The sequence below is a fragment of the Hemiscyllium ocellatum genome, chromosome 15 (genome assembly GCF_020745735.1).
Source record: "Hemiscyllium ocellatum isolate sHemOce1 chromosome 15, sHemOce1.pat.X.cur, whole genome shotgun sequence".
Taxonomy (NCBI): Eukaryota; Metazoa; Chordata; class Chondrichthyes; order Orectolobiformes; family Hemiscylliidae; genus Hemiscyllium; species Hemiscyllium ocellatum.
Genome location: NC_083415.1, coordinates 29,051,595 through 29,123,683, shown reverse-complemented (window position 1 = coordinate 29,123,683; position 72,089 = coordinate 29,051,595).

Sequence of the window (72,089 nt, the reverse complement as noted above, 5' to 3'; positions counted from 1 at the left end):
CCTCTCTGACCTATCACCTTCCTCTCCTCCCCCACTCACCCATTGTACTCTATGCTACTCCCTCCCCACCTCACCCCCCTCTAGCTTATCTCTCCATGCTTCCAGCTCACTGCCTTTATTCCTGATGAAGGGCTTTTGCCCGAAATGTCGATTTCGCTGCTCGTTGGATGCTGCCTGAACTGCTGTGCTCTTCCAGCACCACTGATCCAGAATTCAAATTACGGACCTTTCAAAGATATCTTTTGGAGAAAAAGAATGGTCACAATAAAGACACATTGACAAAGGATGGCAGAGAAAATGAAGTTGTTGTAGCTGGACTACAGCATTTGCAAGCATTGAGTGCAACAACCTGTATTCAAAGAGTAGTTAGGATGTAGAAAGTCTGTGGGGTGTCCTGTGCTCACTGGGAAGCTGTCATTCAATCCATGATCTTTGCAATGTATGCAGTGTAAAAGCCCATTGTGCTTGCTGTCACCTTGGTTTCAGGATGTGATCAGAAGTTACAAAAGATACAAGCTAAAATGAAAATACTTGCAGCATATAGGCAGCAGCGTCAAGGAATATATTAGAAACCCACATAAACGCAAGCGCATGCATGGGGCTAGTGACATGATAGACCAGAATGAAGATTCACAATGAAAAAAAATCTTCAACTGGAAAGTGAACAGATTTTCCACATAATGAATCTGCCATGATCCATCGATGAAGTTAAACAGTTTTGCTACTGTCAGCATCATGAGCCTGAGGAAAGCTGGCAAACACATATTCACAATCAAACTGTCGGAATAAGAGTTAGCATAAACATTTTATCAATTTGAACCCAGAAGGATATCTATCAGGATCATTGAAAATCAATAATTCAACCTATGACAACCAAGTTCACAATGTAAAATGGGATTACTTTTTCCTTGCACTGATACATTGACATTAAAATGTAGTTACAGCAAGTTTGTATGAAAATTCTAGGTATTTTACATGTTAACATCAGCAGACAACATTAACAGTATTATTGGTGTATTGAGAACTCAACATTGCTGATCTCATTATGATTACAATACACCAATCATGACAGAAAAGATCAGAAAAAATCATTTTGAATCAGTCAACAACCTACAACAGATATATTCAGATAGATGTGATGCTATAGGAGATTTCAGAGGTGAATTGGTACTGCACCTTAGAGAAGGTACTATCCCATTAATCAGCCTGGAAAGTGGTGTGTGTGTGTGTGTGTGTGTGTGTGTATATACAGGAAAAGCTTCAGAGGAGGTTATTGACATGGAGTGTAAAAGCATCTGTCATTTATTGGGGCACATTAACTGGGAAAGAAAAGATGCCACAATTTGGATCTGCTTCGCCCCAAAAATACCTAAATGTCACTAACAACATCAACAGAAAGACCCATAGAATAGAATCACTACAGTGGGGAAATAGGTCATTCAGCCCATCGAGTCCACACCGACCCTCCAAAGTGCATCCCGACCAGACCCATCCACCTACACTATCCCTGAAACACTACGATTCCCATGACTAATCCCCTTACCTAAATGCTCATAAGACAATAGGAGCAGAAATTAAGCATTCAGGTTAGTGAGTCTATTCTTCCATTCAATCATGGCTGCTTGGTTTCTCAACCCCATTCTCCCACAACCTATGATACCATTACAGTGTGGGCAATTTACCATGGCCAATTCACTTAACGTGCACATCTTTGGACCGTGGGAGGAAACTCATGCAGTTATAGGGAGAATATGCAAACTCCACGTTGGCGGTCACCAAAGGTGGAATCGAACCCAGAACCCTCATATTGTGAGACAGCAGCACTAATCACTGAGCTACCATGCTGCCTATTGCACCTGCTATTCCTGATGAAGGGCTTATGCCCGAAACATCGATTCTCCTGTTCCTCGGATGCTGCCTGACCTGCTGTGCTTTTTCAGCACCACCCTCTCAACTCTGATCTCAAGCATCTGCAGTCCTCATTTTCTTCTAGAGTTGGATACACAGCTTGACAACATTGTCCTAACCTGTCTTCAAAACATGATTCCCTCTAGCGATGATATGCTGATGTCTAAAGGTATTGTTATCAAGTATTACATAGGAATACAAAGATCTTGTTCCTTCTGAAATTACGATGAACGCCTTAAAACTGCCAATCATTTTCTTGACAAGACTGACAGATCTGGGATAAGTTGGCAAGGCTGTGAATTGATTTAATCCCTTAAACTGTCAGCAAATATATTCTGGGCCATTGCCTAATATTATCTTTTTTCAGCTTTATGGAATAAACATACTATTGGGCTCATTGTATCTGTCAAAAATGTACTCAAGATATTGATCAGTTGTCTGATATTTGAAGACTTGAAAAAGTAACCAGTGACTAAATGTGAAAAGTGACAATGAATAAATCTGTTGTAATTATTGAACAAAGGTTCTTTGACGTACATGTCATCTGCTTTGTTCCCTTTTACTGTGTGCCACCTTGTCCTTCAAGACAGCAAGTAGAATGTCAGTATTGTGTAACATTGTCTAGGTGATGTGCTTGCCAGAACTGAATAACTACAATGTACATGCAGGAAGTGGGAAGGGGGTATGAGGATAGCAACATTGGATATTGTGAGATTGTGAAATTTTGAGGTGGTACATTAGGTGTGAGGTCTAGATTCCAAGACTGGTGTTGAGCGGGATACTGAAATGTATTGCATTGAACAGCATGAGACTTTGGTTGGATAATGGGCAGAAGATGTCATTTGAAGATGCATTCCCTGACCTTGTCAGATATCAGGCACTTTGCTGCCAGGTACTAGGGTGCAGACTCTAGGATCTCAGGCTATCTGCTTCAACTTCTTTCAAAACATGGCTCTTGTGGTTTTCCCAAGCTCCACCCCCTCCCCATGAACCATTTTGTTCTCCTGCTCAGCTGCCCCAACACTGCTTCCAGTGCAATGGCTTACAAATAACTGTCTGTCCTCATACTTACTCTGCAATATTTGCATTATAGAAAATATCTTTTCTCCAGCTTCCTTTAAAAGAGCTATGTGTCTGAACCACATGTTGGCAATCAATGTTACCTGTGGTGTGCAGAGGCTGCAGGCAGTTTGGAGAGCCAAAGAGAATTGTTTGAGATGCATTAAAAAAATCCAATGTTCCTATTAGTCAAATGATTTGGACAGAAAAGAATTGCATCCTGCCTACCCTAATTTGAATGTATGTGGGCAAGTAACCCTTGTGCTTAAAATCAGGATCGGGGGCTCTTGTGTCACAGTGGTAATGTCCCTTCCTAGAAGCCAAGGATCAAGTCTCACCTGTTTCAGAGGTATACAAAAAAATTTTTGAAGAGGTTAATAAGAAATTATTTCAAAAAATCAGGTTTGCTCTAAGTTTTGATTATTTTAGTGGCACTCACTTAAAATGTAATAAAATGCTTTTAAGTACATGAATTTATTAAGAAGGTAAGTCTTGGATTTAAGTTATATTTTGAGAACTTGCACAATGTTATCCAAACATTGTGTGTGTCACGGTGGCACAGTGGTTAGCATTGCTGCCTCACAGCGCCTGAGACCTGGGTTCAATTCCCGACTCAGGTGACAGACTGTGTGGAATTTGCACGTTCTCCCTGTGTCTGCGTGGGTTTCCTCCCACAGTCCAAAGATGTGCGGGTCAGGTAAATTAGCCATGCTAAATTGCACCTAGTGTTAGGTTAGGGGTATGGGTGGGTTGCAGGTCGGTGTGGACTTGTTGGGCCAAAGGGCCTGTTTCCACACTGTAAGTAATCTAATCAAACCAATTTACTTACTTGATCTTCTTCTTTGTAGCAAAAGTCTCACATTGTTACTCAGACATTGAATAATTTCTGAAAAGAGATTAATTTTATTGGCAAGTTTTTGCTTTTAAAAGTTTGAGCTGCAATAATGAGTTTAGGACACCAGTATTCTCAATCAAATAATTGATCCAAAATGGTCTAAGGTAGCATTAATTTCGAATGCACAATCAGTACTACTTAGGTTACTTAGCAGAACTGTGATTATTGACAGAAAATGTTGATGGTTTGAACTTTACAGTGGTAATGAGTTGAAAATGACAGTTATCACCACGATTACTCCACTGAAACTGACAGCAATCTGGGAAGTCCCACACACGCAGAATAATCCAGAAATGTAGAAATTGCTCTCGGATTATGTGCTTCTCCAAAGAGTTCAGATTTAAGGCATCCCATACTGAATCAATTGAAATGAATTGATGAGAAACTCCATTTGCAAGTTGTTAGGCTTACTTTAAAAAAAAACACTGAAAATGTTACTCTTCTTAAATAAAATGAAATTTTGTGTTATTTTTTAATCATGTGTGAACTGCATAACTACTATATAATAAGCTTATTGACACTGAAAAGTTCATTTTGTATTTTTTAAATGTCAAATTATGAATAAAATTAATAATATCTAGTTATCTAAATTTGCTCCTCTATATAGCTTAGCTTGTATCTAAATCCAATTGGATTATTTTATTTCATGACTTAAAAAATTTAATTAAAATGAAGAATTTAGTACTTCTAATGTTCTGTTTTTTCTTTCTATGAGAATTCTTCTGTTTGATTGGCTACTTACCCTGAAAACTGATAACACTGATATCTTGCTGCCAGATTTATTCATTCACTGGGAAAAGGAAAAGTGCTACCAAGGAAATCACTAACATTTATGAAATGCTTTCTCTGCAAGGACTGCCCAAAGTCAGTGGGCTGAATCTTTAATTTCTTTTAGCCATGTCCAAGTTGGGTTTTTAGAGGGATTTCCCAACCACCTCCCCCACCTTCCAAAGGCCTAGCAAGATTTATTATCCTGTTTTATCTCATTAATTACTCACTTTGCCCCTATCTTGTTTCTAAAGTTCAGTTTACACCCATCTTACCACACACTGTTCTGAGAACAACAAGCTGCTCAGCACATAAGCTGAATGTCTGGCATCACTTGTTGAGTGTGTCCTCTTTGAAAGGCCACTGCTCACCTCGATAAATATTGGCAATCCAACAAAGTCCCTCACCAGCAATGTCATAGCACAGCAGTGACAAAACTGTGCTGCTCCAGGATACTTAACCAACATGGCTGACCAGCTCGCGCACATGCAACTCCATTCTCTCACCTTAGTCACTGCTTAACCACCAGTATCCATATTTTACTTGTTTGTCATTACATCCTGTCTGAAAAGTGTCTGAGTCAGTGCTACCCTATCAACAAGGTAGACCCGAATTTTCTCACTGCTCAATAAGGCTACATCACATGTAACTAAAGATGTGCTGGTTAGGTATACTGGCCATGGGAAATGCAGGATTACAGGGATAGGGTAGGGGATTGAGTCTGGATGGGATGTTCTTCAAAGGGTCAGTGTGGGCATGATGGGCCAAATAGCCTGCTTCCACACTGTAGAGATTCTATGATTCTATTAAATCACAGTACTTACTATCTGATCTCAGGCTACTCTCCCATTGTAGAAATGTAACTGGTGAGCAGTAGCTGTAACCACATCTTGATCAAACAAAATGAACTGGTGTACTTGCACGTAGGCTATCAATCATTGTCCTGATGCAGTTGATGGTGCAACCATCAGATCCTACTCCAGCCTCAGGCATGGTTCTGTCACTGTGTTCCAGGGAATACAACAGCATTGTGCCTCACTCGTCTCTCAGGAAATGGAGATGGGGTCAGAAAACTCTGAGTTTCCTGCACACCCCATGTCTCCTGAGGGGCCCTGCCTGCATGAACTCTCCCCGAGCTCATTGCTTCTCATCCTCTGCAAGGCCCAGTGTTACTCCTGGGCTTACTCCTGAGGTCTTCCTGCTTCTGAGGAGTTGGCAGCCACAGTGATCAACATGCCACCACCAACAGGACACATTAGACACAGAATGTCTGTCTATCAGCCACTGACTTTGTATGTAGGAGGAGCTTTCAAAATGGGTTAGATTTTCATGTAGTGGAATTATATGTCAACAGCTTTCAATTGTTTATCTGTACCTAGAATAATTTATTTGAATGAAATCGTAATTATTGTTAAGTACTGAAACCTGCTTAGTATTTTGTGTCAACCCAGATCAGAAAATCAGGTATATTGGGGAATTTTGAACACGTTTTAAAATCTTTAACTTTGGTGACAACGCCAGGAATAGTGGGGTTTAATTTCCAGTGCACTAGTCCAGTGAGATATAACATTTACCATCACTTTCAGGCCTGGGGATCAGCTCTTGCTCAATGAAGAGTGTAAGAGGATATGGCAGAAGTAGCACCGGGCATAGCTGTAAATAAAAGAGGTGCCAACCTGGTGAAGCTACAAAATAGGGGTACTTCAAAGGCAAACAGCATAAGCAACAAGTGATAGTTAGGGCTAATTGATTTCACAACCAATGGATCAGGTCAAAGCACTGCAGACCAACCACATCTGCTCATGAGTATTGGTAGACAATTGACCAACCCACTGGAGGTGGTGCATCCACATATATCCTGCTCCTCAATAATAGGGAGCACAGAATGTTAATATGAAAGATAAGGCTGAAACATTTGCAGCAGTCTCCATCCAGAAGTGCAAAGAGACTGATCTACCTTGGCCTCCTCCAGAGATCCACAGGATCACAGATGCCAGTCTTCAGCCAATTTGATTCACTTCCCATGATATCATATTTCAAAAGGCCATGGGCCCTTACAATATTCTGGCAATAGTATCGAAGACGTGTGCTCAGAAACACGCTGTGCACCCAGACAAGCACTTCCAGTGCAGCACAACACTGGATCCACCCAACAATGTGGAAAATTGCTTAGGTATGTGTTGTGCTTATAAAGGAAGAGAAATCCAACCAAGTTAATTACCGCCTCATCAATCTACCCATGATCATCAAGGTGGGCAGCACGGTGGCACAGTGGTTAGCACTGCTGGCTCACAGCGCCAGAGATCTGGGTTCAATTCCTGCCTCAGGCGGCTCACTGTGTGGAGTTTTCACATTCTCCCTGTGTCTGCGTGGGTTTCCTCCTACAGTCCAAAGATGTGCAGGTCAGGTGAATTGGCCATGATAAATTGCCCGTAGTGTTAGGTGAAGGGGTAAGTGTAGGGGTATGGGTGGGTTGCGTTTCGGCGGGTCAGTGTGGACTTGCTGGGCCAAAGGGCCTGTTTCCACACTGTAAGTAATCTAATCTTTAATAGAAAGTGTTAACAATACTATCAACCAGCCCTTGCTTAGCAATAGCCTGCTCACTGTTGCTCAGATTAGGCTCACTCAGCTCTTGACCTTATTAGAGTCTTGGTTCAAAAATGGACCAAAAAAATTGAAATCCAGAGATGAGATGGGAATGACTGCCCTTGACATGAAGGCCACATTATAGTGTGGCATTATGAAGCCTTGGAAAACACTACAATCAAAAGGAATTCAGTGGGAAAACTTTGTTGATTGGAGTCATACCTGGCACAAATGAAGAAGGCTGTGGTTGTTGGAGGTCATCTCAGCTTCAAGACATCTCTGTGTAGGTGTTCCACAGGATCATGCACTACCCAACCATCTTTAGGTGCTTCATCAATGACTTTCCCTCTATCATAAGGTCAAAATTAGTGATGTTTGCTGATGCTTGCTTAATGTTCAGCACCATTCACAATTCCTCAGACACTGAAGCAAGCTATGTCCAAGATCTGCACAATATCCAGGTTTGGGCTGACCACTGGCAAGTAACATTTGTGCTGCAGAAGTGCCAGGCAATAACCAACTCCAACTACAGAGAATCTAACTATTGCTCCTAGACATTCAATGGCTTTATATAATTGAATCCCCATACAACAATATCCTGGGGCTACCAATGACTAGAAAGTTAACTAGGCTAGTCATATAAACACTGTGACTACAAGGGGAGGTCAGGAGTTAGGATCTAGTAGTAAGTAACTCATCTCCTGACTCCCTAAATTCTGTCCATGATCCACAAGGGACAGGAGTGTAATGGAATACTCCCCATTTGCCTGGATTGGTGCAGCTCAAGCAACACTCAAGAAGCCTGATATCATGCAGGACAAAGCAGCCCTGCTTATTTGCATCACATCTACAAGCATTCACTCCCTCCACATCTGATGCACAACAGAAATAATATGTACCATCTAAAAGATGCATTGCAGAAATTCACCAAAGATCATTAGAAAGCACCTTCCAAAACCAAGACCATTCAGTTCGAGACACACAAGGTCAGAAAATATATAGGAACACCATCACATGCAATTTGCCCTACAAGCCAATCAATATCCTGACTCGGAAATATATTGCCGTTACTTCATTCTACGTGGATCAAAATCCTGGAACTCCATCCTCAGCAGGATTTTGTGCCTATTTACTCCAAACGTACTGCAGAAAGCAGCTTACCACCACTTTCCCAAGAGCAGCAATGCACAGACAATTAATGATGGCCAAGCCAGCGACGCCCACATCCCATGAATAAATTTAAAGGTTACTATTAAAATATCTTAATTGTTTCAACTATCATTCAGTGCAGAAGTTATAATTCTAAATGTTTGCCAACGGTAAAATTGGCATCCAACTGTTCCAGACAAGAGCCTATTTCTCATATGCAAATTAAAATCTTATCTTGGTAGTAGATTTCTGTTGCAATAATCATGTAACACTGGACAGAGTGTGCTATTAAGCATCCTAGCCAGTGTTCATTAAAAAAAAACATGAAGTATAGTTTTGTGTATGATTTTTATAGGATTAGGGATGCCATACAAGCGGTAAACACATTCTTCCAATGTATAGGCTTTATGTGCACAAATGTGCTGAACTCCTGCCATCATATTATACTATAAAAGTATGAATATTTGTATTCAACACATTCAAGAACAGCTTCTTTCCTGCTGTTATCAGACTTTTGAAGGGACATCTCAAATGTTAATGTTGATCTCTCACTCTGCACCTTCTTTGCAGCTGTAACACTGCATTGTACACTCTGCTCTGCTATCCTGAGGTAAAAACAATGACTGCAGATGCTGGAAACCAGATTCTGGATTAATGGTGCTGGAAGAGTACAGCAGTTCAGGCAGCATCCAAGGAGCAGTAAAACCACTCTCCACCCTTCAGGCTCTCTGCTATCCTGATGCATTTTCTATGATACAATCTGCCTGTAGAGCGTGCAAGACAATTCTTTTCACTGTACCTCAGTACTTATGACTACAATAAATCAAATCAAATCAAAATAGGAAAATTTGCCCACATGCAGCACGGCCTGGAAGAAATTCAATTTGGGCTAATAAGTGGCACACAATTGCCAGGCAACGACGATCTCAAGCAAGAGTTAGCCTTCCACAGCAGTATAACCTTCAAGCTTCTTCTACAGCATCAACCAAACTGTTGACCTTTAATACATAGAGAAACATTATAGCAGTTGTGTGAAAACATCATGTTGAGGTTGTGTAGGATGCTAGTCAGGTGATTTTTGGAGCACTGTGTACAGTTCTGATCGCCCTGCTAGAGGAAGGATATTATTAAATTTGAGAGGGTTCAGAAAAGGATGTTGCCAGGACTGGAGGGTTTGAGCTATTAAACATAGGCTGGGACTTTCTTCACTGGAGCATAGGAGGTTGAGGGGTGTCCTTCTATAAGTTTATAAAATCATGAGGGGCACAGATAATGTGAATAGCAAAGTTCTTTTCTTTAAGGTGGGTGAGTTCAAAACTAGGGGGCATATTTTTAAAGTGAGAGGAAAAAGTTTTAAAAGGGAACTGAGGGGCAGCTTTTTCACACAGAGGGTGGTTCGTGTGTGGAATGAACTGCCACAGTACAACTACAACATTGTGAAGACATTTGGATAGCTACGTGAATGGGAAAGGTTTGGAGGGATATGGGCCAAATGCAGGGAAATGGGACTAATTTAGTTTGGGAAACATGGTCAATCATTTGTATGTTCAGTCATTAGTTTGTAACATACTTCACTGGAAGTTCTTTGATGATTTATGGATCCATTACATTGCCCTGGCTTACGTTTCTGCTATTTCTTCAAAGAATTCAATAATATTGGTTAAACATGACCTTCCTTTTAAGAAATCCTCTTTATTGTTGTTCATTGACCTTTGCTACAAAGTGCACATATGTAACTGTTGGGCAGGACAGCTTCAGGCTCTGTTCTGAATTAATCTGCTGACATTTCTGTCTGGGTTCACAAATGAACGCTCATTATTTGGTTGAAATACACGAGAACTATTGATCTACATAAACGTCAGCTCACAAGTTAATACTGACTTCAGAAGAAGTGAGAAGGATACCAGCATAAAACAGAACCTTGATTAGGAACTCTTCACTTGGGGTTAGAGGTAAACACTGAAATGTGATACATGTGTCTGTTGGCATTTTAAAGTGCACATAATGAGTATGTAGGTGCCCTGTTTTAATGAGATGACACCATTGAAAAAAAAATAAATCAATATTTGGTCACTGGATTAGTATTAATCGGTTGCTGAGCAAATTTCTGAAGGCTTGGTAAATTTGGCAGCAAGGTGAAGATGATAATTGCCAGTTGCAAAAAGTAAGTGTTTCTATAGCAGTCCTTATGGGCTAGGGTAGGACGAGAATTTAAACATCCACTTCTTCCATGACTAACATTAAGGGAATACTCTGCCATCATTCTGCCATTTGTGGCTTCTCGCTCGCTCCTACTCTAATTGCTGCAACTCTCAACATCTTCTCACTTGACTGTTCCCTTTCCCCATGACAATCATGGCTCTCTAAACCCCTCCTCAAGGCACAAACTGCTCTTTCCCACTAAACGGGCTGATTCTCAGTAACTAACCAGTCTGACAATTTGGTGGATTCTGAATAGGAAAAAGAAGAAAGAAATTGATAAGGAAATCCTTCCATTAAACTTGACAGGATCTCGGTATCCCCAGTCTCACCAGGTTCCTTTGTTACATTTGCCCTTTTCAGCACATCCTCCATTGCCTTTAAAAATACAGAAAATATGTCACATAATGAAGAAGTTGATTTACATTGTGAATGATGAGGAAACCTGGGTTTGATATTTAAAAATTGACAAAAAAAGCAGCAAAAATTATGGCATTGTTTTTGTAATGTTATTTTTTATTCACTCATGGGATGTAGGTATCATTGACTGTCCAGCATTTATTGCCCGTCCCTAGTTACACTTTAAAAGGTGGTAGTGAACTGCCTTCTTGAATCACTGCAATCCATGTGCTGTAGTTTAACACACAATGCCCTTAAAGGAGGAATTAGAGGATTTTGATCCAGTGACAGTGAAGTAACGGTGATATATTTCAAAGTCAGGATAGTGAGTGGCTTGGAGGGAATTTGCAGATCATGGTGTTCCCACATACCTGCTATCCTTGTCCTTCGAGATGGAAGTGGTTGTGGGTTTGGAAGGCTCTGGCTCTTTGGTGAATTTCTGCAGTGCATCTTGTAGTTAGCAGACACAGCTGCTACAAGAGTGTCAATGGTTTCATATTATATAATTAGTTGTTAGTTTGGTTATGTGAAATGATCAAGCAAACAAGCTATTTGCATTATGTTCTATTTAATTGTGGCCAATCTGAAATGTTATGTGTACCTGAGTCAGTGGCTATGTTTTTGCTATCAAGAGAGATTTGCCATATGGCCTCAGGTTAAAGATAAGGTCATGAGTTTATGGTGCTGGAGGAGACCTACTGTTATATTTTATTGTTTGATTACAGGACAAATGTGAGGCCACTTTGTAGTTTAATTATCAAAGCAAATGCTGTGAAAACAATTTGGGAGGTGAATTGACGTTGTATTCCCTTTAAAAGCCTCTTGCATTTTGTAAAACAGCTTTCAGTCAATTACAGTTCTAGGTCCTAAATTGGCTTAGTTGCTTTAAATTTAAAGTACCTTAAAAATGTCCTTTTCTTTTAAAAAATATGTAAAAGGCCAAACCATTGCTCTGGAATTAAACCTCAAAAATACTTTTGTATCTAGTTCTTGTGACGTTATGTATTTTATAAGTGTATCATGCAAAGACACTTTATCACAATGCATTATTTTTCTTTAATTAACTCTATAATGAGTTCTTCTAAGATAAGTAAGTCTGTATACTTCAGTACGCCTCATAAGATTTGATTCTTGGTAATATTGTAGTCTAGTTTAATGAGAATGATTATCAATCATGTGATGGCCATCTTTCTGAAGAATAAAGAAAGACACTGGTAAAGATATTACGCCCCTTTCAAAACGATTAACATCTTAAGAAACCAGTCAGCAGCCAACTGGAAGTGATATCAGTAAAATGACCATCACCCTTAAGAAATCTACCGAAAGTTGGTTAAACATCATCTAGACAATCCAAGACAGATCATGTACTGTTCATGAACCAACAAGCCAATCAGAGTTCAGGGATGCCACTGACCACGCATTAGAGTAGAGCCTAATATGGGTTAATAAACATTAACTTTTAGCAGCAGATGTAGCAAAGAACGAAGACAGAACTCAATCAACAGACCAAAAGACTCATGCCTGGTCATCCAAAACTTGCAAATTGGTATCCTAACATAGACGGATATTTTAACAGATTGTGGAATCAATCAAGTGCCTTGTCCCAGGACGCCATCCTAATTTAGAATTAGAATTTAGAAATGAGAACTTAGAAGTTAGAATTTAGAATTAGAATTATGTTTATTGTCACATGTTTTCACAGAAGTACAATGATAAATTTCCAAAGTTGCCATATATGGTCTCATCTTAGATACAAAGGTACCTAGATACAGGATCTAAGAATAAATTAAAAATATAAAGAAATGAAAAGTTCAGCATTACAGTTCTTCAAGCAGACCTGCACCAGGCCTCGCCTACAGATCCGTGCCAAATTCTGAAGACCCATTGAGCATCAATCATCCTGCTGCAGCCAACGACCCATCTGTCCCTGCTGTGAGCCTATCGTAGACCCGTTCTGGGCTCCAAGTTCCAACACAACCAACAACCCACTGCCACCACTGCTGTTGATACCCTCCGACACCTGCCCAGCTTCCCATGATATCAGAAGATGAAAGAAAAATGAAAGGGAAAGGAAAAGGAAGGGTGGGGGGGGGGGGGGGGGGGGGGAGAGAGAGAGGAATGCAGCCAGAGTGGGTCATCTGGGCTCAGGACCCCTAACACTCAAAGGAGAAATCTTCCCAAGCTTGGAACATTTCTCCTATGTGGAGAACCTCTCCTCCAAGGCTTACATCAATGCAGAGATCCAACATCACATTCAATCTGTGAACCCACAGCCTTTAGATGCCTAAGGATGAAAGTCTTCATTGACCATGATATCCATGCTAATACCTGTACCAAGATCCTCATGTATAAGGCAGTAATTCTTCTGACTCTATAGGTGACTCTGAAATTTGGACTACATATGGAAGCCACATCAAGACCCTTGAGAAGTACCACCAATGCTGTTTGAAATGGATTCTCTATCAGCTGGGGAAATAGATGTACTAAAATCAGTGCTCTTGAAGAAGCCAACAGCAGCAGCATTAGGCTCATGCTCAATCAAAACTAACTCCATTGGCCAGTCCAGTGCTTAGGATCCTTGAGTTTTGATTGCCAGAGCATATCTTCTTCACCCAGCTCAAGGAAGGCAACTGAATGAGACAAAGGAAGCATTTCAAAGAGTTCTTAAAGGCTTCCTTAATGTAACCTCAATGTCAATGTGTGGGACACCCGCATTCAGGAGAAACTGCAATGGAGGAAGCTCCTGAATGAAGGGATACCATTGTTTGAGATCACCCTTCGGCAAGAAGAAGTACGGAAAAGGAATTGGAGAAAGGAATGCCAGCAATCACGAGAGTAAGGACCTATTCCAACTTGAAGAAACATCTGCTATCTGTGTGGTCAGTCATGTGGCACTAGGATCAAGCTCACCAGTTGCACAAAGACGCTTAGAACCCATGACAAGAGACACATCATTTCTGAGGAGAACAATCATATTCATTAGTGAGTGTTTGCTGACAATTAACTATTTCTCTTTTATACCTGTTGTAATAAACTTGTGAGTCTTGAGAAAACATTCTTGTATTTGGACTGGTCATGCATTAGTAAGAGCTGAGAGAACCTTTAGAATGGTCTGTTTATAACTATAGAGTAAAAAGTGAGGTCTGCAGATGCTGGAGATCAGAGCTGAAAATGTGTTGCTGGTTAAAGCACAGTAGGTTAGGCAGCATCCAAGGAACAGGAAATTTGACGTTTCGGGCCAGAGCCCTTCATCAGGAAAAGCCCTGATGGAGGGCTCTGGCCCGAAACGTCGAATTTCCTGTTCCTTGGATGCTGCCTAACCTGTTGTGCTTTAACGAGCAACACATTTTCAGCTCTGTCTATAACTATAACTGAGGGACGATAACTTAGTAACACTGTAAATGCTACTAGATGAATAATACAAATATCCCAGGTTATATTGTGGGGACATGGGTTCAAACCTCAACATGGCAGATGGTGAAATTTGAGTTCAATATACAAATTGCCTAATGTTAATCACATAACCAGTCAATTGTCACTAAACATCTGGCTCAGGGAAGGAAATCAGCTGGTTTAATGATTATTTTAAAAGTGGTTCAAGCAGCATAGTGGTAGCATGCCTCCCTCTGGGCTAGGACACCTGGATTTAAGTCCCACTTGCTCCAGTCATATGTCATAATATCACTGAACAGGTTGATTAGAGAATATTTATAATTAACATAAACCTTACAATTGAAGATAATTGAACATTCCAAACATTATCATATATTTTGCTGTGAAATCTGTTCAATGACAATGCATTTTTGAGTAATATCTTACTGTGTTGTGCTGTAACTATAGTAAAAGCAAGAGAAATTGAGATGATTTATGATAAAGATTCTTCCTCCTGAAACATTGGCTGACATTCTGGCCCAGATTTTCCAGTTGGCATGTGGGACACCTGTGAGAATGGTAGGTGGCAGATGGTGACTTCCTGGTGTTAAACTGCAAGGCTACCACTCTAGGCATGTTTTAATACCCTCTCACACTACAGCTGCTCTCCCTACCTGGCCACAGCTGCAACTTTGAATGCTGTCAGTACCCTGCTTTTGGATCGAATTGTTCTGGCCCAGTTATCAATGGCACACAACCACTTAATATGCTACACTCTATTATTTGACTAAGCAATAGTGCATACTGACAATGTTCACAAGCCAGAGTCTGTCACAAGTGGTCAATGTATCAACAGATATGTTGGTGTGATTTCAGAGCTGCTGACCAAATTGCTCTTCCCAACTGCAGTGGCATTTGATTACAATGTCCTATTTTCTAATGTATGCAGTCTCTCGTTATGATTTTGCCATATAAAATGATCTTAGGCCTTTAAATTGGTTTTCAATGTCCTGTTTGATTCCATCTCCAGATGGCCAGTCTTCAATATTAGACATGAACACAGGCAACTGTCTGGGATGTTATCTCCAGCTGTCATCTTTGTGGTCACAGAGATAATGTGGCACAGCTCCCTCATAGATCCAGCACAGTTTTGAAATCACCTTGCAGACTTTTGGCAAAAATCTATGGATCTTCCCATCCTGCCTTTCTCTTTTCACACCCACGATGCAGTTGTCAGTCAGGGTAGCAGTATTTGAATGCACATCCCACCACCATGAGGTAAACCCAAAACTCAGAACTTCATGAGAGCCAGCTTCATAAGAACCATGTAATCAAAGTAGTTACATGATCCAAAGTGATTAATACAACACTGGAATTAATAATGCATTAGCTTACAGAACCGTTGTATGAATCTTTGAAGGAAATTCCCCTCCACAATGATGGTCTGACAGGTGTGCAAATTTTACTTTTAAACATGTTAAGAATGCGGAGAGGACACCTCAAGGTAGAAGTGTTGTTTCTCTCCCTTACTTCCAAAAGCAAGCTGCATCACTTTCAGTGCTGGAGGGCCTTCTCTTGTTCAACGGCAAGCATGTCCTCTGGCCATGAATTGGTAAGTCCGGCAAAGATTAATTTTGGATTAGGGCTTCCAACATGAGAACTGCATTTCATTCTCATGTCAGGATTTTGAATCAAATGGAAACTTCTGCTCATTAACTCTGTTTACGTCTCCACAGATGCTACGTACTTTTAACATTTTCTAGTATGGTTTAAAATCCACACACTCTATAGTATTTTGCTTTTGTTATATTACCCATTCTGGCATCCAGCCCTACATTCAACTGATTCACAATTATCAGAATGGCATTCATTTTCTATTTGTCTGTCTCAGTGAACAGCCAATCTAATTCCCAGCAAATTGTTAGCTTCATTATTTGCATGTATTGCTCTCTTGTAAAATTATCTGCCAGTTTGATAAGGTTTGAATTTCTGGATGTTATGGTGTTTTTTTATAGAAGTGATTTAAATGCCCATTACTTCAAAATGTGTTTCCATGTTAAAGTATGCATGTTTCAAAAGGTTGAGATTTCTAAGGCAGTCCCATGCTGGGATGTTAATCACATCTGGACAAAATATTCACCTCTCTGTCACAGATTTGAAAGCTTATGAAAATATTTTCTCACACAAATGCTCTGGTGAGGGACTTGAATGCTTCATTCAATTGAGCTTGTGGAGTTGCTTTGAAGAGAGACACATTTGACCAACCCCTCTATGGACCTGCACAATTTATATGTAAACTAAGTAACGTATTGGTCACTAGAGCTATTGGGACAGAAATGGTTACAAAAACCTTCCATTTGTTATCAAGAGGAATAATGTCAGGACCTTTGTCAAGGTTAATAATGTGAAAAAACATTAACTGGAAATTAATATATGTTCTTTTTTTTTGTCTTCTACCACAGTTGTGTTCTGCATGAAATACTGTAACTTTGATGATCCCTATTTCTCTTCAGGGATTGCACAGCAAAAATCAAGCAGCTTATTTATCTACTTAGTTGCAATCTTCTGCAGTGGCTTCTCTGCTCATTCCTATGTGGTTATTTACCAAAGGCGTCTCTTTCGCAGTTTCCTCTTTTTTATGTAAAAGCTGTTCCTTGGCAACACCATCCAAAAGCATAGCATCAACACCCAGCTCTATTTCACCACCATCATTCACAAGCCTCCTCCACTGTCTCTAAATTGTCAGACTTGTCTATCAACCAAATTGGATGATAAAAGATTTTCTCCAACTCAATATTGTGGTGCCAACAGGAGGTTTGTGGTTTGGTTTGCAGTTTGAAATTTGAATGCCTGTTTGGATAATTTGTGACCTGGTCTAAACTAATAAAATAGGTGAAAGTGAAGACTGCAGCTGCTGGAGATCAGAGTTGAGTGTAGTGCTGGGAAAGTATAGCAGGTCAGGCAGCATCCAAGGAGTAGGAGAATCAACATTTTCAGGCAAAAGCCCTGCATCAGAAATGAGGCTGAGAACCGAGGGGCGTTGAGATAAATGGGAGGGAAGTGGGGCTGGGGGAAAGATAGCTGAGAGTGCGATAGGTAGGTGGGAGTGCGGATGATGATGATAGGTCAGAGGGGAGGGTGGAGTGGACAGGTGGGAAGGAAGATGGACAGGTAGGACAGATCTTGACAGCGGTGCCGAGTTGGAAGGTTGGACCTGGGATAAGGTAGGGGGAGGGGAAATGAGGAAACCGCTGAAGTCCACATTGATCCCATGGAGTTGGAGGATGCTGAGGCAGAAGATGAGGCATTCTTCCTCCAGGCATTGGGTGGTTTGGGAGTGGTGATGGAGGAGGCCCAGGACCTGCATGTCCTCTACAGAGTGGAAGGAGGAGTTGAAGTGTTCAGCCATGAGGCAGTGTGGTTGGTTGGTGTCGGTATCACGGAGATGATCTCTGAAGTGCTCTGCGAGTAGGCATCCTATAGGAGAGCACATTATGAGCAACGGATACAGCAAATGACTCAGGTGTGGAAGTGCAGGTGAAACCTTGATGGATGTGGAAGTCTCCTTTGGGCCTTGGATGGAAGTGAGGGGAGAGGTTTGGGTGCAGGTTTTGCAATTCCTGCAGTGGCAGGGGACGATGCCAGGAGGGAGGGTGGGTTGGTGGGGGTGTGTAGACCTGATGAGGGAGTCGTGGAGGGAACGGTGTTTACAGCAAACAGATAGGGGTGGGAAGGGAAATATATCTCTAGTGGTGGGCTCCGTTAGTAGGTGGCAGAAATTACGCAGGATGATGTGATGTGTACAGAGTTTGGTGAAGTGGAAGGTAAGGACTAGGGGTGGGGGGCGGGGGGTGTAAATGTGGAAGATAGACTGTTCAACGTAATGGACAAAGAGACAGACACAGCTGGTGCCCATGCAGGTGCCCATGGCTATCCCTTGCATCTGGAGGAAGTGGGAGGATTGAAAGGAGAAGCTGTTGTAATTCATTAAAATCTATCAAAGTCTACCGATCCCTTTACAGGACTGCTGAGTATACATTCTCAATTCTTTAAATAAACTGTTTCAAACCTCATCAATAATTCCTTCTTTGAATCTTCCCACTTCCTCCAGATGAAAGGGGTATCCCTGGGCACCCGCATTGGCCCCAGCTATGCCTGTCTCTTTGTCAGTTATATGCAATAGTCCATCTTCTGTGGTTACACTGGCAGCACTCCCCACCATTTCTCCGTAACATTGATTACTGCATCGGCACCACCTTGTGCTCCCATGAGGAGATGGAACAGTTCGCCAACTTCGCCAACACAATCCACCTGACCTAAAATTCACCTGGACCATCTCAGACACCTCCTTCCCTTTACTGGACCTCTCCATATCCATCAACGGTGACCAACTCAACACTGACATCTTCTACAAGCCCGCTGACTCCCACAGCTACACACCCTCCCACCCTGCCTTCTATGAAAATGCTATCACTTATTGCCAATTCCTCTGCCTCCATCACAACTGCTCCCAGGATGACCTGTTTCACCACAGAACACACCAGATGGCCTCCTTCTTTAAAGACTGCAACTTCCCCTCCAGTGCATCTCATACACTTCCATCACATCCGCCCAGGAACCCCAACCCTCCAACCGCAACTAGGACAAAATCCCCCAGAGTCCTCAACCTCCACCCCACCAACCTCTGTATACATCACATCATCCTCTGCCAGTTCTGCCACCTACAAACCTATATTTCTCTCCCCATGCCTATCTGCTTTCCGTAAATACCAGTCTCTCCATGACTCCCTCATCAGGTCCACGACTGCCACCAACCCACCCTCCCCTCTAAGCACCTTCCCTTGCCACCGCAGGAATTGCAAAATGTCACCCACACCTCCCTCCTCACAACTGTCCAGGGTCCCAAAGGAGCCTTCCACACCCATCAAAGTTTCACCTGCACTTCCACACATGACATTTACTGTATCCACTGCCCCCGATGCGGCCTCCTCTACACTGGGGAGACAGGACACCTGCTCACAGAGCACTTCAGAGAACATCTCTAGGACCCGATGCCCAGAGGAAGAACACCTCATCTTCCACCTCGGGAACCCCATCCAACCCCATTGTATCAATGTGAATTTAACCAATTTCCTCATTTCCCCTCCCCCCACCTTATCCCAGATCCAATTTTCCAACTCAGCACCGCCCTCATGACCTGTCCTACCTGTCTATCTTCCTTACCACCTATCTGCTCCACCTTCCCATCTGACATATCACCATTATCCCCACCCCCACCACCTATTGCACTCTCAGCTACCTTCTCCCAAGCTCTACCTCCTGCCCATTTATTTCTCCACCCCCTTCACTCACAGCCTCACTCCTGATGAAGGATTTTTGCCTGAAATGTCGACCGTCCTGCTCCTGCTGCCTGACCTGCTGTGCTTTTCCTGCACCACTCTCGACTCTAAGCTAGTAAGATGTCTTCTGCATGCTGATGACTACCATCTAACTTTGACAGATTTGTACAAAGTGTTTTTGATTTACACTATTATATATGCTCGACTGTAATACATGTCTCTAGAGTACAGACTGTACAGACGTATGTGTCAGAAGTAGATAGCTAATGTAGATTTGAAACTGTTTACTTAAAGATTTAAGAATGTTTGCTGAACAGTCCAGTGAAGCGTTTGGTTGAGTTTGATAGATTTTAATTAATTACAATAATAGATTCTGATATATATTGTTTTTCCTTGATAAAGTGTTCAATTAAGATAGTAAGGTTACAGTGATCATGGGGGATTTCAATATGCAAGTAGACTGGGAAAATCAGGTTGGTGGTGGATCACAAGAAAAGGAAATTGTGGAATGACTGCAAGATGGCTTTCTGGAATAGCTTGTGGTGGAGCTCACTAGGGAACAGACAATACTGGATTTAGTGCTGTGCAATGAGGCAGACTTGATAAGGGACCGTAAGGTGAAGGAATCCTTAGGAGACAATGACCAATCTATGATTGAATTTACTCTGCAGTTTGAGAGGGAGAAGGTGGAATCAGAGGTATAACAGCGAATAAAAGCAACTACAGAGGGATGGGGGTGGGGTGGGGGAGCTAGGTAGAATTGACTGGGAGAGGAGCCGAGCAGAAAAGACAATGGAACTGCAATGACAGGAGTTTAAAATTGAAGAGACACAGCAGAGATTCACCCCAAGGAAAAATATTCACCCCAACCTCATAGTCCCACAACCCCGCACCGCCCGTTTCTACCTCCTGCCCAAAGTCCACAAACCTGACTGCCCCAGCCGACCCATTGTCTCAGCCTGCTCCTGCCCCACCAAACTCATCTCTGCATGCCTCGACACGATCTTGACCCCTTTGTCCAAGAACTCCCCATCTATGTTCGGGACATCACCCACGCCCTCCACCTCCTCCATGCTTCCCCGGTCCACAACGCCTTATCTTCACCATGGACATCCAGTCCCTGTACACTTCCATCCCCCATCACTAAGGACTCAAAGACCCCCGCTTCTTCCTTTCCCACCGTACCAACCAGTACTCTTCCACTGACACCCTCCTTCAACAGACTAAACTTGTCCTCACTCTGAACAACTTCTCTTTCCAATCCTCCCACTTCCTTCAAACCAAAGCAGTAGCCATGGGTATCCACATGGGCCCCAACTATGCCTGCCTCGTTGTAGGATACGTGGAACAGTCCATCTTCCACAGCTACACTGGCACCACCCCCCACCTTTTCCTCCTCTACATCGATGACTGTATCGGTGCTGCCTCGTGCTCCCACGAGGAGGTTGAATAGTTCATCTACTTTACCAACATCTTCCTCCCCGACCTCAAATTTACCTGGAAAGTCTCAGACTCCGCCCTCCCCTTCCTACACCTCTCCATTTCTATCTCGGGCGACCAAATCAACACAGACATTTGCTATAAACCGACCAACTCCCACAGCTACCTAGACTACACCTCCTCCCACCCTGGCCCCGCAAAATCCCATATTCCCAATTCCTTCGTCTCCGCCGCATCTGCTCCCAGGAGGACCAGTTCCAATACCGAACAATCCAGATGGCCTCTTTCTTCAAAGACCGCAAATACCCCCCAGACGTGGTCAACAATGCTCTCCACCGCATCTCCTCCACTTCTCGCTCCTCCGCCCTTAAGCCCCACCCCTCCAATCGCCACCAGGACAGAGCACCACTGGTCCTCACCTACCACCCCATCAATCTCCATACACATCATGTCATCTGTCGTCATTTCCGCCACCTCCAAACGGACCCCACTACCAGGGATATATTTCCCTCCCCTCCCCTATCAGCGTTCAGAAAAGACTACTCCCTCCGTGACTCCCTCGTTAGGTCCACACCCCCCACCAACCCAACCTCCACTCCCAGCACCTTCCCCTGCAACCGCAAGAATGCAAAACTTGCGCCTGCACCTCCCCCCTTACTTCCCTCCAAGGCCCCAAGGGATCGTTCCATATCCATCACAAATTCACCTGCACCTCCACACACATCATTTGCTGCATCCGCTGTACCCGATGTGGCCTCCTCTATATTGGGGAGACAGGCCACTTACTTGCGGAACGTTTCAGAGAACACCTCTGGGACACACAAACCAACCAACCCAACCACCCCGTAGCTCAACAATTCAACTCCCCCTCTCACTCCACCAAGGACATGCAGGTCCTTGGACTCCTCCATCGCCAGACCATGGCAACACGACGGTTGGAGGAAGAGCAACTCATCTTCCGCCTAGGAACCCTCCAACCACAAGGGATGAACTCATATTTCTCCAGTTTCCTCATTTCCCCTCCCCCCACCTTGTCTCAGTCCCAACCCTCGAACTCAGTACCACCTTCCTAACCTGCAATCTTCTTCCTGACCTCTCCGCCCCCACCCCCACTCCGGCCTATCACCCTCACCTTAACCTCCTTCCACCTATCTCATTTCCAACGCCAGTCCCCAAGTCCCTCCTCCTTACCTTTTATCTTAGCCTGCTGGACACACTTTCCTCATTCCTGAAGAAGGGGTCATGCCCGAAACGTCGATTCTCCTGCTCCTTGGATGCTGCCTGACCTGCTGCACCTTTCCAGCAACACATTTTCAGCTCTGATCTCCAGCATCTGCAGTCCTCACTTTCACCAAGGAAAAATATGCATGGTACAGAGAGGATGAGGCAGCCATGGCTGACTAGGGAAGTCAGGGATAACATAAAGAAAAAGAGAAAGTGTATGATGTGGCAACGGGCAGTGAGAAGCTTACAAAGACCAACAGAAGACAACGAAGAAAGAACTAAGGAGTGAGAAGATTAAATATGAGGGTGAGCTAGCTGGTAATATTAGGAAAGATTGAAAGAGTTTCTTTATATATATGAAAGGCAAAAGAGAAGCAAAATCGACATTGAGCTGCTGGAAAATGATGCTAGAGTAGTAGTAATAGGGAACAAAGAATGGCTGATGAACTGAGTAAGTACTTTGTGTCAGTCTTCGCTGTGGAATATGTAAGTAATATTCCAATAATTCAAGTGGGTCAGGGGTCCGGGTTGGGGAACAGAGATGATTGCGGTGGCCATCACCAAGGTGAAGCTGCTAGAAAAATTGAAAGGTCTGAAAGTGAATATATCACCTGGACCAGATGGACTACACTCTAGAGTTCTGAAGGAGATAGCTAAAGAGATAGTGTGGGCTTTAGGGGTGCTTCTCAGAATGACAGTTGGTGACTACTGGTGTTCCAAAGGGGTCAGTGATGGGACCACAACTTTTCACTTTATGCGTGAATGATCAGGATGAAGGAACTGACAACATTCTGGCTAAGTTTGTGGATGATATAAAGATAGGTGGAGGAGCATGTAGTAGTGTGCAGGTGGGGAGGCTGCAGAAAGATTGAGACAGGTTAGTAGAGTGGACAAAGAAGTGGCAGATGAAATACAATATGGGAAAGTGTGAGGTCATGCACTTTGGTAAGAAGAATAGAGGCATGGGCTATTTTCTAAATTAGGAGAAAGTTCAGAAATCTTAAGTGCAAAGAGAAGTCGGCATCTGAGTTCATATTTCTTTTTAGGTAAACCTCCAGGTTGAGTTGGTAGTTAGGAAGGCAAATATAAAGTTGTCATTCATCTCGAAAGGACAAGAACATAAAAGCAGGGATGTACTTCTGAGGCATTATAAGGCTCTGGGCAGACCATATGTAGAGTATTGTGAGCAATTTTGGACTCCATACCTCAAGAATGATCTATTAGCCCTGGAGTGGGTCCAGAGGAGGTTTGTGAGAATGATCCCAAGAATGAAAGGCTTAACATGAGGAACACTTGAAGACTCTGAGATTACAATCGATGAAATTTTGAAGGATGAGGGGGGATCTGATTGAAACTTACAGAATACTGAACTACCTGGTCAGAGTGGATGCTGGGAAGATGTTTTCATCAGCAGGAGAGAGGAGGATCAGAGGGCACAGCCTTAGAGTAGAGGCATGACCTTTTAGAAAGGAGATGAGGAGAAACCTCTTTAGCCAGACAGTGGTAAATCTGTAGAATTCATTGCCACAGAAGGCTGTGGAGGCCAGGTCATTGAGTATGTTTAAAACAGATAGATAGATCTTGTTTTGAGCATTGCTGTGGAGACCAGCATTTAATGCCCATCCCTAATTGCCAGAGGGCAGCTATAAGTCAATCACAAAGAAACAGAGAATGCTGCAGAAACTCAGCAGATCTGGTAGCATCATGGTGATCATAGAGATATACTGCACAGAAACAGAACCTTCGGTCCAACTCCTGTTGGTCCCTCTCCCCTTTGACAATATTCTGCACCCTCTCAGAGATATCCTTGATCCTGGCTCCAGGGAGGCAACACTTCATTCTGATGTCTAGCTGTTCACTGCTCTGTGGAGAAAGGAACAGAGTTAACATTTTGAGTCTGGTATGACTCTTCTGAAGAAGTCTTTACTCTGTTTCTGTCATCACAGAAACTTTCAGACCTGTTGAGATTCTCTTGCATTTTCTGTTTATTTCAGATTTCCAGCATCTGTTGGTATTTTGCCTTTATGTGGGCCAAACACACTTCTTTGTGTGACATATTGTAGGCTAGCTTAATAAGAATGGCAGATTTCCCTCCCTAAAGTATACATGTGAACCAAATTTTTGAAATGACATTTAACAGTGGCTGTTTGGTCACCATTAGTTGGCTTCTTATTCAGTTAATGTTGTACTATTCATTCTGGTGGGATTCTAATGTTCAGGTCCAAAGAATGATTCCTGAAGCAAACCGTAAAGTACCTCCACAATTATGTTTTTCCCAAATTTTGATAGCTTTTGAATCAGTTATTCCAGCAGGGATTTGCTTAGACTAGCTTCCATCATTTAATTGATGCTAAGAGACTTATTGCACTCCAGATCTAATTTATCACCCTTTGTAAAAAGAAAAGTTGCTCAAGTTGCTTGATAGCAATCTGAGAAATATCACCAGTCTCCAATAGTTTCTTCATTGCTCATGTTACTTTGCTATCACTGTGCTGTAGCAATTGCTAGCACCAACTGACTTTATGCCTGACGGCATGAATTTTATCTCAATATTAACCTATTACTGCATTGCCATTGGGGACTATGATGTTTCTTACAACAATCCAATAAGTAATAAAAGCACAGCCTAATGTGCCTTCAAATGGACATTTTACAACAAAGTATTACAATTTGACTGAGTTGAGAAAAACAAAAGATAGCATCTTTCTGTGCAGTTAACAATTGTCTTTAATGGCTTTGGATGTATTCTTAGGGATTAACAGTTGCACAGTGAGAAATCAGATTGTGACGAGGCTGTTGCTGCCTGACTGAACGTCAGCAGTCTGTGTTCACAGGGCTTTTGGCAGCTTCACCTGGTTACTCCAATAAAAAGCTGACTGAATGGAGACCTGATTTGGGATTGATTTCCCTGCAGATATATTTTGGATTGTAATCATTTCCGGCAGACTTAAAGTTGGAATTACACAACACAGTGGTTCAACCATAAAATAGGACCCAATGGTTGTCTCTGATTGCAACACAGTACCACACCAATGACAAGCAGAGTTCAAGTTTTCCAGTTGAATGAAACATATCAAAATGTACTTAACACTTTAGCTCTCAGTCTCAGTTTAATAAAAAGAGCTAAGTAACACCTCTGAAAATGCCTTTGTCTCCAGATTGGGCTTGTATTATTCTTAACATCATGACATCAAATGTTTTAAATTATAAATGCCCCCAATTTGGTAGGTCAGGGAATCAATTCATGCACAATGGATTGAATTCTATGATAATTTTCAGATGCTATTAGGGCCGTATATATCTGAGTGACATTTTAATGAATCATCGTGGGTTTCAGGAATCCTTTGTACCATATATATATCTATTAAGATTTACTCAATCAGCCGCTCAAAAATACAGTGGTAATGATAAGACATTTTCTCTGTGTGTTAAACCCTGGTTATACAGCATTGCCATGAGAGTGGTTCATAACAAAATCAATTTCATAAAGCACTCTCTCCTGAAACATATTTCTGTCAACTGAGATACCATCAGCTCATAAGCTTAATTAAATTTAAAAAAAAGCACAAGTTATATATGGAAGTGGGAATAAAATAATTCAGACATTAAAAAGAGAAGGTTGCGCAAGATTGTAGCAATGTATTGTATGACAATGAATTGCATATTTTGATAGAGTGGATATGTATTTGTTAAGGGAACATGCTTGGATAATCAGAAAATCTAAGGATCACAGAAACTGGCAGATTGAAATAGTAGCCACCAATCCATTTTGAAACATGAAATCTTCAGTCATAAAAAAAGCTGTTTTGTAAATGAGATGTTTTGTTTGACATTTAACCTCTACAGTTTCGAGTAATACTTTAAAAAAAATTTTGAACAACATCTTGACTTTTTTTATCTCACAAATACAAAAAAAAATGTTTGGTCCATCTGCAATGAATTTTGAAGTTTTAAAAAATGCATGTTGTAAAGCACCAAGAATATTAACCGCATTGTTGCAGTAGCTATTTTAATTAATTCCTATCAGATGAAACTGGATGTGAATACCTGCATGAGAATAATGCAAGCCAATAATATACCATTCTATGATCAAGAACAGCAGAATGATGGAAGAAATATTTAACAAGGTCACCATTGTTCCATAAAAGGCAAGCAATAACCCTCACATGTCTTTTTCAATGTTTCCAGTTTCGCAGAGAAGGCTTGAATCTGTAAGACAAGACACAGTTAATTTGACTTTTGAAAATGATCAAAGAAATGCATTATTTTAAGAGTGTTAACAATGGTTAGTGTTCGTTTACTGAAAAGCAAAGATGCAATGAGGCAAAGATTTATTGGCATTGTAGCCCTCCCAACAGCAACCACCACAAAGCAAGCTTTTAATGTTTTCAGCCAAACAATGAGACACTCAGCTCATTGCTAACATTATACTCTTTACTGGCATTGGGACTCAGGTGAGTAGAGCTTTGCAATTGCTAGAATGCAGGCACACACTCTACCTTATTCTGATCAGATTGTGATGTAGAGCCACATGTTCCACAACCATAAAGAGCATTACATGAAAGTAGACACTAATATTTGGATTCACCACATAATCTGCCTACACATATATTATTTTGCAAAATAGGTCACAAAATAGGCTGGCAATATGTGGGGGAATGAAGAAATAATTATCAAATCTTTAACTGACACTTCAGATTTGCCCAAAAATTGGGCTGAATGTCTGTACTGGGACAAGAAAGAACCTGGAGACATAATTAACAACCTTCTAGCTTGTGTGAGACAGTAGGATTCAAAGGTAAAACTACTGAGAGAACTCTACAACATCAATATGCCTTCTCACCAACTTATTTAACATATTCAATTTAATAAAGGGACAAATAAAAGCAGCTAGGCAACCACAGTAGAGTTAGCAACAGATAGAGAATCAGAATTTTTGCAGCTTCGACCCATCATGTTTGTACCAGTCATCAAGCATCTATTTGTTCTCATAATCCAGCACTAAGCCCATAACCTGGAATACTATGACATCATCAAAATACTTCCTTAATTTCTTGATGGCTCCTGCCACTAACAATCTTTTAGGCAGTGAGTTCCAGATACATACTTCCCTCTCAGGATTTTTTAAGCAAATTCCCTCAAACCCCTGCTGCTTACTTTAAAGCTGTGCCCCCACTTATCAACTTCTCAAGCTTATCTCTGCCCTCATAACTCTGTACAGCTCATTCAGATTTCTCCTTGGCCTCCTCTCCTCTAAGAAAAATAACCCCAGCCAATCTTTCTTTGTAGCATGATCACTCCAGGTCAGGCAGCATCCTGCTTAATCTTCTCTGCACCTCTCCAATGCACTCACATGCTGCCTAACCTAACTGGAGGTAGCTTGGGGAGGCAGGAGATTCCTCTAGCTGCTATGCTGACATCCAGACAAGCAGCAAGAACGTGTAAGATGACCTGGATTTGCTGGCGTCCCTCCCTTCTCAGCCTGCTGCTCGTTACTAGGCAGAACAATTGCTTTATGGCCTGTCCAGAAACTCTAGGCTGATGGGAAAATCTTCATTAGGCTCCTTTCCCCCTAATTGTAACATAAGAGATTAAGTCTGACAGCATGATGTTAATGAAACCCAGTAAACATTATTAGAAGTGATGCAAAGTCACATGATTGTGCTCTTCCTTCCAGACTCTCAGTAAGAGGAAGCCACAGCAAGATGTTCCTTAAACAAAATCAATGTTTCAATTATCACTGAAGAGTCTACCAATATTCTTTAGCAACAAAATAAGGCCTACGTTATTGTACTAACAAAGCTTTTAATGCACCTAATTGACTGCCTGTCCATGAAGGCAGGTTGTTCTGCTGGGTGGCAAACTCAAATCATTAAAAATGGCTGTGTGAAGCAGGGTCTTGGGAAACCAGCTCATTGGTGACTTTGGTGGACCCTGAAACTTTGATCTATTATGTCAGATCTCATGAAAGGGTTCAAGGCCATTATCAAATACAAAGTTAAAAAAGGACTGGATCGAGAAAGAGCAGAAGCTAAATGAACTAAATTGTGGAAAGTCAGTTGCAACAATCAAAGGAGCTAGCTCAGTTCTTGAAACCACTGTAGCTAAGAAAACAATTTTTAAGCACTATGTCTGAAATAACCAGATAGATGATTCCTTTAAATCAAAAGCAATGCATATCACTGCCCAACCATTCTAATAGAAGGATGTTAAACACCACATGACAAATATTCCACTTTATTTGTTATGCCTGTAAAACTGCCATGTAGAAGTTCAGAACTTTCTTATGTCAGTGGATCAAGTTTCATTTGTTCTTAAACTAAAATGTTTCATCCCAGATCCCTTATATAACAGAGAACACATCATATATTGTGGGATGTCATATGTTATGGGAAGTATTATAAGATGGTCCATCACATAAGACTTCACCACGAATAGCTCAAATTATGAGAGTTCAACATTAAGTGGCATCATGAACACAGCTTTAAGCTTATTGATGAGTCTGTTGTCAGTGCAAGAAGGACTGCTTTGCATTTTTCTGAGAAATATAAGATCCATATTAGGTCTGGAACAGGTCAAATAGAATGACGTGGCAGGTTGCAGGAAGTCAATCGTGGTGTACCTTTCAATTTGATGGGCTCATAACAAGGGGCATAGTGAGGAGAGTCAGCAAGTGGTTTGTGCACACTTGATCGGTTCAGAGATTGAGCCCATACAAGAAGCCTAGGCCCATAAACAAATGCACAGTAAGTAGTGCAAATGACTATAAGCAAGGCAATAGTTATGAAGAGGATTTAAGATAATTCTCTTGGAGAGAAGGTCAAATAGCTCTGGGGATCAACATCCTCAGAAGCAGATGCAGAGGCCTGGGCATGAAAGGATCAGAAGAGAGCAACAGTGGGGCCAGAAATGTCCCACGAAGAAGAAACTAATTGGACACATTAGAGAATAGGTGCCAGGGGAGACTGTGCATGCCAAGAAAGATTGTCTTTATGATTTATTCCCTTGTTGATGAGATGGAAGATCAGGAAGAAGTTGTAGTGTAAAATAGTTCCCATGATATGCAGGGTGGAGGCCGGGGACATCTCAGAGTCAATTCTCTCAGTAGAAAGGTGTGGGCATTGAGGAACCTCTGATCCAGCTGCATTAAACCTGAGCATTTCTCTATCTCTTACACTGAGCCTCCATTTCAATATTGGAAATTCTTAGAGTCTGCTTTCTTCTATGCAGTGCAATACACGACAAACTGTCTTTTCAACGCTAATTGTAGCCAAAATGCACCTTCCTTTTCAGAGGTACTATCTGGCATTAAGTAGTGCATTCTACTATAAACTCATGCCAGCATCTGATGATTTTGTACTCCCTGATCAGGCATGCAGATACCCAGTATGAACAGCAGTGACGGTGTTTAGTTTTAGACTATGTGATTAGTTTTATTTTAGTATAATTTGTTTTTAGTTTGGATTTTTAAAGTTTGAATTTGTGGCATGTAGAGTCTTCTATGCATCTTAAGATTTAATGATTAACTTCAAGATGTTTCTGTAGACACGGTGACTTCTTTTAAAGTATCTTGAGGGAATAGTTTTCGGAGCTAAAGCGTTTTTATTTCCTTTAGAAGGGCTTATCACCAAGCAAGATAAACAACTTTACATCAAAGTAACTGTTAATGTTAAGAAATTCTGGAATTGTATAATTTCTTAAACTCAAAGGAAACATCCATTGCACAAACCTTTTATTAACTTTCTACTTTGAATCAGTTCTGCAGAAGTCCTTCAATGAAGATGGATGTAAGTAGCATTGCTCCTGAGAAGGTAAGAAGGTAATGAAAACTAAATTACTTGAGAGTAATGAAAGCAAAATACTGCAGATTGTGGTAAACTGAAAGAAACACAGAGAATCCTGCAGAAACATAACAGATCTGTGAGCATCTGTGGAAAGAGATTTCAATTCAGGTATGTCTCTTCTTCACTACCAGTCATATCAGACTTGAGACGTTAACTCTGTTTCCTTCTTGACAGATACTGCCAGACCTGCTGAGTTTCTTCAGCTTTCTCTGTGATTGTTATTTCAGAGTAAGAAGTTGAATAATAGTCCCACGTCAGAGTCATTTGATAAAATCCGAATAAAGTTGTTTGAAGCTGATTGCATTTAAACTCTGGTGTATGAAAGTTTCAGGAAAAGGCTGTTGGATTTTCTGGACTAGGGATTGAAGTTACAGTTAAGATAAAATTATTGAGGTGTTAGAAAAATAAACCTTTCTTTGATGTACACACTGTAAAGAGGTGCTTCTGTGAATTGTAAAGGTGTATTTTTGGAATCTGTAAACAAGTATTTTAGGATTAATGGAATTTTTTTTAGATTAGATTAGATTTCCTACAGTTTGGAAACAGGTCATTCAGCCCAACAAGTCCACACCAACCCTCCAACGAGTAACCCACCCAGACCCATTCCTCCAACCTATATTTACCCCTAACCAACGCACCTAACACTGTGGGCAATTTAGCACAGCCAATTCACCTAACCTGCACATCTTTGGGAGGAAACCGGAGCACTCGGAGGAAACCCACGCAGACATGGGAAGAATGTGAAAACTCCACACAGACAGTCACCCAAGGCTGGAATCCAACCTGGGTTCCTGATGCTGTGAGGCAGCAGTGCTAACCACTGAGCCACTGTACTGCCCCTTGTGTGGTTCAAAATCTTCACAAGGGTGCCAAGTTGAAATCTTGCCATTTTCAATCCAAATTCAATGTGCAAAAGTAAGATAAAATGGCAGTCACTGAATGCAAAGTGAATAGATTATATTACAGTTTTTTTTCATGAGGATGGAGTAAAGTTCCTTGAATGTGAGATCTTGAGAGGAAGGAGTGCGGTCGTGTTCTATTGTAACCTTATTATTGATGTCGTGCACCAGTGGTTAGAGTGGGGGAGTTTAGGACTATGTGTATATTCAGCAGTGACTGAATGTACAAGATCTGGGTCTCCATGGCAACTGCCATCCTGTCCATGGTAACAAATAGACATGTGTATGCCAGAGGTAGCACAGAACTGATAATGTTGATGGACTCTTCCATTCTTTGACTCAGTTTACTGATCACCTAAAAAAAGAAACCTGCTTGCATCCCTGTGCCCATCTGTGCATTTTGACAAGCTCATTAATTGACAAGACCAGGCAATTGGCTTCTGCTTGAGTCTGAACATGGTCTGATCTCCTGCTGTTGTCTGAGTGCCAGAGACCAGGGATGTTTCTTATTCCACCAACTGTGGAGTCAGTGCAGTGACCTGCTCACCAGATTGTGCTCCTGAAACTAATCTGGTTGGAGTACCCACCAAGGTGAAAGCTTCTATGCTGTTGGAGGCTGCAGGTGAAAGCTTTGCCAGTACATCCTCAGAGGGTTGAGTGACTTCCACCTCAATGATGGATGTAGAACTGAGGGTCTCCAGTGCTAGTTTCTTATTAGTAGAGGTTCACTGGCTGCTATATATCCTTGCCTAAGAGAATTATGTAACAGGTATAAAAGCTTGTGCATGTTAAGAATGAGTTAGTGTTGGTATTAACAGACATGCAGCATAGTATTGCACAATGAAGCTCATTTTATGCATATCCCATGGATTTCTGTCCATCCCCAAAATAAATGGCCAGCCAACTCTATCATCTTCTCATATGTGGTGAACAGCCTTATGCCCACCAGCTCCTCATCTTTGCCCTCGCAGATCACTTGCAATAGATCAAAAGGAGAGTTGGGTGTAATAGAAGTGAATGCAAAAGCATTAGTAGTGATGCATTAGGAAAAGAAATGATGAGGTTCCCAGATAAATGAGTGAGTAGAATGCATAGAAGACAGAAAGAGTTAGTAATTTGGGAGGATGGGGTGGATGAGAGCCATGTTGTACGCAATGCTGAGAATTTAGTCCATAATTCTTGATGAGATGAGTTTGCAATGGCAGAGTTCAGGTGCTGTGAGGCAGCTGAGATAAGAATGTTACTTACCGTTGTGGAGGGCAGAAGATCATTGACTCTTCCTGCAATGTGAAATATTTATTTTAATCTGGCACACAACCCTGAGCTGGGCTGCTATCTCAGCCCTGGCTTACTGAGTCTATTGGAGTGGCAGCCTTTGCCACTCAGCAGGAAAAGTGATAGCCTTCCTCTCTACCATCCCATCCATTCAACACTTCAAATACCCTGCTCACAAAATGGTGAGCAAACTCCCCTTTTCTGGGCCAGTTCCTTTGGGAAAGCGCTAGAGCACTACAATGTGAGGGGCAAATCCTGGTTTGCACAAACTAAAGTAGGGTATAGCTGGGATTTCAGTATGGCACCAGTACCAATGTCACAAAATCCTGGCAGAAGTGAACACTTCCTCCTTTCCTTGCACATGATTCCATAAGATGGTTGACTCAGAAGCATGTTGCATTTCACAATGACCTGCAGAGAAGCTTACATGAGAAACATTAGCATGGGCCATGGCAGATTCACCACAATGAATCTCACTTTATAAAACAGTTTGCCAAAAGTTAGGCAAATCCATCCCTTAGTTTAGATTAAAATTTCATTTTCAGCAGCTGGAAGTGAGAAAATTATCACTGCTATATTAGTCACTCTCACCTTTTTCTATCTGGACTATTTTCCTTTCACATTATACAGCCTCTTAATTTGTTCTTTATTCATTAACATTCCCCACAGCTCTTAAGGTAGGAAATTAGAAAGCTGTTGAGATAGTGGAGTGCTTAATACAAGAGAACTGTAGCAGTCAGCAATGATTGTTTTGGCATGCTTACTGAATTGATTTGGGCTTTAGGTTCTGAGGTGGGGCCAGTACAGTTCAAAGTTCATAATCTTTCAACCATTAATTCACAAAGCAGATATCAGATTAATCTATTTTATCTAATCAAAGTCATTTCTTAAAAAAGAATCAGTCAGAAAAAACGCTAAATTACTCATCCCTGATTATTATTACATATATCAATAAGTGCCAAGGTGTCAGCTGGTTTTTGGATCACAGCCTGAAAATCATGTAAGTGTGAAGCAAGTGGCTTAACTATTATATCTATTTTATAGAATCGTGCAAGCTGTCCTGTCTTTTCAAACTCCTACTCACATCTTAAAAGTCTATGCAGTTGATTTCATGCTTCCTATGTGTGATCTTAAACTTGCAATAACATTCGTGTCAAATGCTCAGATGAAGGGGCGTTGAACATGACCTAGATTCTAGAAAACATCTTGCTTTTTGGATCTAATATGATATGATTTACCAAGTGGTAGGACACAATATCTCCAAACATTTCTTGTCTGTTTAAAGAAAATCAAAGCCATCCTTTCCCCTTTGAAGAACATCTAGAAAGCTTGTTTCAACTGCCATATTTTTTCCACTTATTTTTAAATATTTACTAACATACAGTAAAAGAATCACAGAGTACAAAGAAAAAAGGGTCTTTTGGTTGTAATGCTCTAAAAGAGCTGATAATCTTTCTTGAGGAGTGATTTTCTTAAGTTAAATGCATACCTATCACACAAGTGAGTATTCTGATACATAAATTTCACTGCTGGTGTGACCCCAAGTAAATAAGCTATATGCTCTAATGACGGGAAGATTGTATTAAACAGCATATCCCCTTGTTTGTTTGCTACAAGAAAGGTATAGACAGTAGCCAACCAAACCATGATTGTAAAACCCACAACACAGCTTTAGATGTCTTACATTAGATGTGATTCTGCTACTGGATAACTTTTGCTAGATAATCCTAAGTGTGACATGGACTACTAATTCGGATAGAGATGCTGGAGATTAGAGTCAAGATTAGAGTGGTACTGGAAAAGCTCCTTGGATGTTGCCTGACCTGCAGTGCTTTTCCAGCACCACTCTAATCTTGGTTACTAATTCGGATTGTCAGTCAGGTTCATAATGCTGCACACTCAGATGTACTGGAAGTTACTTATACAGGTAGTTCTCATATAAAACATATAACATCGCTACAGGATTAGGGAATGGAATTTTTGAGAGCACTTACCTCTGTTCGCAATTTTGCAATTCCAGTGGTAATTGTCTCACACACACTGCTCTGTGCATGTACCGATGCCAGCTGCTGTCAGAGCATGTGACAGGTACAGGACTATACAATGAGCAGGGTTGCAGTTTGTTCAATAAGATATCATCTGGCACCTATCTTCTTCAAGATAGAAGAAAAAGGGCAAAGCAGCAAAAACTGGATGTCTTTTTTGAACCAACCCCCAAGAAACAGTCGGAAGACAATCAACCACAGTCATCCCTTTCTGCAACCACAACTGCACTTGAAGGTGGTAGTGATGATGACCCCCCTGTCCCTGCATTAACAATAATTTTTTAATGTAATGTGTTAAATTTACTTCTGTTTCATTAATAAATACGATTTAAATCTTCATTCAGGCTGTGTTATCCTTTGTGTCAGGCCTTTGAGTGATTTTTGAGCAAGCGTGAGTGATAACCTTTAATTGGTCTGCCCCAACCCCACTTTTCCCATAGGCCCCATTATTTCTGTTAAGCAATTTTCTATTAAGCGAGGTTTCACTGGAATGCAACCAAGGCCTTATTGGAGAACTACCTGTATTAAAACATAGAACCATTTTCTTTGAAGACAGAAAGAACATGCAGAAACTTCATCTACTTCAATATGACAAAACAGATGACAGCCGTTTGCTGAATCAGTTTTCAGAGCAATACTCTGATTAATCAGAGTCAACCTGCTTGGCTTGAAATTTAAACTAACTCTGGCAGTTAAGAATAAATCAGCATTAATTGCTGCATTTTCCATGGCAACACCTCTAAAAACAGAGTCCACTTGCCAGCCAAGCAGCACTGACTTCTTTGACAGTCTAAATGTTAGTTTTCCCATTTCTTAGTATTCTTGCAAATTGTCCTGAGGAGTGAAAAACAAAATGCTTTTACAAATTTTTTTCAGCAACATGTTAATTTAGGGTTACAAAGACCAGACATTGCATAATTACAAAATCTAGGTCTAATGGCCAATGTTTACTATTTCAGCATTTGGTACTTAACCTAATTTTACTCACAACTGTATTTTGATTCAAAAATTGTCTGCTGAGCAAATCTATTCCTGACAGCAGTACAAGACAATTTTGTTTCAAAAATCAATTATTTACTATTTATTATGACTCTTGAAGAACAATTAAAAAGATGATAACACTATAATCGGAATGGTAGATTTAGTTGACAATTTCAGCTGCCTTTAAATCCAACCATTTTAATGTTAGTGAGCAATATAAAATTTACAGGGAGTGACAGCATTTCCAATTTTCCCTTAGAGTATTTTGTTGCATGAGCTTCATGACACCCAGTTCAACATTGGCTCAGAACAACTTTTCTCACACAAACATTGGCTCTTCATATCATTAGTTATGCAACTGGGGTCTTTCTTGAGGAATTATGTAGCTGGAGAGGGATAAGTGTTTGTCTGTACCATGACATTCCAGTGCTCATGCCTCTGGCACTGTATTTAAAGCCGAACATCGCATCAATTCACTTCAGATGCTGTGAGCAAGAAACTGCTCCTCATACTGTGGTGCTGGAATCAAAATCTTTTTCCCTGCTTAATGGATAGGAACCTGCAAGCATTGGTAGAGCAGTTAGTGCAGAAGATGGCAGTCACAGGAGGTCGTATCATCAGATACAGCCAGCCCAGCCACAAATTGATTAGTGCCATGTCCTGAGTGAAGTGGGATGCCCAGCAGAGCAGGAAGAAGATAAATGATCTTCTGTGCTCTGCAAGAATAAGTGTTACCATCTTCTCTCTGCTACTTCACACTCACAAGTCAGCACTCACTCTAACTCTGACACTGTACACATACCTCACCAAAGCTCATGGACTCCAACTTTCACCATTGTATATATCATGTCCACTCACTGTCTTGCCCACCTCATCTTTCCAAGTTATGAAGTACCTGCTGAACTTTCTACTCACTTTCTCACTCATTGCAGACACCTCACCTGATCTCCTGCTCACATATCATCACTAGCTGCTCTTATGTCACACTTGGTACCCCCCTTATTCTCATTGCAGAACAAATTGACCTGTAATTAGGCTGAGAGGTCCAAGACCAGTAAAAGATTGTGAATATCAGGTTCCTCACTCCCTAAGATGGCAAAATTACAGATTTGGCCAGAAAAGAGCATGATTATTCATGTTAGGTGGAGGGATCTCAACATGCAAGCAACATTTTAAATTTCATTTTTGTTATCCTATTAACATCAGTGCTAACTCATTATTAATCCACACAAACTTTTAGCTATCTTCAACAATTATTTTTTTTTGTCTGTTATACAAGCCCTCGCAGCACTCAGAATCTGTGCAAAGTCACCAGCACTGCAGACCCTCGACTCCATCACTACCTCAGAGGAAGAATCTACTTAATCACCAGATGATGTCCCATCAATGTTTATACCTGCAATCTCAGAGACTTTCATTCTGAAGGATATTCATAGAACCATACAATCCATATTGTGTGAAAGCAGGCCATTCAGCACATCTATTCACACCAAGCCTCCCACCCAGACCTGCCCTATTGCTGTAACCCTGTATTTCCCTGGACACCATGGGTAATTTAGCATGGCCAATCCACCTAACCTGCACATCTTTGGATTGTGGGAGGAAGCCAGAGCACCTGAAGGGAACCCACACAGATCATAGAATCATAGTGTGGAAACAGACCATGTTGCCCAACAAATCCACACCAACCCTCCAAAGAATAACCCACCCAGACCCATTCTCCTACCCGATTACTCTGCATTTCTCCTGACTAATGAGCCTAACCTGCAAATCCTTGAACACTATGGGCAATTTAGCATGGCCTAACCTGCATACCTTTGGACTGTGGGAGGAAACCGGAGCACCTGGAGGAAACCCACGCAGTCACAGGGAGAATGTGCAAACTCCACACAGACAGTAGCCCGAAGGTGTAGTCGAACCCAGGTCCTTGGTGTTGTGAGGCAGCAGTGCTAACCACTGAGCCACTGTATCGCACTAGAAAAGCAGAGTGTTACACTTGAGCCAAGTAGGACTCGAACCTGCAATGTTCAGATCCGAAGTCAGACTTATCCACTAGCCCAAACATACAGGGAGAATGTGCAAACTCCACACAGACAGTTACCTGAGGGTTTAATTAAACCCAGGTCCCTGTGAAGCAGCAATGCTAACCACTAAGTCACCATGCCACCTATTCTCCTTAAATTACACACAGGAGCATAATATATTGACAGCAATACTGAGAGAGCTGAAGGAGTAACGCCTAGGTCTCAGAAAACTGCTGGAGATGAGGCACTGCCCAACCCCTGGCAGAGAATAGGTCCTTGTTTTCAAGCATTAATTACTTGTCAAACTGTTTTATATGCAGTGGGACAGCAGGGAGGATTTTCAGAGGCACTCAGTAAACTGGATCAAATGATGGTGAAGTCCAGCAGCATTATCAGTGCTGTGTTGTCTCTGGCCTGGTTGTCTCCATGGTCAGATGAGTGAGTGCCATAGAGACCCAGGTCCAGCATTGTACTAGCCAATAGTGCTTAGAATCTGTAACAAGGTGAGAGAGGAAAGAGAGATCTTGACCTCATTCCAGGTATTAGTTTGCCTCAGAGTAGCTCTAACAGGTATCCACAGGGAGGAAAAGCCACACACACATCCTCAAGAAGCTTCTCTTCAGGACACTCCAGATGTGTCCTGGGTTACCGTGTCCCTCCTGCCTATGATCCCAGAGCATGCAGCATTCAAGCTGAGGAGGGTGAACCTGTACCTGTACAGAGTTTCTCAACAAGCATGGACCCTCTATGCCCAAAAACATCAGGATGACTGCCTAAGTCTTCCAAATCAAAAAGGGCAACAATAGAGCAGATTTCCTCAACTTAGGTGCAGAAGTTAAGACTGGACTCAGTGATGCAAAAATATTTTTTTAGAAACATACTTATGGCACATTGGTGGCATCTTTGAGACTTTACTGTAAACATTATTTAGCTTTTGTAAATATATATTCACTGGCATTGTTAAAATGACAATTGTAGTATCAATTTTGAACTTGGTTAATTCAGACCCATGCCAAAGATGAGCAGTCTCTGTAGACACCCCAAGATTGAAAGAAGCTTTAATGAGCTAACGTTACTCATCTCTCCCAAACAATTGACTCCTTGACAATAGCTAGCCAGAGACATCATGGACCCCTGAATCATTTCTTAGGAGACTGCAGCCAAAATGTTGCATTTTAGAGTAGACAGTATGGAGGAAGTGTGCTGAGCCTGCACACATCATTTCATGCTCACCTCACCTTGTCAGTGTAAATGTAGGATCAGTTACATTTCTACACACCTGAGCATGGAAGATTCATTCCATGTATTGGCTTTCGAAGGGAGCACACTACCATTCAAGGAAAGGAGATGTACAGTGGAAGATCACATCTCCACTTTTCTTCATAATTTGATAAAATAAACACAAAGAAATGTGGATGCTGGAAATCCAAAACAAAAACTGAAAATGCTGGAGAAGCATGGCAAGTCTGGCAGCATCTGTTGATAGAAAAACAGGGTTAACTGATGAAGGGGCATTGGCCTCAAAATGTTAACTGTTTTTCTCTAACCAGACATTGCCAACCTGCTGTATTTGTCTCTCATAATGTTTTGACTTGGCAAGAAAAGCTACAGAAAGCATTTTCTCTTATAGATTCAACACCATCCTAGAACATGCTCAGACATTTCAGGGAAATGTAGCAGAATGCGGATTTGCAACATTAAAGGGTTACTGAGGATGGGAGGGTGGAAAGGAGATTCTTTACATTTCCTGCACAACACACAGACATGATATGCTGACAGCTGCCTTAACTCCAGCCCTATGCAATATTAGTGCACTGTCTCACTGTCTGCTGCTTTTTTTCAAACTAATAGCAGGATATGCTATGTGTAGATATTGTGAAATGAAACCAGCAGAAGATATCAAGTGTACAATCAAATGGATTATGAAAGATTTATTCAGCGACAGAAAATAATAAGGTCTGTGTCCTTTTTACTGAATAAGTGCTGGTTGCCATATTACCAGATGAATCTTAAATAACTAACCAGGTTTGAAACCTGGCTCATTCATCCTGGAACTGAATTTCAGATAGGTTATCTCTTGTTTCTCTGGCTGGCCTATGCGTTGTTCTGTCATGGTCTTTTAGATGGCCTTTCCACTCAATATCCTGGTCCTCAGCTTCTATTTCATTCTGAGGAAATTGTTGCTTTCTCCACATCACCTACATTTCGGACATGCTCCCTTTGCCACTGTCATTGTGGTGGGTGCCACAATTTGTCCTTCATAGTTTCATAGTTTCCTTAGGTTAGATTTAAGATATTGATTACTGTTTCAACTATGTTACTTTCAAACTTAAAGTAAAATTCTATAATTTGCAATATAGGTATTAATTAGCCATTTTTTCATTACAAACTAGTAGATTTTAAAATAGCCCATTCACTATTTGATTCCTCAATATACTGCTCTAGTAAATCTTCATGCACACATTCCAAAAGTTTATTGTCCACAACATCTATTTATAGATTGGGTAAATTTAAATAGTACAGTGTCGTACTTGTCAGATTTACCCAGTCTATAAATAGATTGAAATCCTCCATGATTACTATATGACCTTCGATACATGCCTCTAATTCCATGACTTATACTGTGAGTTACATTATCACTGCTGTTGGTAGCCTTTCAAGAACATGCGCCAAAGTGTTCTGCCCTTTCCTGTTTCTTAGTTCCACCCAAACTGACTCTACATCTTGAACACTGGAGCTAAAATGATCTCTTGCTATGGAATTAACACATGCTTCACTTAACAGACCTATCATCATGCTCTTCTAGCCTTGTGTCCTTGTACCATTGGACTTCTAAGTTTCAGTTTTTGTTTCCTTACACCCAAATCTCTTCGCTGGCTTTCAGGCCATACATAGGAATTTCTATTAAAGCTGTCAATTCATGACCTTTCTCCATCTCCTTCTTACAGTAACATATCCTTCTTAAATTCCATTGTGTTTAAGTCTCTCATGACCTTTTCTTTTCATCTGGTCTTAAATCATCGTCTTCTTCTTCCAGGCAGGCACATTTCTATCACTCATGACATCACACTTCCTCTCTCTTCACTGCTCCCCCCACCCCCATCTCTCAACAGGTGATCATGCGATTTTGATCTCCTGACTAATTGCTTCAATGATCCCACCCTCTGCCCTGACACCCAGCCGTGGTGGTTCCTGATTTTGTTTTTTTTTGTTGGTTTACAGACCTATCTCATCATCTGGTTCTCATTATTCATCTGTTTCTGTTCCACATTTCTCGATGTTGCCCAAGTTTCCGCGCTTTGTAACAAGGCATGACTAATAGGTTTCTTTCCATCTCAGCAATACCTTTCAATCACATAGAAATACTTGACTGCAATTCAACCATTTAATCCAGCCAAAGATAATCCATGATTCCATACTTCCACCTTCTGTCACTACTGCCTCTTAAGTTTTCAGCAGTAATGTTTTCCACCTTCACTCTGACCCCTGACCTTTGGCTCAAACTGACAGGTCATAATTTGGGTGTTCAGGTTGTATGTTTCCAAAGTACTTTGATTTTCATCCTTGCCTTATCAACACACTGGTGCTTTGAGATAGCATATTTTAGACTTAAATGTGAGAGTACTTTTATTAATTGGTTTCTCACACATGATGCCCAACGTAAATGTTCACATGTGAAAACAAAATCCATAAATGATTTAATTAGAATTTAATTAGAAAATAAACGTTGTATTTATAGATTCACGATGAGCATATTTAATTGTGTACAGTATTGACTAGATCTCGTTTAATTACAAAAACTAAACCGAGACTTTAAATGAATTGTAAAATGGTACACTGATTCTGCTTTTGTTTATTAATCTTTCATTAATCACAATTTTAGCTTTTGGAAACTTATTATCTTTACACTATGTTTCTGTTTTTCCAGATCAGTAGTCTCTTCATTAGTTGGAACAAATTACTGCAGATGTTGGAATATTTATTGAAAACAACAAATGCTGGAGAATACAGATGGTCAGATAGCATCCATGGACAGAGAGCTTTCTCTATGGATGTTGTCTGACCCGCTGTGATTTCCAGCATTTGGTGTTTTCTGCCTCTTCATTAGTGCTCAAATGTAAGTATGGAATTTAGATGACAAATATCATGATGAATGTATTATGCATCTTCAGAACATAATATCTTTAGTAAATTTAAAATTCATTTTGAAGAAAGAATCAAAATGCATTTAGATATATTAACAGTAAGGCTGAGTAAAATACATAAAATACATAAAATACTTAAAATCATTTCAGTATGAAATATAATGATTTAATAAGAGTCTCTTGTCAGTTTTGAATAGACCGATTCTGCTTTTTGTCTAAAATGTTAAGTATCACTTGGGTAAGACACTAAAAGTAATGAGTTTAAATGTCTGCATTGACTTGAAGGAAATCGTGATTTACAGATCATTTGCAAGTGAACAGCAGCAAAAATAGATTTTAATGCAAATTAAAAATGTCACTAACACAACCTTTTTAAATATATTTCACTTAGGATTTATTTGCTGAAGTAGTGCTGAATATATGTTCTGAAGTTATACATATCTCTCAAAATTACAGTAAACAAAACCCATAATATGTAAGATAAGAAGAAAAAAAATTCCTTCATAATTTCCATAAGAAAATGAAGCAACATAAAGTTGCCAATTAGGCCATGCACAAGTCAACTTTGAAAACTATGTGCAGTGTGGCCGCACGGAAAGTGTAGACGTTTACACAGTTAAACAAATTCACCAAACATTACAAAATGATTTAGAAGGTACTTTGGGTGGGAACTTGGACATTTTATTGAAATGCATCATTTGTCTGGAAAGTATATTGAGTTTTTGTCTCCAAATTCCACTACTTTAACACAGACATCAACTCATGTAAAATGAACTAGTTAATTTAATGACTCCATTAAAATAGCAGACAGCAATTCGAGCATTAAATATTTGCACAGTAATATTGCACAATGTAAGTTACAGTCTATTATGATTGAAATCTGAGTTAATTATAAAATGCACTAATGTTACTTTGTAGTCAGTTATTGTCTTTTTAAGTGCTGTTTCTAATGTTACAATATTTCAATGAACTGGAAACAAATATACCAGAGTTTGAGACAAAAAACAAGCAATTTTTAATCTCACACAAACTAAACAAGCCACCATTATCTTTTGCTTGTTTGTTTTATTATTTTAAGAAAGCAATTTGCTTTTTAAATGCATTTGATTAGTCTTATAGATTTTCAACCTCCAAATAATAGGATGAAATCCTTAAAGTCCTCTAATTACGGAGTGATGATGTGCAGAATCTTCCCAGACCATGAATGATGTGGGCAATGACTAGTCAGTTAGTGAAACATGATGAGGTTAGGGAAAATTAATTTTTTACCAAAAAAATTCCAATTTTCATCCCAAGGTTTTAATGGCGAAGCAAGAATTTCATTCGTAAGTGACAAGAGACCTTTTTGCATGCATTAACATCTCATTATTACTTAATCTCCCTTCATTTATGTGCAGTTTGCTATTTCACCAGGCAGTGAAATGAAAATAATCTGTGTGAAATCCCAATATGAAAGTCTGACTAGTTACCTGGTAGTGTCAGCTGTCTGCTGGCTTCTCTGAGCCGCCATCTTCTCCAGCATTTTCCCACAGCACAGCATTCAATGGACAATGGTTGCTACATCCTTAGACCAAGAACATTAGTACTGGATATGCCAACATTCTCATCATTATTATCATGACACAACTTCAGTTTATTTAGAATACAATTCATCACCTTAATATTGCACTTCAAATCACATAGACGTCCATGTAAGGAGAGGCATCTCTCTCATGCATTAGAGCATGGTGCATCTCAGTGCTCTTAGCTCATTTTCTGAGCACTCATTTACGTTGTGATTACTTGGATGCTTTTTTGCACAGTTCTGTCTCATTCGTAACTTACAGTCACACAGTACATTTATGTAGACATAAAAGACAACTTGCCATGATTTCCAACAGTAATCAGTTAAGGGGTGGACATCTTGCTGTACAGCACCTTGCTACATCAATATCAGTCCTGCAGCATATATCAGTAGCTTTTGCAGCAAACATATTGAATATATTTGAACCATATGGCTGTTTCTCAAAATCTAAAACTATCAGTCCTCAATCAAGTCATCTGGACTCTCATCAGTTGAGTGGATGTCACTGCAGTCAGTCAAGGGTATTGTTAGTTGTGGACTTGCATAGCAATCCATCAGGGTCTGGTTTGGACTGCTGTTCCTAGTCTTTTGGGAGGGAGTGGGCCATTGTCAATATTGGGATGTCTGTTCCCTGAACATTAACACAATGCCACTCAACATACAAGGGTGGGAATAATAGTTCACTGATGGACACAGATTGTTGTGGATGGGGGTTTTTCAATTATCACTAACCACCCTGGCTTCAGTTGAGGGACAGTGCATCATGATGATTGACTGAGCTGTATGTCCAGGGCTCAGAGGGTGTAATTTGGGGAGATGAGAGACTTAAATGAGAGAGCTGAATGGCATTGTTTGGAAGCACAGAACTGATAGGATCAATAGAGAGTGCAAGATAAAGAAGAACACGAAGATTTGGGAGGTTCACCAAAATTAATGGTCTAAATCTGTGACTTATTCTATGTTGCCTTCTATCCTCAACTGAATTGCAAATGAACAATAGAAATGGGAAATGGCTGAGACCCCATCTAGAATGGGCAGAGAAAGGGAATATTTTCTACTTGAGGAAGAGGGTCTACTTGTGAGCAATGTGAAGCCTTCAAGAGACAATCACACTAATGAGGCACTTACACAATATAGGTTTAAGTATGTACAATCATCAAATTCTGCACATGAAAACATGCTGTAATAACTGTGAGGAATACAAATCCTGGTCAAAAGCAATCTTAACTATGTTATTAGTCATCACATGTTGATCAATGTCATCTCTGTAAAACAGTAGGAATCATAGGTGACCGTAAGAGTGTCATGAGGGATACAATTCACAAGGACAATCCCTGGCCTCATAGGTTATACAAAAGCATGAAACTGATTTCCTCTCATCTTAAACTGTAAGCATTTGCCAGCATGGTCTTACATGTGATGCTACCTTTCTTGGGTGATGCAGGGTGTGGGGTGGAGGACAAGGCTTTAATAATCCTACCACAATCTCATGGTGTATTTACAGGACAGAGCTTGTGCCACATGCAGTGGAACAATGTCCACTATGTCAAAGATGCATGTATAGTCTTTCCACAGTCCTTCTTGTTAGATTCCTCCATGTTCCACCCAGGGAGGGTGGTACTAAACTGTCATTTGTATGTCTTGCAAAGGCTGACTGTTTGCATTACAAAGGACCTGATCTATTTCTGAAATTCTCTACATGTGTTCATTGAAATTCCCAATGAATCCAGCTACAGGATTGGTTATCTTCATGGTGGTTGCAGTGCAATGAAGGCATAGGAAAAAATAAAGAGGAAAAAATGAATCAGCAGGCCAAGGACCAGCAGTCATGTGACTATGTCTGGGAATTTGGTTAAAAATGAGAATTCAGTACTGTGAAGGAAAGATCTGCTTTAAGAAAGAGTTAGGACAAAGGGGGCATTTATAAGATGGCAATCTATAATTCATAGATTTCCACATGGGTTGGTACTCAAACCACAATTATTTACATTTTATAATAATGACTTGGATAAGGAAAGTGAATATACAATCATCAAGTTTACAGATGAAACAAGGATTGGTGGGAAGGCAAGTGGTGAGGATGTCACAGAGAGTATGCAACTGGATAGAATCAGGTTACATGAATGGACAAAAATTGGCAGATGGAATACAGAATGGGAAGATGTTAAGGTTATGAGTTTAGCAGGAAGAATGAAGGAGCTGAATATTATTTCAATTTGGAAAGATTGAAGGAGCTGCAGCACATAAGGATCTGTGATCCTTGAGCATAAATCATGAAGTTAGCATACAATTTCAGGAGGTAATAGGGGAGGCAAAGGAACTGTTAAGCTTTACTTCAAAGCAAAGAGGGTTACCTCAGATTACAACAGGATCTGGACCAGATGGGCTAATGGGCTGAGAAGTGGCAGATGGAGTTTAATTCAGATAAATGTGAGGTGCTGCATTTTGGGAAAGCAAGTCTTAGCAGGACATATACACTTAATGGTAAGGTCCGAAGGAGTGTTGCTGAACAAAGAGACCTTGGAGTGCAGCTTCATAGCTCCTTGAAAGTGGAGTCACAGGTAGATAGGATAATGAAGAAGGTGTTTGGTATGCTTTCCTTTATTGGTCAGAGTATTGAGTATCAGAGTTGGGAGGTCATGTTGCAGCTGTACAATTGGTCAGGTCACTATTGGAATATTGCATGCAATTCTGGTCTCTTTCCCATCGGAAAGATGTTGTGAAACTTGAAAGGGTTCAGAAAAGATTTACAAAGATGTTGCCAGGGTTGGAGGATCTGAGCTACAGGGAGAGGCTGAACAGGCTGGGGCTGTTTTCCCTGGAGCGTCAGAGGCTAAGGAGTGACCTTATAGAGGCTTACAAAATTACGAGGGGCATGGATAGGATAAATCAACAAAGTCTTTTCCCTGGGATCGGGGAGTCCAGAACTAGAGTGCATAGGTTTAGGGTGAGAGGAGAAAGATATAAAAGAGACCTAAGGGGCAACTTTTTCACACAGAGGGTGGTAAGTGCATGGCATGAGCTGCCAGACGATGTGGTGGAGGCTGGTACAATTGCAACATTTAAGAAGCATTTGGATGGGTATATGAATAGGAAGGGTTTGGAGGGATATGGGCCAGATGCTGGCAGGTGGGACTAGATTGGATTGGGATGTCTGGTCAGCATGGATGGGTTGGACCGAAGGGTCTGTTTCCATGCTGTACATCTCTATGACTCTACAAAAAAGAGAAATATTGTCAAAACTATAAAATGCAAATATTGACCATAACTAGAACACAATAAACAGTTTATCCCAATCCCCCCACCCCAACTATTTTAGGAAAGATATATTGTCATTGTAGGCAGTCCTGAGGAGATTCACTAGACTAAAAATTGGGCATGGAGGAATGTTCTTATGAGGAGAGATCAAAAAGTTTGCAACTTAACTCATTGGAGTTTAGATGAATGAGGGGCTCTTTTATTGAACAAATAAGATTCTGGGGGATTTGATTTGATACATGCTGACAGCTTGTTCCTCCTTGTGGAAATGTGTGGAATGAGAGGGCATCGTCTCAGATTAAAGATTGCCTATTAAAGACAGATTACAAGGAAATTCTTCTCTCAGAGAGAAGGAGGTTTTGCCAATGTAGCTGGATCTCTGCAACCCCTTTCTCCACCACAGGTATATGCTGCTCAAAGTCTTTGACAATTACTCTGGAAGCTGCCATACTGGCTATATTATTAATAAGTCTGGGTTCCTGCTTCGTTCCAAGAGTTGGAAGCCTTACAAGGTTGAATCCTCAGAGACAAGGGCTATGCTGCAGTAACTATAGCTAATCACTCCATTAAACAACCCACTGACAGAAGTGAAGCGTAGATGCAGTTAAATCCATTTTTACAGCTGGTTATAGTGGAGCTGATCATATGTCTGTCCATGATCAGGTTCAGATTCTTGCATTAGTCTTAAGAAGAGCCATGCAGTATATTTAGAAAGAGGCCTGCATAATCCTTGCATGCTGCTATTATATCTCAGTAGAATATTTTTCTAGAAATCAAGCATTGTTATTCCCAGAATCATCGCAAAAGTTGAAAAGTTTGTTAAGTAGGCAAAATGCCTCAATTTATCTGACTTTCAGGCCCAGATCAATGTAAGGTATAGACCAGGATTTCTATACTGAACAAGAATCACTATTTATTACAGGTGATTAAACTGTAGCTATTGGTAACCAGTTATAAATATCATCATATAATACTACTAATTAAAACTCTAATCCTCTTATTAACTTCCCCACACAGACAGACAAATAGACAGGGTGAAATACAGTATGGCCATGGAGAAAACCTAGGAAAGCAGTTCAGTGTTCTTTGTTCCCCAGGTATTGTTGTTGAGATAATCCTTATCAGCCTTCTGCTTTGCTTCAGTGTTCTTTCTATGGCTGGAGAAACATGGTTGATACACTTATAAAAACCTTTGACTTATTAATTAAAAGTCACAGCTAACAACTATTGCAAAAATAATAAACTGGTTTACTTCTGGTTTATGACCAGTTTTAACAATAGAAAACAGAGAGACTACTCCTGAACTGGGGAAGATCCAAACACTTCCCTCCCTCTCTAACTTTTTTCCAGTTCTCTAACTTTTGTTCCGTTAACTGGGAATGAATCACAGTTGTTGATAAGCAGAAGGTCACTGTCATCAATAACTGGTTACTAGTCCATAGACCAATCAATCGCTTGGTGCCAACAAAAGCTTCATTTGAATACCTTCTCTGCCCAAAGTCATCTACAACTCAACATCCAATTATTACTTGTGCAAACAGTTTGTTTACATAGTGTCTGGCATGGATAGCAGGTAACTTGCTTTCAAAATTGCAACCACTCTTTCAAACATTGGATTCTAAAACAAATATTTTTTTCATTTTGGTCCATAGTCTTTAGATGTAGAAATTTTTAAAAAACACACAGCACCCCATTTCTTATACAGTGCTCTGCACCGTTTGATTCAACAAAGAGGACATGTGATGGGTACTGCAGAGCTTAGGAATGAAAGCAGTCTTCCCGGGACATTGTGCAGGAGGAACATCAACCTAAGCATGATACAACAGTTCAGTGTCAGGCACAACAAGCTGAACAGGGCTTTATTGACACCCACTTCCTATAGATGCAAGGTGGTTGACTGTGAATTTGTTACTTGAAAGGCATGTAGCCCCTGTTTATTCCCAGAAGCAAGTGCATTTTTGTTTGTTCCTGCTTCACTTTTCCCATTCAATAAAAGTGAATGTTATTCAATGTTTAAAGGCTGTACAAAATGTCCAGTTCCTGCATTGAGCAATGACAAGCTGTTAAGCTATGCTGGGCATTAGGGAAAGAATAGGTGGACAAGCAGTGTTCTAATATGCTGTGGTGGTGAGGATTGGTCAGATAATGTGTTAGACAAAAAGGCTCCATGACACTCCCTGAAATTGACAGCTTATTTTTGGCAAAAATCAGTTCTATTTATAAAAGCTTGCTGGAAGTTAAATACTTATCCCCTTGACATAATAATCTCAAACAAACTGTAATAGTCCTAATAACATAGTAGATATGGAAACTATTCTTTGTCCACAAAGACATCCACCCAAGTTGTTGTGCAGAAGATTTCCTTTCTACTTCTTGTTATAGCTCCAACACAATGAATCTAATAGCTTCAAACTTAAAATACATATTGCCATTAAATTGTCAGTGCCACTCTGATAGCTGTAGACAATAGAAATATTTTGATTGACATAGTTGGGGCTAATAATATTGTTTAGGAAGTAAAAGAGACTTTGATTGCATCTGACTATGAGAGGTTGGCACCAATACAAAGTAACAAAAACATTTCAGTCCCTCAAACTATCATCATCATCCCAATGAGCACAAGAAAACTGATTAAATGCTAACACTGGGCTCCTAAAAAAAACACAAAATGGCAATTCTAAGGTAACTACTGGCAGGTTTCTTCAGTTACATTGGAAAATGTGCAACAAAAAAAATACAAGGTTCCATAATAGAAATTTTCCTGTTATTAGCTGGCAAGCTGATCACAACTTTGATCTTGTAATCACTGGATCTTGTAATATGAAAACATGGATACTGGGCAAATTTAACAAAGTACCAACAAATAATACAAGAGATAGAAGGGTTTTTTTGCCAGAGCTGAAACCTTCATGAATTCCCCCATGGAAAACGAGGAGCATGGCAGACATCACTTGTTCTGTATTGAATGTTTTCTCAAGTGCAGGCTTTTACAGATGGCATAATTTGACTAGAGAAGCAACAGCCTTGAATCTTGAACAGAAAGGCATTCTGTGTCATTTGATGTTGTCCATCACCAGCTAGTAATAATAGCAAACCTGTATTTATATACTACCTTCAATGTAATAAAATATCCCAAATCTCTTCACAAGAGCATTCAAGTATGACACCAAGTCACATAAAGAGATTTTAGATCAGATTGTCAATAGCTTAGTCAAAGAGTAAGGTTTTAAGGAGGACTTAAAAGAGTTGTTAAAGTGTATGCAGAAAATTTCAGAGTTTAGTATCTAGGTAACTGAGGGACCACCAGCAGTAGTGGAACAATTAAAATTGAGGATATTCAGGATGAGGTGAGATTAGTTGAGTGAAAAAAAACTTGGAGGATTTGAAGCTGAGGAAAATTGTAAAGTTATGAAACAGTGAGGCTTTGGTAGGATTTGAATACAAGAATAAGAATTTTAAAATCAAGAGACTGGATTTTCATTCTCCACTTGAGCTTCATTCTTTGCAGTAGGTAATAGAAGGAAATGTAAGTTCATGCAGCACTGGATGTCAGATAATTAGCATGATAATTCAACAACAGTGGAAAAGTCAAAAGATTGGGCGAGACAGACCTGGATGTTGCCAGTGTATATGAAAATCGAATACTATGCTTTCAGATGATGCTGCTGAAACAGGAAGGATCGAGGGCATATCTTTGCTGGGCACAGTGATTATGGGTATGGAAATAGGAAGAGATGTCAATGCATGTTATCTTGAAATATGAGTTGTTAGATAAGCGTGAAATCAAGTGGAAAGGCATTAAAGGAGGATAGTGTGGTCAAGCATGTCTAAGCTGTAAACAAGCCAAGAAAGATGAGGAGAAAATTTTATTTCTGTGATAGTCAGATAAGATATCAAAGGCATCAAAAAAAGCACATGAAGGTATTGCACACTCAGTGCATTGAGTAAATTTATTTTACAGCAACTTATTGTGTCATTAATTAGTTGGTAAGAATATTGGAGAGATTAGATTACTTCAGCCCAACAAGTCCACACCGAACCGCAACCCACCCAGACCCATTCCCCTACACCTAACACAACAAGCAATTTAGCATGGCCAATTCACCTAACTTGCACATTTTTCGACTGTGAGAAAAAACCAGAGCACCCGGAGGAAATCCACGCAGAGGATGTGCAAACTCCATACAGTCAGATGCCTGAGGTGGGAATTGAACCTGGGTCTCTGGCGTTGTGAGGCAGCAGTGCTAACGACTGTGCCACCATGCCACCTGTTTGAGAACTGGAGATCTCCTCTTCAACAGGGGCTGTTAATCTGTTTGACATAGCTATGAACAGGAATGAAAAAAACACATGTGTTATTAAACTGCTCCTTCTACAGAATATATAATTGGTCTCTATTCCACAGAAAATCATTATAAGCTGTCTTCCTGCAATGGATATATGACAGAAAATAAACACAGGACTCTCCTCTCTTTTGTTTTGTGGTTTGATGCCATTTTAAGGTTTTTGGTTTGAGACAGATTGGTCAAGTAGAAGGCACATTCAAGAACTGTCCTCACTCTTAAACATCAAGGTATTGCTACTTCTTATACATTATCATCAAACATCATTTTAAATATTATATACACAAGCATCCATTCCCTCCCAATGCAGGAGTGTTTACAGAGTAATGCTACTTATTGTATTAATGTGCAGTCGCAGCAATGTGTACGACCTCCAAGATGCACTACAGAAATTCACCAAAGATCCCCAGACAATTCCTTCCAAAGCCGTGACCATTTCCTTCTGGAAGGACAAGGGCAGCAGATACGTGGGAACACCATCAACTGCAAATTCCCCTCCAAGTCATTCACCATCCTGACAGATTCACCATCACTGTTTCTTCACTATTGCTGAGTCAAAATCATGGAAATTTCTCCCAAAAGGCATTGTAGATCTACCTCCGTCATGTGGACTGCAGCCATTCAAGAGATAGGTCAGCACCACCTAATGGTAATTAAGGATGGCAATAAATGCTGGCCCAGATGCAATGCCCACTTCCTACAAGTGAACAAAAAAGCAGATCTTTGGAATGATTCAAAAGCAAAAAAAAATGATTCAGGGCTTTAGTGGATTTGAGGACCATTTGGATAGCTTGTTCACCTGCTCCATTGGAAGGAGGTCTTGTTCCAGTAAACTACAAATGACAGAAATGACCTGTCATGAAATCCTGATCTTCTTGAAGCATTGTTGCTCCATCATGTCAAAAAGCAGATCTTGAGACTTAAGACACTGTGAGTGGGTTCTAGCTTCCTTTGAACAGGAACTCTGTGGCCATCCCCTTTGTCCCGTAGAATGGGGCAGATGATAACTAAGCTGATTTTGTTACTGTTTGTGTTGTTGTTCCACTTGTTTTTCACTGAAGGTTGAAAGCTATTTGTGCGCTTGTATAATCACTGACAGCAGTATAGTGTAAATCAAGGAATGTGGACTCCAATTGAAGTGAAATGACTTACACAAAAATTAGCTAAATTGTGCTGTCTTGAAAACACATGTTTTTCATACAGGCAAGGGAACAGTTTTGCAGTTTCAGTCTTTAAAGATTTTTTAGCCTGTTTCACATTGCACAAAATCCCTGCTGGGAATTTATTGGCAGTGGCATGGTGGTAATGTCACTAGACAAGTTATCCAGAGTTCCAGCTTAATGTTCTGGGGACATGGCAAATGTGAAGTTCAAATTCAATAAAAATCTAGAATTATAAAACTAGTCTAATAATGATCATGCAAGCATTGTTGATTATCTTAAATAACTGTCTGGGTTGCTAATGACCTTTAGGGAAAAAAATCTGCCATCCTTAACAGGTCTGACATACACATGACCCCAGAGACATAGCAATGTATGTTGGCACTGAAGTGCCCTGACAAGATTCCCAATTCAAGAGCATTAGGGATGGGTAATAAATGCTGCCACAGTCAGCATGAATTTTTTTTTAAAAAAAGGAATATAAGAAACATTTCTTAATTCAGTAATTTTAATGATCTGGAAAGCATTATCTGAAATCATAGTAGAAGCAAATTTAATAGCAATTTTCAAATCAGAATTAGATAAGTAGTTGAAAAATAATCTATTTTAGACTACGGAGAAAAAGCAAGAGAGTGGGATCGGTTCAAAGAACAAGCCACGGCATGGTCCTACAGGTCTCCTGACCCATATCATTTGATGTTTCTGCAGTGCTAAATGGCAGGTGCAGCTTGGATAATGTGATGTAGGGTGTGTGACACATGTATAATTTGTTTTAAAGTATGGATTTTGAACTGGTGGCATTTTAGTATTGGGTTGTGTATATAGGAGATGTTAATGATTAACTTGTCATTATTTCTGGAGACATTTTCTTTTCAACCTGTACAAGAGGGAGAGAATTCCTGGTGTAAGGTTACAAATTTGTTTGCATTATGAGAGTTTTCCACTTGGAGCAAGTAAATATTGAAAAGACAATAGCTTGCATTTGGTTTAGAAGAATGAGGTTTTTTTTTTGCTCTCTAGCGGAGAAAAAACACAACTTGGAAGGTTTTTGTTGTTCAGTTTTCAGAAGTCGTGGTGGAAGTTAGATGTTAGAAACAATTCCTTCTGGAGAAAGGAGTTAGTTTAGAACAGTTGAGGAATAGGTTACCTCAGTGTAAGGGACTAGTTAAAACATTCCAGACCAGAACTGTTTGTTACAACTGTGAGGAGCAGTTGAAGTGGAGAAAGTTGTATGATTGCTCAGGGAAAAGGATATCAAGCTCTCGAGAGTTTGAATAGGAAGGGACAATTAAGTTAAACGTACAGAGAAGGGAACTCTCTAGTGTTTCAATGTTATAAAGTGTTTGGTATAATGGGATTATACTTGATAGAATGTTTCAAAATCTTTCAAATTGTGCTGCATGCAAATAGTTCATCTTGTTCAATTTTGTCTTCATTTATGTCACAGACCAAATTTAGTTTTATTAAAACAAAACAAATCTGCAGCATTGCATGCTTGAGTTTCAGTGAAAGATCACCTCAGTAAATTACATCAAAAGAGAAGTCTATCAAATTAGATTTCCATCTGGGTTCCAATTTGTCCAGTAGTAGCATAACCTGGGATCATAACAAAAGTATGGATGGTACTTATGGTATGTTGCTTATTGACTTAAGAGCTTGGAGCTGTTGTTATCAGGAGTTCTTCCAAACATTGATGCAAGGCACAAAAACTTATCATATAATACATCATAGATGATGAAATACATGAGTGAGTCCTTTAGTGAGCATAATATGTTGGATGATTGTTCAGCCAGACTGAAAGTCAGCTTAGAACATCATAATATACAACAAAGGCTTCCATGAGAGGTGTAAGTTCAATGTTCACTAATTCCTTTGGGGTCTGAGATAGCTGCTTGGAATTTCTGGAATTTGAGAGTGGAGCAAGCTGCCTTTTTGGTGAGGGATTGCAGAAATTTGTGGGTCAGAACTTTATTGGTGTCAATGGGACTAATGCTTCCGCTATCTTCAAAATCAAAGATTTTGCACAACCAGTGTCCAGTGATGCTGGCATGACTAAAATGTACAGAAATGTCAGTATTGTTCTTCAGGATAGCAGTGTATACATGGCATTCTGTTAACCCTTTCTTCTTTTATCATATATAGGAGCAAATATACAGCACCTTCCTGTGACACACAATTAGAGCTTTTGCAGCAGGTCTATCTTAGAATTTAACTGTGGTGAGAAATAAGGTTACCGTATGTGTAGTTACATTCCTCAGTGTAGTCAATAAGCCTGTAACTAGATGGAAAGAAATAAAAGAATAAATATGCAAGGAAACTGCAGACCAATGCAAGAATTAAAGAGCGGATATGATAGACAACTTTAATAAACCAAATTTAGACTGTGATAATGACAAAGGGTAAAGATATGAATTCCTAGAAGGTGTTCAGTCTATTATTTTAACATGTGCCCAGTCAAATAAGAAAGAAGGAACTACTAGACATCTTGATTCTTGAGAGTTAGATGGACCAAGTGGATCAGGTGAAAGTTAAGAGAACATTAAGTGCACAAATGAGGAGTGTGAGGGAATACTCCTCGCTTATCTGGATGGGTGCAGCTCCAACAACATTCAAGAAGGTAGACATCCAGGACAAAGCAACCAACTTGATTGGCACCACTTCTACAAACATTCAATCCCTCCACCATTGGCACTCAATAGCAGCAGTGTGTATTATCTACAAGATGCACTTCAAAAATTCACCAAAGATCCTTAGACAGCACCTTCCAAACCCATAACAACTTCCATCTAAAAGGACAAGGGCTGCAGGTACTTGGGAAGACCACCAATTGCAAGATCCCCTCCAAGCCACTCACCACCCTGACTTGGAAATGTACTGCCGTTCCTTCACAGTTGTTGGGTCAGATTCCTGGAATTCCCTCCCTACTGGCATTGTCGGTCAACCCCTAGCAAGTGGACTGCAGCAATTCAAGAAGACAGCTCACCTTCTCAAGGGCAAATTGAGGTGAGCTATCAATGCTGGCCAGCCAGTGATGCCCAAGTCCTACAAATGAATTTTTAAAAATTGTTATTGATCATTATATCATAAGATTGAGATCAGCTGTGAAATAGGGCAAATAACAATGCAAAGTAAACATAATTAACTGGAGTAAATTTAACATCATTGGAGTTAAAATGGATATATCCAACATCAATTCGAATCAAAAGTTGGCAGGCAAAACAAGTTACAGAATAATTGGCTGGCTTTAAAGAAAAAGTAGGTAAAAACAATGACTGCAGATGCTGGAGACCAGATTCTGGATTAGAGTGGTGCTGGAAAAGCACAGCAGTTCAGGCAGCAACTGAGGAGCAGGAAAATCGATGGTTCGGGCAAAAGCCCTTCATCAGGAATGAATTAAAGAAGAAGTAGTTTGAACACAACCAAAATACATTTCCATGATGGGGAAAGGTAAACCAACAAAATTCAGAGTTCCTTGGATTATAGAAGTGTTAATGTCCCATCTGATGTTATTAGTGAACAAGTAAGATCCTAGACTATCAATCTGGCTTGACAGATAGTGATTTTGTTTTGGTGGTCTTTCACAAACTTAAAATGAACTAAAAGTTTGATATGTAAAAGAATTGAGGTGATTGGCCAATCTGGGACTCAAAAGGGGAAATACATATGGAGGGAGGGTCAAGGCTGAGATCTTACATGAATACTTTGCATCTGTCTTTATCAAGGAACAAAATGCTGCAAGTCAAGGTGAAAGAAGTAGATCAAACACTTCAATGGGTTTAAAATTGAAAGGGGCAAGTATTGAATAAGTTGTCACGAGAAATTAAGGGCTATGGGAGAATGCGGATAAGTGGAGTTGAAATGCCCATCAGCCATGATTGAATGGCGGAGTGGACTCGATGGGCTGAATGGCCTTACTTCCACTCCTATGTCTTATGGTCTTATGGCCTTCTCTTCCATATTTTTTCTTCACCTTTATTTGTTTCTCAAAGTGGAGAACTTCTGTCATAGAGCAGAGTCTATGGCAAGAGTTTGTATCTGGAATCTTCCAAATTGGGAAAGTTATTGTGTCGACACTTAAAGTTGAAATAGCATCAAAATTTGAATAAGATGTATTTAAGAATACCGAGGGAAATGAGAATTGAAATTGCAGGAGCATAAGCCTTAATTTTCAAATCTTCCTTAGACTCAGGAGTAGTGTCTGAGGACTACACAATGTTATATCCTTGTTCAAAAGAATGTAAACAAGTTCAGCAACTACAAGTCAGTTTAAATTTGATGATAAATGAGTTTCTAGAAATGATAACCCAGAACAAATGTAGTAGTCACTTTGATAAATGTGGATTAGATGAGGAAAGCTGGCATAGATTTGTTAAAGACAAACCAAATTTACTTAAGTTGCATTACTTATTTTGATGAGCTAATAGTGGGTTGATGAGGTTAATCCTTCCAAAAGACATTTGATATAGACTTAAGTGCAGCGTATGAGCTCATGGAATAATTAGTTAAGATGCAACATAGATACAAAGTTAGCTGAGTGACAGGAAACAGACAAAAATTATGATTTTTATTGGACTGAAAGAAGGCGCGTAGTGAAGTTCCTCAGTATTAATAGGATTTTGCTCTTACCTAATATATATATAACTAAACTTAACCTTGATGTGCAATACATGGTTTGAAATTTTGGGATAATATAAAACTTGGAAGTATTGTGAACTGAAAAGGATAGTATAGAAATTGAAAATTATGTAGAGAGATTGTTGAAATTGGCAGACAAATGGCAAATGAAGTTTAATGTGGAGAAATATAAAGTGATTCACTTTTCTCATAAGAACATTGAGGGAAAATATGTTAAAAAGACGATGAATATGCACTGAGATCTGCGTACATGTACAAAAATCATTGAAGATAGCAGTATAGATTGAGAATGCCCTTCATGAATGTATGTATAAATTGTTGAAAATAACAGTATAGTTTCAGCATGTCATTAATAAAGTATACAGAATCCTAAGCTTTATTAATAGGAACATGGTGTACAAAAGCTGCAAATCTATGGTAAACTTGTAAGAAACAATGCTTGAGCCTCAGATGATTGTGTCCAATTCTGGACACCACAGAGCACAGGGAAAATTCACAAGAAATATGCTAAAAAACAGAACTAGCAAAAGTATGGGACTGCAACATATTTAATTGACAGGCCACAGCAGCTATGAATAGCTATACTTTTGGGGAGAGAGTATTTCAAAGTGCATTCTACCCTAAATCTCTCTGAAGACCAGAAAATATAGAATAAAGCTGAAGCTGCCATAGTCATACAAACGTTACAGAGAGCTGACTGATAATGCTCTAACCTGAGGGTTAGCACATTTGAGGTGATGGAAGATATTGAGAAAGAGAGTCCTTCCTGGCAACCTCAGATGGGGTAGGAATTAAATCCATGCTGTTGGCATCTGTCTGCATCACAAACCAGCCACCCAACCAATGCACTAACTGACCCCCAAGAAACTACAGAATACAGAAATGTTGAAAGTCTTGATGACATGCTTTGAAAACCAACTGAAAATAACTTGTGAAAGATATGCATTCAGCATTAAAACTCAAGGTGAAACAGAGCACATTGATAAATATGTGACTGCATTTGTACAGCTCACTGAATCTTATGAGTTTAGATGCCTGACAACTGAACTAAAAGTGAGAATTATCTGAGGCTAAAATGATCCTACTTTTATAGTGTGACCACTAGGAGAAGAGAATCTAACTCTTGAAAATTTTATGAGCATGTGCAAAAGCGCTGAAGCTTATACATAGACAGCTGCATCAATTAGATATAAAATCATTAGTTTGACAACACTGCAGAGAACCAATTCAGTGAAAACAGCTTAGATTTTGAAACCACTACAATGTGGAAAAAAAAACAAGGCACTACAGAAGAGCCAGCAAACATCAAGGCTGAAGAACAAGTTATACATGTTACAGAGGTCATCCTACAAAATAAAAGTGAAATGTGTCCAGTGAATGGAAAACAGTTTTTTAACTGCAAGAAGTAAACCATTTTGCACACAAGTGTTTAGCTAGAGAGGATTACTGTAAAGATGTTGGAAAGTTCTATCAAAAGCATGGCTAAAAAGAAATCTGCTAGGGGAAGACTCAGCTGTTTCAATCCCAATTTTAGATGAATACGGCAGTATTAAGCATAAAAGGAAAAAAAAACAGATGAGTAGCCTGTTGCAATCGAGAAAGCAGAATGAGAGCATCAAACAAATATGAAATGCCAGACTGTCACTGGTGCTTCCTACAACATTATGCTCTTCATAGATCTAAAGAAAGTTACACCAGATGGTGATCCAAAAGTGAAACTCTCGATGGTAAAATTGAAGTTCGGTGATGGAATGATGCTCATCCCAAGAGGCCAAATTAGTCTGAGGGCCAATACAATGACAAGACTGAAGATCTGGAATTCCAGATATTAGACACAAAGCCAAAGGCACTCGTCTGAGCAGAAGCAAGTTGAAAGCTTGGACTAATAATGCTGAACGTCCCAGAAGAGAATCATGCAGAAGAGAAAACCACTTTGACTAATGAATGAATAAACAATATGAGACAGAGAGGGTTTGTCTGCAGTACCGCAAAGAAAACTTGATGCTGAAGTAAAATAAAACACCTTGCCATGAAACACAAGGTCAGTGCAATAAAAGGAAAGAGATCTTGAAGGCAAGTACGTAAATCAGCAGAAGGTTTTGAAGCAAAAGTAAAGAGCACATCATTCCAATCAACAAGTGTCGGAGGAAAAGTTGACAATCCACATGTAATGCATGTATGTAAAGCGGCTAACAAAAGGATAAGAAAAATAATGAATAATTTTGCTAATTATGCATGAGAACAGTTGGCTTGCATGGTGGGTAACTTGGGTAACCCAGCGTGTAAATTATAGCACATGCAAATTTGTTTTTGTTATTTGAAAAGAGGATCTTTGGATGGAAATTATACTAATTGCTTCCTGGCTTGCCACAGACATGTGACTGTCATGAAGCATCCACTGCAGGCAACCACCATCTGAGCAGCTGCAATAAAGATAGAGACCAGGAAATATTGTAACAGAGGCCCTCCAGCTTGGAAGAAGCAGCAGCCTGCCTTCCTGTGTAAGTAGAGGGCGAAATGAAATGGAGGCCCTTGCAAACCAACATTCTCAATCTGAACTTAAAATTGCCTCCATCAGTCAAAGCTCTTTTCAGTGATGGAAACCTTTCCATAGAGTGTCCTGAAGCTGCACACATGAAGGCAGGGTGGTTTTCTAAGCCTGCCTGGAACACTGACCACTCCTCCCCCACATCCCCATCTTCCATTCCAAATCTGTGATCAGGACACTGTCTCCAGATGAGTATGTTATTTGCTACTGTGTCTGGGGACCTGGAAGCCAGTGGAAAATGACATCGGGTCTCCAATTACATTGATCGCTAACAAAGTTAATTGATGATCTATGTTTAAAGGTGTACAGCCCTGCTACAAATGGCCAGTTTGACCTCTGCAAAAATGCCCAAGGGTGTGGTCTATAGGGGGTTGTTAGAGTCCCTACAGTGTGGAAGCAGACCATTTGGCCAATCAAGTCCACAACAACCCTCCAAAGAGCATCTTACCCCGATTCACCATCCCACTGCATTCCTGCACTTCCCATTGCCAATCCAGCTAATGTGCATATCTTTGGACTGTCAGAGGGATCTGGAGCACCCGGAAGAAACACATGAAGACATGGGGAGAATGTGCAAACTCAACACAGACAATCGTCAAAGGGTGGATTTGAACCCAAGTCTCTGGCACTGTGCAGCAGTAGTGCTAAATACTGGACCACAAGACCACCCACATAACATGGAAGGACTGGGGATACTATTTTCTGGCTGACAGCATGGAGTTGCACACCCACTAATACTGCTACAGCGCTGATTTGGGCAGGAGAATTCAGCCCCTCATGGATTCTTATCTGTCAGGTAACATCTGGGGGGAGCACAAAATTATTTTTAAAGACCTTGAATCAGGAAAAGCAAATAGTTTGTGATGACAGCTCGGATGAGTAAAAAGAGTTTTGCCTGGATTTGCATTCACTGCTGAGGTGTCATTGTCTTTAAACCATGTCTATGTTTTTTGAATTTCGAGTTTCTTAGATCAAATTATTTCGCAGAACCGGGAAAGCCTGTTCCACAAACTTGTCATTAGATGCAGGAGTAGGTCATTCGGCCACTCAGACCTTCTCTGTCCTATAAGAAATTTGCCTCATGTGGCATTTTCTGGGAATTCAGTAGGCAGGACAGCCACTAGTGTCTCTAGATGGCATCACTTCATTGTCCCTTTGTTAAAGATTAAGCAATTCTAAATGTACAACATCAAGATGATTAATATCATCTGCTATTTTAGTCATTTGCTTAAAAAACTCAATCAGATTTGAGAGGTAGTACTCTATTTTGTGAATTTATGCGGAGGATTCCTATAAATATGTAATTCTCTAAGCAATCATAAATTGAATTTCTTATAATGTTTTCCCATTCCTTTACTACAATGACGGGTCTAAAATTCCCAAAGTCCAATTTCTTCTCCTCTTTATAATGCGACCATATGAATATGTCTCCAACATAGTGTAATCATCCAGATCTGAAGGAGATTGTAGCTCAATACAACTGCCTCAATTTCCTTTAGCGCTCTGGATAATGAAATCGATCTATCAGCAAAATCAGCTTAACGCGCCTTGGTGCTAAAATTTGTCCTGAACCAAAATGAACAACAGCAAGTCGAAAATCCATTCTAAACTCCATGACAAATTTGCTTCTGTTGGGGAGACAAAATATAAATAAAGAACCTCTGATGTTCAATAATGTAATATGTCTGAAAGACCTAATGCTCATGTTACATTGAACTCCATCCAATTTGATGATGTCATACAGTTTTTGGGTGGAAATAGAGGAGATCTCCCTGAGGTCCTGGGAGGAACAGATGTGTTCTTCACAGCTCCTGATAATCCTAAGTAAGGCAGATTGGATAGATTTTGCCTATTGCTATTATGTAAGATATTTTTTAATTAACCTTAAGTAGGTGGGTCTTGGATTCAGGTCTTCTGGCTCCGGGGAAGCATGGTGGCTCAGCAGTTAGCATTGCTGCCTCACAGCACCAGGGACCCAGGTTCGATTCCAGCCTCGGGTGACTATCTGTGTGGAGTTTGCACATTCTCCCTGTGTCTTTGTGGGTTTCCTCCCACATTCCAAAGTTGTGCAGGTTAGGTGAATTAGTCAAGCTAAATTGCCCACAATGTTCAGGAATGTGTAGGTTAGCTGCATTAGTCATGGGTAAATGTAGGGGAATGGGTCTGAGCATGTTACTCTTTGTTGATGTGGATTTGTTGGGCCAAAGTGCTTATTTCCACTCTGTAGGGATTCTATGATTCTGGTAGCAACATTACCACTGTGCCACTAGAGCCCTATTAATATCATGCAATCAATTATATTACTTGTGAGATAGGTGCATTTTATGTTTGAACTCATCAACAGTCTATCCTCTACAATAGATAATTAGACAGGGGTTGGACTCAGCATGGAGAAAAGAGAATTGATAACAGTTATTGACCCAAACCATTTTGTTTTACCAATCAAGACAGATTTCACTCCATTATTCCTAGCAAAGACTATTTCTGCAGTTATTTATATTAAAGAAAACTTTAGGTACACAATGTTACCAGGACTAATGCTATCAGCAAATGAAAAATTATGTCAAATATCTTAAAATATGTAGATCCTCTTTCGAAGTTATTAAACTTTAACAATAAACATTTCTGGATGAGAACAAAGGCATGTGTGATTAGGACAAGGCCACGTGTGATTTTCCCTACTTTTCTTCCTTGTAAGTAGCATGAGTTATATTTTGCTTTTAACATCAAAAGGATATTATAGGCAGCATAGTGGCTCAGTGGTTAACACTGCTGCCTTCCAGTGCCAGGGATGCGCATTCGATTCCAGCCTCAGGTGACTGCCTGTGTGGAGTTTACACATTCTCCCCGTGTCTGTGTGGGTTTCCTCCAGGTGCTCTGGTTTCTTCACACAGTCCAAAGATGTGCAGGTCAAGTGAATTGGCTGTGCTAAATTGCCCACAGTGTTAGGTGCATTAGTCAGGGGTAAATATAAGGTCGAGGAATGGGTCTGGGTGGGTTACTCTTTGGAGTGTTGGTGTGGACTTGTTGGGCCGAAGGACCTGTTTCCCTACTGTAGGAAATCTTAAAAAAAGCCAAAAAACTTAAAACTGGCTCCTATCCTTAAATTTATTGTTCATTTTGTAATAATTACTCCACAAAAGAATGGATTTTCTATTCATTATATCACCAGCAGTTAATATGAAAAGCAATTGCTGTCCCTGTTCATCAAAGAATCCAATCTAATACCTTTGTCCTTTACTTTCGCCTTTGGAAACACATAACTCCCGATAGGAATGACTTGCTTCTGCACATTATGCTACCAATAGATCTGACAATGAAGTCTCTAATTCGCCCAATTACATTTCTTTGCCTGCATATTCTGGTAGAGGATTATAGATGGGCAAGGCCACACAATTGTACAACTGCCTGACCTAGAGTCTTAAGTCCCCATTTTCCTCACCTTTGTCCGAGGAGTAAAAGCACAGAGAATGACTAGAGGAAGCCGATTGTGCTTACATGGCAGGAAGGAAGTGACAAACTGTCAGGGAATAGTGTAAACTATAAATAGGTAATTTGTAACAGCAGCCGCGAACGTTAAATAAAAATTAAGTTAGAAATGTCATGAGCACAGACTATAATCGAGGACTATCTATGGACTTATCAAACTGTCAATTGCAATGTGTATATTTTTAAAGTTAAACATCACAAAACACCAGCTTATAGGCCAACAGATTTACTTGGAAGTACTAGCTTTTGGAACACTGCTCCTTCATCAGATTCTGAAAGCAAGTACTATCAAATAAAACTGTTGAATTATAACCTGGTGTTGTGTGATTTTTAACTTTGCCCACCTCAGTCCAACACCGGCACCTTCACATCATACTTTTTTTTAACAAAGGACATGCAGCCAAACAAAATGAATGCCAATACATTCAGTGACTGTCGAGAGTGAAAGTCTCTGGAATGTCACAGATGAAAAGATGTCAAGGAAGCTTCAAAGGAATGGAATTAAAAGGGAAAAATATGCTACAAACTAAGCAGTAGTCTTCTGGGAGTTATTTCTTACTGTGGATATGATGGGAGAAGAGACAGTGTTTGTGAGAGACATGTTTTGTGTCTTACAAAGAGGAGTCGTTGGGACTCAAAGTTAATTCTGTTTCTCCCTCTACAGATTTTACCAGATCTGTAGAGTTTTCATTTTGCTTTGTGTCTTCCCCTTGCAAGAATATATAAGAACAGGGATTAAAAGCCAATTTAACATCTGTATGGATGAGTAGAAGAAGGTGCGCAATTTTGATATGTTCGTGAGGACTAGGCTGAGTTTGAAAGCTCATTTGTTGTGAAGTTCACAATAGAAGAACCACCTGCCAGTCGCCCACGCATCATTAAATCCCCACAATGTGTAAACAGGCCATTAGGCCCAACAAGCCCACACCAACCCTCCAAAGAGTAACCCACCCAGAACCATTCCCCTAGCCTATTACTCTACATTTACCCCTAACTAATGCACCTCACCTACACATCTCTGAACACCATGGGCAATTTAGCATGGCCAATCCACCTAAACTGCACATCTTTGGACTATGGGAGGAAACTGGAGCACCTGGAGGAAACCCACACAATCATGGAGAGAATGTGCAAACTCCACGCAGACAACCACCCAAGGCTGGAATTGAACCCAGGTCCCTGCTGCTGTGAGGCTGCAGTGCTCCTCACTGAGCCACCGTGCACAAATACCCTCAGTCTGAGTGCTGCCAGCCAACAACTGTTAACTAGGAACAGGCAAAAAGATTTCAATTAACCTGTAAATCTAAGAATCTTGAAATTGATGGTTAAACTATCAACATTCAATAAATGACTGGAGACTGATTCATATATCTTTGAACTCATCCTTATTAGACTAACTTCTCATTTTGAATCCGTTTGCATGTGTGTTGCGTAATTATTTCTCCTCACATTTAATAAACTCTCTGTTGTTGTTTCAAGAAAGTTTTGTAAAATTTACTTCTTTTAAAACATACATTCATTTTGCTGTGAAAAAGATATCCACATCCCTACAGTGAGTAAGCATTGAATCCACACCGACCCTCTGAAAAACACCCCATCCCTCCCCTATCCCCATAACCCTGCATTTCCCATGACTAACCCACACATCGCTGGATACTTTGGGCAATTTAGCATGACTAATCCACCTAATCTACACATCTTTGGACTCCTGAACCTCTGGTTTCCACACACAGTCCAAAGATGTGCAGGTTAAGTGGATTGGCCATGCTAAATTGCCCAAAGTATCCAGAGATATGTAGGGCGATGGGGGAGGGTAGAGTAGTAGGAGTGGGTCTGAGTGGGATACATTTCGGAGGGGCTTGTGTGGATTTGAAGGGCCGAATGGCCTGCTGATGTGCTATAAGAATTCTAATCGTAAGTCAATGATGGTCTGGTCCGCTAAGGGGGGTAGGTCACTAAAGAAGGAGAGCCGGTTCATCATTCCTCATCTAGTTACTCGAACCTCATCTGAGATCTGGTCATGAGAGGAATAATGAAACTAAGTTTTCATAGCCTCCAGAGACAGGTGTGAACATGATAATTTGCAATGAACTCATGCTGTTTGATTTTGATGCAGTCAGTCTTTCAAGTTCACACTCACTTCAGTGCTTTCCATGTCCAGGTAGCATGAACAATCACATGATTGCCTGGACAGGTCAGTGGGTGACCCAGCATTGTGAGTGGTAAGCCCATCTGCAGCTGTTAAAAAAAAATGAAGCGTTAAAAAATTGTACCACAGAGCAGGTTTTTATGTGTTGCACTGAAGGTCTTTGTGGAGGAGATAACAAAGAAAAAAAATCACATTCTGTACGTGCAGGGGAACAACCTGCACATAGACAGTGGGTTCAGGGAGTTACGGAGATCAATGTTTGTTGCCAAGTCCTGAGAATCTGGATACAGTATCATAGGAAGTGAAATTACCTCAAATCAGTAGCCAATGTCAGAGAATAGGAATAATAAAATAGGAATAGAAGACAATCTTTTGGCCTCTCAAGCCTGCTCTGCCATTTAATAAGATCATGGCTGATCTGTTAACTTTTAATTTCCTTACATAACAAGAATCAATCCACCTCTGTTTTTCTTAAAATCCAATGACCCCCTTTTCCACTGCCTTCTTCAGCATATAGTCACAAAGTTGCATAACCCTTTGAGAGAAGAGTTCCATTCACCTCTGTCCTAAAGGACAAGGCCAAATGTAAAAACAGTGCCTTGTTCTGGACACACCCATAAGAAGAAACGTACCTTCCATGTCCTTTAAGACCATTCAGGGATCATATACACTTCAATCAAGTCACCATTCACTCTTATGAAATCCAATGCAAACAAGCTTGACTCAGTCCAACCTATCCTCATAAAACATCATTCATCCCAGGTACCAATCTTGTAAACTTCCTATCAACCACTTCCAATGCATTTCCATTCTTTCTTAAGCAGGGAGACTAACCTGCCCACAGTATTCAAGATATGGTCCTGCATAACTGAGACATGACATTCTTTACTTTTATGTTCAATTCCTCTCAAATTAAAGGACTGATTCCTAATAGCCTTTTTGATTACATGCTGTGTCTGCATATGAACCTTTCTCACGCATGCCATAAACTCTATATTGTAAACTTTTAGTTTCTTTAAATTGTATTCATTCCTATTTAAAAATATATATATTTGATATGGCACCTGTCTTCTGAAAATCCAAGTTCAGTATGCCCACAACTTCTCCTTACCCATAGCATATTTTACTCCTTCAAGAAACATAAGAACATGGGGACGTGTTCTGGTCACCCTCTTATAGGAAGGATATTATTAAGCTGGTGAGTATTCAGAGGAGACTTACCAGAATGTTGCCAGATATGGAAAGTTTGAGTTACGAAGAAAGACTGGATCAGCTGGGACCTTTTTCACGAGAGGATAGGAGTTTGAGAGGTGACATCATGCAAGTTTATAAAATCAAGCGGGTTATAGCTAGGGTTACTGGTAGGTATCTTTTCCCTAAGGGTCCCAGGTTGGATTCCAGCCTCGGGCGACTGTGTGGAGTTTACACATTCTTCCCCATGCTTGCGTGGGTTTCCTCTGGTTTCCTCCCACAGTCCAAAGATGTGCAGGTCAGGTGAATTGGTCATGCTAAATTGCCCATAGGTTAGGTGTATTAGTCAGAGGGAAATGGGTCTGGGTGGGTTACTCTTCAGGGGGTCGGTGTGGACTTGTTGGGCCGAAGGGCCTGTTTCCCCATTGTAGGGAATCTAATCATAATAATGCTCAGTAGAGGAGGAAACTAGTGAAACAGCCATTCACCAAGAACTTAAGGATCTCTACAAACCTCACTACTTCTGAACTGTCAGTCAATATTTTTTTAAAAATCTATGATAACAAGTTAAAACTCTCATGCCTCAAAGACTTAAAGAACATTAAAACTGCATAGACTTTATATTTAAACATATAAACTATGTTTGTGTGATTATTTGATGTCAATTCTTATTTATTTTTCTCAGGTATAGTAGTTAATGAAAATTATGTTTATTTTGCTGAAGGGAACCTTTGAATTGGTTACTTAATCTTTAACTCTGACCTTTTTTAATTCAAGTGGGATATTAATTATAAAGGGCCAATGTTGTTAAAGCTTTTTGTATTGCATTCATTAGTATAACATTCAAGAATAAGAATTCAAAGGGGAAACTAACATTGATACTGCATAAAAGAAGAGTGCTGATTGGTTGGCAAGTGAAGTGTAATTGTTGGAGGCTTTGCTATAGGAGCGCAGAAATTAACGATGATTAACAAATTTGTAGCACAATATTCGGCATTAGATAGATATATATCTACAATTGCACAGCATTTACTGCATAACACTGAGTGTGTTAAGAATTACACTGACAACTAATTTAGGATTGTCAGTTGGCTTGTGATGTGAAGTAATTGAGGGTTACTGGAAGCTACATATATTAAGACAAAGGGCACTGTTCTTTTCATACAGATAGAACACACACGCGCACATGTTTCAACTCAGCAAAACAGATGACAGCTATTTACTGGTTTATTTCTCAGGGCAATGTCTGACTGATTAAAGTTAACCTGCCTGGTTTAAAAATTTAAAGAAAGCAGTTAAATTTAAATCATCATCAATTGGTACATTCTCCAAGGCAACAGCTCTATAAAATTGAGGCAACTTCTGAATTGCACAGTACTCTCCTCTCATGCAGAATAAGCATTGGCTTTCTCCATGAATTGGTATTCTTATGAATTGTCCTGTTGTGTACAAGATGAAAAGCTTCAACAAATGTGCCTTTTTCAGAAAACTCAAGTTCCATGCCACAAAACATCTATTTGATATATATACACCTGTATAATATGGAAATACTTACTGAGTCCAACAAAATGTTGATTAAAAAGAATAAAACCAACTTATCCCTTGTTACCCAATCATGACAACTTATAGAACAGAAGCATTTCCCTTTCTATTATTGGCACAAGTGAGAAACCTAGCACACAAATATACTTTACCTGTCCATTAATTAGGTGGCTGACAATTCATTAATAATTCAAATTGATTCTTAAGCTCCTGAATTCTTCACTTATGTTGTTTTGTTTTGCCAGCCTGGTAATTTCTATACCCAAAACCATTGTTCATAATGAAATAGGTTAGGAGATTCTCTCTTTCATACAACTATCTAGCCTTGTTTAAATTAAATATAAATTTGGAAGTTTCTTTTTGCTTTGTTCATGAGATATGGGTATGGCTGGTTAGATCAGCATATATAGGCCAACCCTATTTGTGCTTGAGAAGGTGTGATGAGCTGCCTTCTTGATTGGTTGCAGTCGTTGCAATGGTGCTATACTAAAAGTGCTGTTGAGAAGGAAATTCAAGGATCACCCCATAAAAGTATAGGAATGGTGATGTTGCACTAAATCAGGATCATGTGAGTGTGTAGGGAAACTTGTAGCTGGTGGATTTCCCAGGGATATTTTGCCCCTCTCCTTCCAGGTAATAGTGGTCATGGCTTGAAAGGTATTTTTGAACAGCCCTGGTAGTTTTCAGCAGTGCATCTTATAGAGGGTAAGCACTGCTTTCACGGTCTGTAATTGGAAATAAATCAAGCGGGTTGCTTTGCTTTGGATGATTAAGCTTCAAGAGTTGGTGGGACTGCACACATCCAGGAAAATGGAAAACATGATGTCATACTCCAGACTTCTGCCTTTTAGATGGTGGTCAGGCTTTGGGAAGAAAGAAAATGAATTGCTACAGAATTCCTAGCTTTTCACCTCATCACAAAATCACAGGATTTATATGGCTAGTCCAGTTCAATGTCTGGTCAATGTCAACTCCATGGGATATTGATTTGGGGATTCAGAAATAATAATGCTATGGAATGTCAAGGAAAGATGGTTGGGTTCTCTGTAGTTGGAGATGGTCATTGCGAGTCACTTGTGCGGCATGAATGCCACTTACCAGTTCAAGCTTAGATGTGATTATAAATTGTTACAGTAGCCAAGGAACGGGAAATGATGAACATTGCAATACTGTAAAGTTATCAGTGAATATTTCCACTTCTGATCTTATGATGGAGGCAAGGGCATTAAAAAAGCAACTGAATATGGTTTCATATTACCCTCAGGAGCTCCTACAATGATCTCTTGTTTGACCTTCAACATCCACAACAATTCCCTTTTGTGCTTTGTGTGACCCCAGTCGGACAAACCATTTCTCGAACTCTTTTTGATTTCTGTTTTGCTGGGGCTCCTTGACGCAGTAATTATTCAAATGTTCTATTGATGACAAAGGCAGTCCTTCTCACTTCATCTCTGAAGTTCAGCTCTTTTATCCATGTTCAGATTAAGGCTATTATAAGATCAAGAGCTGAGTAACTCTGCTGGAACACAAACTGACTGTCAGTGAGCAGGCTATTGTTGTAAGTGCCATTTCATAGCACTGCTGATGACACTGTCAATTACTTTGCTGATGATTGAGAGTAGATTGATAAGGTCCTAACTGGGTTGGTTGAACTTCCATTGCTTTATATGGATAGAAAATATCTGGGCAATTTTTCACACTCTCAGGTAAATCATTGTGGTTGTACTGTAATACCTTGGCTAAGGGTATGGTTAGCTCTGGAGCACAAGTCATCAACACTATCATTATCTGAGGGGATTTGAATCTCTGTTCTGAAGAAAGTTCATTGTACTCTAAACAGCAACTCAACCTTCTCTCCAGCGGTGCTGCCAGACCTGCTGAGTTTGTCCAGAAATTTCTGTTTTTTTGTCTTCAACACTATTGCCAACTGTTGTTAGGGCCAATAGTCTTTGCAGTATTCAGTGTTTTTAGCTGTTCCTTAATATTAAGTGGATTGAACTGAATTGGCTGAAGAATGGTATCTGTCATACTGGGGATCTCTGGAGGAGGCCAAGCTGGATCATCCACTTGGCACTTTTGGCTGAGGATGAATGTAAATATTTCAACCTGTCTTTTTCAATGATGAGTTGGCTCCCCTATCATTGAGGATATTTGTAGCGCCTTCTGCTCTAGTCGGTTGATTAATTGCTCGCCAATTTCACAAGAGGATGTAGCAGGGCTGCAGAGCTTAGACTGTTCTCTTGGCTACAAGATTCTTTCATTTTATCTATTACATGTTGCTTGCATTCTTTGTCCTGCAAGTGGCCCTGTGTTGGAATTTCACCAGGTTGATACATCATTTTAAAATATGCATTGTGCTGTCCTTTGCTGTGCCTTCCTGCACTTTTCACTGAAACAGAGTTTGTTCCCTGGCTCAATGACATTGTTAGAGTGGGGATATGCCAGGCCATTAGGTTGCAGATTGTTGCTGAATAACTTCTGCTGCTGTCATTAGACCACAGCGTTTCATGGATGCCCAGTCTTGAATGACTAGCTCTGTTTGAAATTATCCCATTTAACAACATAGTGGTGCCACATAACACAATGTAGGTTATCCTCAATAAGAAGATACTTATTCTCCATGAGGACTATGCAGTGATTGCAATTTCCAATCCTTCCATTGATTGATGCATCTGTGACAGGTAGATTGTCATTGTTGAAGTCCTGTAGGTTTTTTGTTCTTTCCATCACCACCTGCCATGCATTCTTTGGCTCAGCAGGCTGAACCTTTGCCTGTTCAGTACTGGTATCATTGAGTCATTCATAGCAATGGAAATTTAAGTCTCATATTCTTAGTTTATTTTGTGCACTATCCACCCACAGTGCTTATTACATTGGTGTCCAACATGAAGGAGAACTGATTCACTCTCCAAGGATGCTCATTTGGTAATAATCGACAGGAGATTTCTTTGCCCATGTTTGACCAGATTCCATAAGATATCATGGGATTCAGAGCCAACAGTGAGAACTTCCAGGGCAACTCCCCACTAACTGTATACCACTGTGTAACTGCTTCTTATGGGTTATACTGTCAGTGGGACAGAACAGGGATGATGAATATGGTGTCAGAGATATTGTTTGTAAGATACAACTCTGTGAACATAACCATGTCCAGCTGTTTCTTCACTAATTTAATTAAAACCAAATGTCATTATCAGTCCTGAAGGAATTTGAACCTATGTTCCAGACTATTAGTATGAGCATCTGGCTTTGGAGCCGAGTGAGATTGTCAATAAGCCACCATATCTAACTTTGTTCCAACATGCTGAATCATATAGACGTCTTTTTTGTTTCTTCTGGCCCCTGACAGATGCATCCACCTGTCTGTCATATTCAGAAATATTGCAGGAAAGCTTATGTCCTCATCTTTACAATGGCTTCCTCTGCAGCCTTCCCAATGGCAAGTGAATCATATGAATCATGTATTTAGGGATAAATGCTAATTAGCTATCTCTAAAAGTCTGAATTTCTGTCACCTTGGAACCATATGAAAAATTTGAAGTAAAGCAGGTTAATAAAACATCATTTTTAACACTTTTCTGAGATTAGAAGACTCAGAGTTATGATCCTAGCTGACATGATTTCTGTACAAGTCAGATCCCAGACTGAAATCTGCCTTGAAAGATGGCATTTTGTTTTATTTGTTTTTAAAAGTTTGTCTTTTTTTTTGAAACACAAGCTCACAATCCTTCAGATTTTGTTCTGAAACAAAAGTTTATTACACAAAAGACATGAAGATGAAATAAAATTTGCCAAATTACTTCCATGTTTTGCAATATTAATGGTTTTGAAACACATGGTAAAATCGAGTGCCTTAAACATAACTATCTTCTTTTACAGCATACACACCAGTGTGCAAACCTTCTTCTGTCATATCTGTAAGGCTTAACTGAACTAATGCTTCAATTTCCAGTTCTTGAACCTTCATATAACTGAGATTAGATTTTCTCAGTTTCAAACAACTTCTTCAGTGTTTTATCCTTATAGTTCTTAACTGAACTTTCAAACAAATACTTTATACTGTGTTAACCTGTTTCTTAACAGCTGTAAACCATTTCCTTTCTTCAGAAACAACTGTTTTCTACATCCCCAGCTTCCACCAACAATTCTGTAAATTTTGAAATAAAAGGTTTCTTCAAGCTATGGGTGTTTCCTCTATATTTTCCAGGAACACCATTCGAGGTCTTTCTAACTGAAGTCTAATGCATTACATTATTTATTTTGTTCAATGATATATATGTTCCCAATGTAAGTAGTTTCCTATTAATCTCTGCAAAGTATATATCTCAGATGGTTTTATTAAAATATTTCACCATGATTACAGAAATATATACAAATTAATCATTAAATCTCCTTATAGAAACAGACCAAGCCCACACGGCACTGGTTGAAAATATAAACTTGAAAATAAATAATATTCAAACACAGCAAACTTTGTTTTAACTGGCACCTTAACAACCAGCATCCTTGCAGCATTAACTGGCAAAAATTAACTACCTCAAATACCGCAATCTATTGTGATAGAGTATTTATGCTGTAAATAAAGTACAGCAAACATTGTTGAGGGTGCATGTGAGAAGTCTCTTTTTTGCTAGTAAGTTTTATTTAAGGCAAAGTTGA